Source organism: Arvicola amphibius, chromosome 6, assembly GCF_903992535.2.
Source record: "Arvicola amphibius chromosome 6, mArvAmp1.2, whole genome shotgun sequence".
Classification (NCBI taxonomy): Eukaryota; Metazoa; Chordata; class Mammalia; order Rodentia; family Cricetidae; genus Arvicola; species Arvicola amphibius.
Window position 1 is genome coordinate 8,169,580 of NC_052052.2, and position 67,941 is coordinate 8,237,520.

At 53.0% G+C, this 67,941-nt stretch overlaps 5 protein-coding genes across 10 annotated transcripts in view; 3 read left to right on the forward strand and 2 right to left on the reverse strand.

Annotated features, from left to right (window-relative positions):
- Nucleotides 1-12,417: 12,417 nt before the first annotated feature.
- Nucleotides 12,418-17,948, reverse strand: Fbxo2 (F-box protein 2). Its single transcript, XM_038335157.1, has 6 exons — nucleotides 17,826-17,948; nucleotides 14,322-14,708; nucleotides 13,824-13,953; nucleotides 13,649-13,744; nucleotides 13,077-13,206; nucleotides 12,418-12,861 (listed from the first exon to the last, which is right to left on the reverse strand). Exons 1-6 carry the CDS (start codon nucleotides 17,845-17,847, stop codon nucleotides 12,727-12,729), a joined length of 900 nt encoding a protein of 299 aa, XP_038191085.1. The 5' UTR covers nucleotides 17,848-17,948; the 3' UTR covers nucleotides 12,418-12,726.
- Nucleotides 17,949-18,704: 756 nt separating this feature from the next.
- On the forward strand, nucleotides 18,705-26,858 carry LOC119816381 (F-box only protein 44). Of its 3 annotated transcripts, none has more exons than XM_038332970.1 (6): nucleotides 18,705-18,966; nucleotides 19,702-19,988; nucleotides 21,634-21,760; nucleotides 21,851-21,946; nucleotides 22,057-22,192; nucleotides 22,298-22,719. In XM_038332970.1, the coding sequence occupies exons 2-6, from the start codon at nucleotides 19,724-19,726 to the stop codon at nucleotides 22,322-22,324; spliced, it is 651 nt and encodes a 216-aa protein (XP_038188898.1). In that variant the 5' UTR covers nucleotides 18,705-18,966; nucleotides 19,702-19,723; the 3' UTR covers nucleotides 22,325-22,719. The 3 variants fall into 3 exon arrangements, with proteins under 3 accessions (XP_038188898.1, XP_038188897.1, XP_038188896.1); XM_038332968.1 differs by lacking the exon at nucleotides 22,298-22,719 and adding an exon at nucleotides 25,913-26,858 and having other exon boundaries at nucleotides 18,708-18,966; XM_038332969.1 differs by lacking the exons at nucleotides 21,851-21,946; nucleotides 22,298-22,719 and adding an exon at nucleotides 25,913-26,858 and having other exon boundaries at nucleotides 21,634-21,731.
- A 583-nt stretch (nucleotides 26,859-27,441) lies between these two features.
- Nucleotides 27,442-33,901, forward strand: LOC119816380 (F-box only protein 6-like). 4 transcript variants are annotated; one of them, XM_038332966.1, is made up of 7 exons: nucleotides 27,442-27,567; nucleotides 27,640-27,785; nucleotides 30,180-30,467; nucleotides 32,031-32,157; nucleotides 32,554-32,649; nucleotides 33,278-33,413; nucleotides 33,532-33,901. In XM_038332966.1, exons 3-7 carry the CDS (start codon nucleotides 30,209-30,211, stop codon nucleotides 33,775-33,777), a joined length of 864 nt encoding a protein of 287 aa, XP_038188894.1. In that variant the 5' UTR covers nucleotides 27,442-27,567; nucleotides 27,640-27,785; nucleotides 30,180-30,208; the 3' UTR covers nucleotides 33,778-33,901. The 4 variants fall into 4 exon arrangements, with proteins under 4 accessions (XP_038188894.1, XP_038188895.1, XP_038188893.1 ...); XM_038332967.1 differs by lacking the exon at nucleotides 27,442-27,567 and having other exon boundaries at nucleotides 27,634-27,785; XM_038332965.1 differs by lacking the exons at nucleotides 27,442-27,567; nucleotides 27,640-27,785 and adding an exon at nucleotides 27,810-27,895.
- Nucleotides 33,902-33,984: 83 nt separating this feature from the next.
- Mad2l2 (mitotic arrest deficient 2 like 2) lies at nucleotides 33,985-39,621 on the reverse strand. The gene is made up of 9 exons (XM_038332971.1): nucleotides 39,478-39,621; nucleotides 38,666-38,715; nucleotides 38,466-38,584; nucleotides 36,666-36,737; nucleotides 36,085-36,185; nucleotides 35,349-35,443; nucleotides 34,980-35,053; nucleotides 34,505-34,597; nucleotides 33,985-34,327 (listed from the first exon to the last, which is right to left on the reverse strand). Exons 2-9 carry the CDS (start codon nucleotides 38,703-38,705, stop codon nucleotides 34,286-34,288), a joined length of 636 nt encoding a protein of 211 aa, XP_038188899.1. The 5' UTR covers nucleotides 38,706-38,715; nucleotides 39,478-39,621; the 3' UTR covers nucleotides 33,985-34,285.
- Nucleotides 39,622-62,413: 22,792 nt separating this feature from the next.
- Nucleotides 62,414-67,941, forward strand: part of Draxin (dorsal inhibitory axon guidance protein) — a 10,538-nt gene continuing 5,010 nt past the window's right edge. Inside the window, exons 1-4 of the mRNA XM_038332441.1 lie at nucleotides 62,414-62,843; nucleotides 65,773-65,966; nucleotides 67,189-67,300; nucleotides 67,652-67,741. Coding sequence (XP_038188369.1) covers nucleotides 62,414-62,843; nucleotides 65,773-65,966; nucleotides 67,189-67,300; nucleotides 67,652-67,741 — 826 coding nt within the window. The remainder of the gene's footprint in view (nucleotides 62,844-65,772; nucleotides 65,967-67,188; nucleotides 67,301-67,651; nucleotides 67,742-67,941) is intronic.

Below are 67,941 nucleotides of genomic sequence, written 5' to 3' on the forward strand. Positions count from 1 at the left end.
GCAACCTGAATCATTTCACCCAGCGAGCCACCCCTTGGGAACCTTGGAAGCATCTAGAGCCTCCTGTGATTTATGGCGGCAAAGGCCCAGGAATAAATGCCAGGCCTCCCTGGCCTTTCACATCTCAGCCCCCAGCATCCTTCCTTGGGACAGAGGTCTCAGCACTCCGTTCTGAGGTGACAGAAAGTTAATCAGGACAAGAGATTGCTCCCTGAGGCATCTAGTCGGGGCTTCTGGTGGTGGTCACTGTGTGGGGTCACATGGTCGGGAGGAGGTACTTTCTGACCATTGGCTCCCCATGTTGTCCCAGGCTCTGCGGTCCATCTTCAGCCCCACATAGAACTCATGATGGTGCACACTTACATCATAGTGTGGTCCCCGAAGGGGAATGTCTCCATCCACTGCTGTCAATCACCTTCCTGGGACAGAATCAGCTCACAGGTGAAGCATGCGGAGAGGCACACAGCAAACCTGGCATCTCACAGTCCTCCAGGAACCGTTCTTTCCAGAACCTTCCCTCTGCCCTTTCAGATCCCAAATCTCAGATTTACCTGCCCTTCCAGACTGAGGTGTGGAGGAGCCAAACCCACCCATGACAATACTGATGTCTCCCAACCTTAACCCTTTCCTATCTGCCTAGCACACAATAGCCCTTCAAAGATTACCTGCTGGACTAATAAAGAATGAAGAAAGGTGCCTGGGACGGAGCTAGTAGAGTTACCCAACACACATGAAGTCCTGAGTTAGATTCCCAGCAACCCATAAACCAGGAATGGTGGTGTGTACCTGTAATCCCAGCGCTGGGAGCTGGAGGCAAGAGGATCAGGAGTTCTGGGAAGTCCTTGGAGTTTGAAGCCAACGTGAGCTACATGAGACCCTGTTTCAGAAGAAGGAGGAGAGGAAGATGGGGGATGGAGAGGGCAGAGGCAGAGCAGGCTGTGGATTTCTTAGCTCTCTCTGCCTCATTGTACCCCTAATCTCTCCAAGGACGCCATACCACTTTTCATCCCAGCAGCCACTGTGGCTCAGAACTCAACTGTCACCCCAGTTTCCAGCACCTAGCATCAAGCGAGCTTCGTTTTTGTTTTTGTTTTTTTCCACCCACTCTCAAAATAATCCCTGCCTTCACGACCCCTCCCCCACTCCAGATGACCGGCATTGGGAACAGAGTGACTTTTTTTTTTTTTTTTTTTTTTTTTTTAGGATTTTGCTTTATTGATATAAATTTCCAGAGTGACTCTTGATTCCCCTGACTTCCAGGACAGCTTCATGTCTTCCCATACCCCAGAAGCCCCACAGAATAGCGCTTGACCAAGCTTCCAGACACGGGCAAGCGAGGCTGTGGCCTAGGGGCCGGTGAACTTTCCAGCTGTCTAGAAACCTCATGAAGAAATGGGGGTTCTGGGGACTAGTGTGTGAAGACTGGATATCTTCATACAGAACATAAAGAACTGAGCCCTGAACTTGGGGAGCCCTGAAGACCCCACGTCCAAATTCCCTGCAAAATCAGCAGGAGGCAGCACGGTTGCCCATGGCCAGCCTCCCTCCTAAGTCTGTCTGTTGACCCACAGCTTCCTCTAACAATCAGAGAATATGAAGGAAGGGACGACCTGGAAGAGGGAAACCCCCAAGTGGGTGAGTTTCTCTGATCGTCTTTGGCCATAGGAATCGCGGCTGTGAGGGACGCCATAGAGAAGAATGTCAGGTCAGGAGGCAGGGTTGTCATCCTAAGAAAGCAAAAGCGACTCTCTCAAGGAACAAGGAGAGCCCTGCAGTCTCTCCAGGCTGCTCTGATGCTGGGTGAAGGGGGAGCAGAAGTGTGTGTGGGTGAGACAGGGGCCGAGCCCCTGCGCCCACGCTTCAAGATCCCAGCCTCCATCCAGAGACTCCGTACGTACAGGGCTGCCATGGAAGCCAGAGCTCAGCAGGACCAGAGAAGTTATTAATCGTTCCACAATGCTGCAGGCCATGGTCCATTTGCTGTTTCTCTTGGTCTGTTTTGAAACTGTGAAATGAGCCCCAGCCTTCAAGGCGGCCGCAATAACCATCCCCGATCCTGACATTTAAATTACAGATGGCATTTTCAATTAAACAGGCGCTCTCAGCAGGTTTAATTTAGCTATCAGTTCTGGTCTGTTCTTTAAGTGCTTAAAGGGGCGGGGAAAGACCAGTAGTGAATTCTAGGTCTCTTTCTAGAAGCTGGAAATGGGGACAAGACAATCGGATGTCCTTGCCCCCGTGGGCACTCACGTGGCTTCCTGTGAACAGTCACGCTGTGATCTCTCCCTCCCTCCCCTCTACCTTTGTGCCTGGTACCTAGGAGTTCTGGGGGCCTTAGGTGTGAACACAGATCCAACCTCTCAGAGGGACCAGAGTGGCTTCAGGGGCTCAGTGCCCACAGGTGTGGAGACCATGCCTCCCCCATCAGATTGGAGTAACTCGGATGGAAGTATGGTTTTGCACTAATCAGCTGCATGATGGTGTGTGTGCAAAACCCTGCCTGTCCCATTGAATCTCAGTTCTCTCCTGTCTATACAAATGAGGAGAGGGCAGTACCCCTGCCACACAAATCTGAGTTCGATTTCCAGAAGCTTTGGTAGAAGGAAAGAACTGATTTCTGAAAGTCGCCCTTTGACCCCCACATGCATACTCTGTCACGTGTATTATGTGCACACTCACACACCATATTCATGATTGTAATACATTTTTTTTTTTTTGGTTTTTCGAGACAGGGTTTCCCTGTAGTTTCTAGAGCCTGTCCTGGAACTAGCTCTTGTAGACCAGGCTGGCCTCGAACTCAGAGATCCGCCTGCCTCTGCCTCCCGAGTGCTGGGATTAAAGGCGTGCGCCACCACCGCCCGGCTTATAATACATATTTTTAAGAATAATACTGAGACCCCATGCAGAGCCCTACACAGAGGCTGCCATGGAAGCCGGAACTCAGAGGGACTAGTTCACTGGGAGCAGGTGTTAATAATGTCCAGCGTTGGTGCTGGCTGATGTGAGAATCCACATGCCCTGCCAGCCTCTCCTCAAAGTCCTGTGGGCTCCCAACGAACCCTGGGTGCTCCCAGTTCTGTCTCTCATGGGCCAAGGCTGAGCACCCTCTTCCTATGAGTCTCTGGGGTAAACACTCCTAAGATTGTGCACCAGCCAGACCAGGGGCTACCCAGGCTGGACCTGAGAAACCCAGAGGCCTTGTTCCCCCTGGCTCTGTTCATTTACATTTTATCCTTCCTGGCACCAGAGACGGCTGGTGTCCATACTCCCCACATGCATGCAGCACACACACACACACACACACACACACTAATTAATAAAGAAAGAAATAATAAAGAAATATTCCAGCCTCTCCTTCATTACATGAACTCAAGTGTGATAGCTAACCTTGGTGGTCAACCTGACTACATTTGGAACCAATTAGAAGCCAAGCTTCCGGGCACTCCTGTGACAGATTTTCTTAATCAGATTATTTGAAGCAGAAAGACCCATCCTAAATCCGAGCCATGCCTTCCGGCAGCAGCCCCCATTAAAGGACATGGAAGAATTCTTTGCCTTTAGCCTGCTTGCCCTCACTCTGGCTGGCAAGTTCATCTATTCTGCGGCCGAGGCATTCCTTCATCGGTGTTAGAGTCAACTTCCTCATGGCTGCAAAGCAGACTAATGATCCATAGGTCTCCAGGAATCCTCCAGGACACCAGCGCCAGAGTGGAACGGCTGAAACACCCAGCCTCGTGGGCGGACTGAACAACTACTGGATGCTCAGCCTTCTCACCACGAGGCAGCCATTGTCAGACTACCCAGAGCACAGCCTGAAAGCCGACCTAGTACAGATGCCCCATCAGTTCCGTGCCTTTAGGGGACTCTGACTGAAATGCCAAGTTTGCTTTACTTGGCCACTTGGAGTGACAAATGTTTCTGTCATTTGTAGCTGCCAGGGTGGCAATCCCGGATTTTAGTTAGCCTCACTGGGAGCGGGGGTCAGGCCGCGGAGGCCCAGAGAGATGGAGCTCCGTGCTCCGGGTCACACAGCTATAGATTCAATGATTCAGAATGCGAAGCGCTTGCTCAGTGCCAGCGCGTTCAATCTGGGCTTCCCAGGGAGGGAGAGCTTTGAGGAGGCGTTTCTAGCAAAGGCCCAGAGGACAGGGACGGAAAGGTACCAGGTTGCCATGGTTACCCGCTCACTGTGTGGCCTCAGACAGACAACCTGGCCTCTCTGAGCCTCGGGCTGGGAACAAAGCATTTCGCCCCGGAGCACAGGGACCTCTGGAGCTGGAAGGTGGGCTCTACCCTGCTCCCTCCCAGTACCCCTGCCAGCAGCAGAGCCCCCTCTCCACCGAAACACACTCCACCTGGTTTTAAACATCTCTCAAAGCTTCGATTCAATTTGGGAGAACTCCGCAGCTCTGCAGTGCAGAATTCATCAGCTGAGGAGGCTGCTTTCGGGGAATAATTCATTTTTCTGGTGTCGGCGAGCAGAGTAATTGGTCCGGGGGCTGGCGCTCCCTCCCTCCGGCTCTCCCTCCCCGGGATGGTCTGGTTTCAAGCGCAGCCCGATACGCTTAGGTCAAAGACGCTGCAATAAAGAGGAGGGGGCTTCCGCCTCATAGATTGGATTATTCCACTTGGTGGTGACGAGAAAGAAGATTTAATCCCCCTGGAAACGCCAGCCCAGAAAATCATTTTCCCCTCCCGATTCCTTCTTCCTTGTTTTTCGGTTTTGTTCTTTTGCTTTTTTTTTTTTTTTTTTCCTGAGATATCTGTCTTTAGGATTCTTACTTTGAGGGTCTCTCGACAAGGCCCTTCTCCTCACACAGCTCCCACTGCCTGAGGCCACCTCCTCCCACACTCAATCACTATCTAAGGACAGTAAACCCACAAGGGTCCCTGTCCCGCCATAGAACACTGGTGAATCAGGAAGACCCTGCGGCCAGGAAATGACCAAGAGTCCAGGTTCCCTGACAGGTAACCTCTTTGTCTCTGCCATTCAGAAGCCAAGGATCCACTCACTCTTTTCTCCAGGTAGCCCTCCCTGACTGAGCATCCAAACTAAAGAGGCTGTCCGAGCACAGCCTGTCCACTGTCCGAGCTCGGCCTGTCCACTGTCCGAGCTCGGCCTGTCCACTGTCCCACAGCTATTTTACAGACTTGTATTCTGCTCTTTCCTGTGCTCCTCCAGCTAAGCGCCCTCCAGAGAAGAACTGCTTGGGGCTTTTGACAACCCCATTTGACTTGTGAGTAGTAATTCCACTTAAAAAAAAAAAAAAGTCTCCACATTAGTCTGAGCTTCCCAGGGCAAGGGCCCTTTGGCTCATGGCTGTCTCCTGGGAGCAGAACAAGGTGCCTGGCACACAGACAGGGCTTAATAAATGCTCGGGTGCTAAATGAGTTCATATGAGCAGGTGCATGCCCCAGGCCAGGCCTGAGCATAGTCTGTGGGACGCGGGAAACCCTTCAGCCTAAGTGACTCTTGGCAAAGCTCCCCGTCCTCTGCGGGATTGGGATCCCCGAGTCCAGTACCCTTGCTGTATGCTGTGTGACACTTAGCCAGGTGCCCCTCTCTGAGTCTCCAAGTGGGATGAGAGGAGAGGATTAACTATGGCCAGAGATGAACAGTGCTTAGCGTGCCGGCCACACAGCTGCTACATAGCCTGGACTGTTAAACTGCCCTTTGGGGACACTTTCGTTGGGTTCGGAAAATACCACTGACTCACGGATCAAAGTCAGTGAAGCTGAGCTCTCCAGATGAGGCAGTAGGCTTCCCACAGAGCAGGAGGACAAGGTGAGCCGCAGGGCTGTGACAGGAAACCACACAGCCCATTGACACCATAGCTCTACCTCTGAGAGCCAGAGAGAAGGGACCAGGCTGCCATGGCCTCCCACCTACTGGAAATAGCACTTCATTCATCCGCAGGATGTGTGTACACAGCCCTGTGGCACTGCTTTGGGGATCCCTTGAACCCCTAGGGCTCTGCAGGATACAGTGTGGGGGCCTCTCTGAACCCCAGCTTCTGCCTGTACACATCAGGATGACCAAGGGCAGTCTCTGGGAGGGCCGTGTAAGGAAGTAACTCAGACCCGTGAGTGTGGGCAGCCTCCTCTTCTGCCTCTACGGCCCTTCTGTTTCCATAGTCCAAGGTGTCTGGGGTACAGAGACCTCAGGCCAGGCTGGGGGACATCAGGGCAGGACCCTGGGGATCCCAGATTGCTTCTTTGGAGAGAAGAAGCAATGACCGGGGAGGCCCTGGTGTGTCTAGTGGTGAACCCCTATTTTTTCCCTCTGTGCTGCAGATGGAACCCACAGTCTCCCCCATGCTGGGTGAGTGCTCTAACCACTGCACTACACCCCCAGCCACAGCCTCCCCACGCTGGACAAGTGCTCTAACCACTGAACTACACCCCCAGCCCACAGCCTCCCCTATGCTGGACGAGTGCTCTAACCACTGAACTACACTCCCAGCCCACAGCCTCCCCCATGCTGAACGAGTGCTCTAACCACTGAACTATACACCCCCAGCTCTCTTGACACTTTTTAATTTTGAGACCGAGTTTTCCTAGTTGCCCTGACTGGCCTTGAACTCATTCTGTAGCCCAGGCTAACAATGAACCCACTATGTAGCCCAGACTGCCCTTGAATGTGTTATCCTTCTGCCTCAGCCTTCCTAGTAGCTAGGATTACAGGCCTACAAAATGTGTGCTCCTGACCCTAGACACACGGCTTCTCTGAATCCTGGGAGAGAGGCAGGGAGAGGAGAAATTGGGGAGAGGAGGAGGCTCCATCCCCACATTCACTGACTGAAGATGACCCACGTGGCAGGATCCCAGAAAGCAAATACGGGGTGCACGTTTGGGAACTGGGAGGGGGCTCCACAGGGCTCCACCCTGACTTACAGCCCTACCACACGGCTAGTTCCATCCCCTTCACAGCCCCTTCCTCGTCCAGGCAGTTCCTCCTTCTATCTCCCCAGAATCTTTCCTGCTGCGTCAGCACAGACCTAAGATGAAGCACCCTGGTTGTCTGTGAGGCTGAAGGCAGCTCTAACTCAGCGAGATAATCCTACCAGCAATTAATTGGCTTTTGTTGGAAGAGAATGACTACCATCTCGTCTTAATCTTCTGCATTATTCTCCCTGTTCAGCAGAGTCAACACAAGATTAGGTTTAATTTAGGGGAAGTGGGAATAGTGGAGTCATTACTCACAGGAGATTAGATCAGACCTGGCTGGGTATCCTGTACTCACTTTAGGAGAGGGGGCTCAAGGAAGGCCCGGGCTCTCCTGGGGTGCAGAAGTGGAGGAGCCCCAAAAGACCACCCCCAAGCCCTTCTGGGTCCTGTAGGTCCTGGAAGACTTGGGCCTCTGATGACCCAGCCTCAGAAACAGCTCAGCCGGTAGAGTGTTTTCGCAGCATGTGTGGAGCCTTGGCTTTGATCCCACCTAAACCAGGCATGGTGGCCACCTGCAATCCTGGGATCCCCATGGTGGAGGCTGGAGACTCAGACATTCAAGGTCAGCCTCAGGCTGTGAGAGTCTGTCTAAAACGGGGGTCAGGGAGGCGGAGTCGTGGAGAGACCTTGGGTTGAGCCTCTTCAAAGCACAGCCCACCCTCTAGGATGGAGACTCAACCCTCAGCCAGGAACCTGCCTGGGCATTGGATTCAAATCCCATATCTGAGGCTGCCAAGCTGAGCACTGCCTGGATGATGCAATGCTGCCATCTGGTGGTTGTAGGAGGAACTGCCCTTTCCTTTCCTCAACGAAAACCGTATTTACAAGACGAATCAATTAGGAAAGAGGACGGTTCCTGGCTCCGTGGTTAAGAGCATGGACTGCTCTTCCAAAGGACCTGGGCTCAGTTCTCAGCACCCACAAAGCAGCTCACAACTCTGTAACTACAATTCCAGGAGATCCAACGTCTTCAGGTCTTCTTGACACCAGGACATACATGCAGGCAAAACACGTATACACATAGAGTTAATTAATAAAAAAGAGACTTTTCTATTACAAAGTGTCTAAAAAGAGGCAATCACCAGGAATCCACAAGGAGATTCATTTTACATCATATGTCTCCCTGTAATTAAAATGTCTCAGAACCCAGATTGAAGACTCATTCGATCAGCCTGGGGCATGTCCCATGCCAGAACCCTAAAATCTCCATCCCTATCATGTCCATTTTGCCCCAGCTCCTCCCTGACCTCCAATAGGAGCGCATGTCTGATTCTATATGGTGCTGACTTGGACCACGCCTGAGGAGCTGGAAACAGCTTCCCCATCCTCTGACCACGTGGGTAGCCAGTACACAGCCTCTCCCACTAAGATGCAAAGGTTAACACTGTCAGCTTGGCAGCTCCTAGGAGACAAGTCTCTGGGCTTGAGGGAGAGTCTAGACTGGGCTAAATGAGATGGGGAGACCTAATGTGGGCAGCCCCATCCCACACGTGGCAGCCTCATCCCACATGTGAACAGCCCCATCCCACATGTGGGCAGTCTATCCCACACATGAACAGCCCCATCCCACACATGGCAGCCCCATCCCACATGTGAACAGCTCCATCCCACACGTGGGCAGCCCCACCTCCTGCCTCCATGCTGGATTGCTCCATGCCTTGGTGGACTGCACCCTCACACTGTGAGTCACGATAAACCCTTCCTTCCCTTAAGTTGCTTTGGTCGGGTGTTCCGTCTGTCACAGCAATGGAACAGTCACTGATACATGATGCATTGGCATCTCCCAGAAGGGGCTAGTGAGCCAGGACGAGCCTGGGCTCTTCCCAGGAGTCCTCAGCATGCACCCGGTGTCACTGCAGACACTGTTGGTGACAACAGCACCACCCACCTTCACTGTTCCCATCCTCTCATCCAGGGTTCTCTGGAAACGTGATTTCACAGGCAAGACTGGAAACTGCCAGTGAATGATTCCTCCCCCCCCACACACACCGGTTCCCAGCAACTCCCTCTCCCCACAGGCCACACAGTGAGCCCTTAGGATACTCTCTGGGTCACCACCTACATCTCTATGCTTATCAGACTGTGTGCCACCACCCCAGGCACGCTGGCTGCTTTTCTAGTGTGTAGATAAGTTCATTCCCAACCCCAGGGTCTTTGCATTTGCCAATGCTGCCATGGTCTTCTCCCAGAGCTCTGTATAGCTGGGTCCTCTTCATTGTCTTCAAAGATCGCTTCACAGAGATCCCTCCTGAGCACCTTGAACAAGTGACATTAACCACCCTCGATCTAGTTTTGTTGACAGTACTGTAGTGATCAATGCCCACGCAGCTGAGCAGAATTTTACTGTTATGAAAGACCAGAGGGCTGTGTGACCAGGGGGCTGTGTGGCCTTGGGAAATGTGCCTGATTTGTATGTGCTTCAATTTCCTCACTCATAAAATATAGAAACAATTGGGGCTGGAGCAATGGCTCAGCACTTAAGAACACTCATTGTTCTCCCAGAGGACCCAAGTTCAGTTTCCAGAACCCAGGTCAGGAGGCTTATGACTACAGGTAACTTCAGTCCCAGGAGATCTGGTGCTCTCCTGGGGCATGCACATGCATGTAACTTACACACAAGAGACATACACTCATACACATAAAGAAAATAAAAATTAATCTTTAAATTTTATCTTTTGCTATTATTATTTTTAATTTGGGTTTTTGTATAGGAGGATTTTTTGTTTTGTTGTTTGTTTGTTTGTTTGGGGGGTTATTTTTGTTTTTTGTTTTAAGACAGAATCTCACTGTATAGCCCAGGCTGTCCTATGTAGATCAGACTCACAGAGATCTACCTGCCTCTGCCTCCAGAGTGCTCAGATTAAAGATATACACCACCATGCCCGGACATTAAGAGAAACTAATTACCCACCCCACATATGAGGCACCCCACATAGTTGCCCACATATGAGGTTATTATAACTCAGTATGTGACACAGGCCAAGCTCTTAAAGGTGCCTGGTGTGTGGGGAGAGCGCCACCTAGTGTTGGCAGTTGCCTTCATCTGGTCGTGTGTGACAGTGCTTCTTCTCCTCCAGCGTGTATCCGAGCAGAGGCTGCCTGCTTGGCCGGATTTAACTAACTCTCTACGGAGACCAGGCTGGCCTCATACTCACAGAGATGCATTTGTCTGTCAGTGCTGGGATTATAGGCCAATGCCAGCAAGTTCCGGCTAAGAACTTCTGGCCCCTACCATGGTTGCCCCAGAGCAGGGCGTGGAGGGGGACAGTTTGGGAGTCACAGCTTCAGTCAGTGAATGTGGGGATGGAGCCTCCTCCTCTCCCCAATTTCTCCTCTCCCTGCCTCTCTCCCAGGATCCAGGGAAGCCGTGTGTCTAGAGACAGGAGCACACATTTTGTAGGCCTGTAATCCTAGCTACTGGGAAGGCTGAGGCAGAAGGATAACACATTCAAGGGCAGCCTGGGCTACATAGTGGGTTCATTGTTAGCCTGGGCTACAGAATGAGTTCAAGGCCAGTCAGGGCAACTAGGAAAACTCGGTCTCAAAATTAAAAAGTGTCAAGAGAGCTGGGGGTATATAGTTCAGTAGTTAGAGCACTCATCCAGCATGGGGGAGACTGTGGGCTGGGGGTGTAGTTCAGTGGTTAGTTAGACTACTCGTCCAGCATGGGGGAGGCTGGGGACTGGGGTGTAGTTCAGTGGTTAAAGCACTCGTCCAGCGTGCGGGAGGCTATGGGTTCCTTCTGCAGCACAGAGGGAATAATGTAGCGGTTCGCCATCAGACACGCCAGGGCCTCTCCTGGTTCTGCTTCTTCATTGTGGCAATCTCTGCTCATCTCTAAGTAGACATCAAGAGCCCTGTGCCCCCACCTGACCCCCACATCTCAGTCAGGCAAATAGTCTCCCTGAACTACTGAATTTAACTGTCACTACAGTTTGGGGCGCCCTTTGCCCTACTCCTCAGGTCTCTCCTATGGGTTTCTGCTCCTTGAGAAGCCATTGCTCCCTCCTACACACACACACACACACACACACACACACACACGTGCGCGCATAAGAACTCCACCCTAAAGCTGCTCCCTACTAATCATCCATTTCAGACCAGGAGCTCACCAGTTCCTGTCTCCTTCCGCTATGCCGGACCCAAGACCACCAACTGCTTCCTTTGTGATTAGCAACTGTGGTAGGGTGAGCCCTGCCTTCCCCACAGACTTGGGAATCCCCTAGAAAGGGCTGGGCTGAGTGGGAGAGCTGGAGAGAGCAGTGTGGGACTGGAGAGACCGCTCAGAGGTTAAGAGCATGTGCTGACTGTCCTTCCAGGGGACCCACTTTCAGACCCCAGCACCCACGTTGGGCAGCTCACAAACGCCTGTAATTCCAATCCAGGCAATCTAAGATCTTCTTCTATGGGGGCACCGAAACACATGTGACAGACACACACATATCGTTGTGGGGTCAAAGTGTGTCTTCCCTGTCTGACTGACAAAGCCCCGTGGCGGAGCCTTTGCAGCAATTAGACAGGAGGCCTAAAGACATGTCAGGGTTCACTGCTGTGGCAGTCTGCTGACTCTTCGAGGGACAGAATGTTTTCACTTCAAGGCCCGTGGAGCTCTGGGTTACAGCCCCGGTATTTTGGAGGAAGGAATAGGTGTCAGAATGGAGACACCAAGGCATGGCCCAGCTTGGCGGCTGCCCCACCTCACCAGTAGGTGGAACTAAACCTCGGACTGAAAGCAGAACAAGGTGACAAAAACTGTCGTCACCCCACAGAGCCTTCTCAGAAGGGGCTGAGATGCCAGAAAGCAAGCAGCTTAAACACACAGCCTGACACACCCTTCCCACTGCCTGCCCCCCAGCATGGGGCCAGCTTCTAGACAAGACCAACCTGTCCTGTCCAGGAAGGTTAATGCGAAGCAGGAATGAAAAGAGTAGCCAAGCACGCGCGCGCACACACACACAGAGAGAGAGAGAGAGAGAGAGAGAGAGAGAGAGAGAGAGAGAGAGAGAGAGAGAGAGAGAGAGAGAGAGAGAGAGAGAGAGAGAGAGAGAGAGAGAGAGAGAGAGAGGGGAGAGAGAGAGAGTGTGTATAACCAATAACCAAACGTGGTGGGGCCCCCACAAAACAGCTCCAGAGATGGGTGAGGGACAACGCAGTAGTCACAGCCTAACTTCTGGGCCAAGAGGGGTCTAAGGGCAGGCACCCCACCTCCCTTACCAATCCCTGTTGTGGATTCTGGGCAGCTAGGATGTCCTCAGGCGCCAGGCTCAGCCAGTCCCTCCTTGGTCTCACAATCCTAGCCTTTGTCCGCAGGCCTGCCCAGGCCCAGCTGGCCCCATACCAACCCAAGAGCCCCTGGAAACCCGAGCGGCTGGACTGTCACCAAGTACTTTTCCAGGCCAGGCCAGAGGCCCTCGGGAGACAGCGGTGGAGACGGGGAGACGTCCATTCATCTGCACTTCCATTATCTCCTTCTTTGGGCAAATATTTATTGCGTGCCCACTTTGAGGCAGGCACAATGCTAGATGCTCGGGATCCTGCAGCAGCCCCAATCCCCCTCGGATCGTACATTCTAGAAGCGACTGCCGTGGAGACGCAAATGAAAGCCATCCCACAATAAAGCAACAAATCCTTCTCTCCCGCTGGGACCAGGCTGGAGGAAGGGGCGGGGGAGAGGCAGGTGCAAGGCGTGGACGAGGCAGGTGAGGATGCTACCAACTAAATTAAGGCCTTTCTACCCCAGGCTTCTGCCCCTAGAGGGCGGCTGGGGGTGGGGGTCGCTCAGGGTTCCACCCACACGCTACTGTTGGTCACCCGGGCCCCGAACCAGCCCTTCCAGTAGACCGAGTCCTGCCCTCCGTGCTCGAAGCGGACAAAGCGGACGCCTGGCCCGTAGTCGGTGAAGGTGTGGGAGATCTGGGGATGAAGGGTATTGCGTCAGTCTCAGAGGTCTGAGGCTGTCCCTGTCACCCCACGCGGGCGCAGCGCCCCGGCCCTGGCTCTGATTGCGGCCTGTACTTGGCGCTGGCTCCACGAGCCCGGGACCACCCTCTCTGCGCCGGAGATCTGTGGGCGGAGCTTCCACCCAGGATGTCCTCGCCACGGCCCCGCCCCCGACTCTGCAGGATCACCTCCATCCAGCTGCCGTCCTCCGGCACTGCCACCTGCCCGGTGTTGAACTCCGCCAGCACATCTTCGTGCTCCGACAGCAGCCTCACGGTGAGCTCATACAGGCTGCCGGCATCCGTGCGGCCCGAGTACCTGCAGCGGAGTGGCGGGGCGCAGGCCTCATCTGCTGAGCCTCACTCTGCCAGAGATCTCCTCTGCCCAGCCCAGCATCCATGCCCGAACAGTGTCCCCCAGTGTTCCCATTGCACAGATAAGGAAGCTGCGGCCATAGAGAAGAGGGAACTGGGCCCCAGAGCCAAAACCATGCTAGGGGGTACCTATTGTCAGGACCTTCACACGCACAGAGTTGGGACTGTATATGTATATGTATATACATGTAGGGTGTAAGCCTTGCTTTAAGCGAGGGTGAGCGCGCACACATTCGCTAACATTTTAAACTCAAGGCAGGAAATAGATTTCTACACGTTTCCAACCCTTGCGGACCTGTAGGCCACGTGGCCCCAACACTGAAGTGTGGCACACGACCATTCTCCCTTCCCTTTAGTCCTGACCCCGCCCCTCCACAGCCGCTCACCAGTCCTTCACCACGATGGCGGGCTGGGTGGTGTCCAGCAGCTCCTCCCAGTAGCCCTCGGCCTGCAGATCAATGACCTGCGCTTTGCGACACCACCTGGGGGAAGAGGCATCAGGATCCCGCAGGCCCCTGCTTCCCCCTCCCTCTCCCCCTCTCCCTTGCCCCTTCTCCTTACTCGAAGGAGGAGGCGAAGTACTTCTTAACGCTGTCATCTTGGGTAAATTCCACCCCACTGTCTCCAGGCAGTTCCTCCACCCTCCAGCCGTCCCCACCGTGCTCCACGTCACACCAGCCCTCCAAGTCCTCTGTGGGGACACAAGAGTCTCACCCTGGTCACAGAGCCCCTACTTGAGGCTGTGGCAGGGCTGGCTCTTGCCTTGGCAGTGGGAGGCAGAATGGGTGTGGGTACTTCTCAAGGTCTCAGTGGGCAGAGGATGAACAATGGGACTGTAGGCACTTCCTCATTCTACCCCCTCCCCGAACCCAGAGTCTACTGGGCCTATCCACCCGCAGTTCACTGAGAGTGGATACCCTGGGAAGGCTTCCCCTGGAGCAGGGGGTTGTTCTAGGCCAGGCATTACACCGTGTTTCATCTCGTTTAACCTTGAAGTGGGCTGGCACCAAGGGCTGTTTTCTAGAGGGGACAATGAGCACTCCGGTGTGTGGCCCTCACCTTCCCCGCACGGATTACGCAGCAGGTTGCGCCTCCTCTTGCTCAAAAAGTAGAACTGTTGCCAGTGGTCCCGCTCATCATCTGCGCAACCCTCGGGCACCAGCCCCTCCTGCTGGCACTTGAGCAGCCACAGTGGGGCGCCGTCCACCAGCTCCTTCCAGCGCAGGCACACCAGGCGGCAGGCCTGCACCAGCTCCGAGGCTGGCAGCTCGGCCAGCACGCGCAGCAGCAGCGGCTCCGGCAACTGGGCCAGGTACTCGACTGCCTCGGCCTCTTCCTCCTCCTCCTCCTCCTCCTCCCGGGGCTGCTCCTCCTCTGCACTCGCCTCGGCTCCCGCCTCCTCTGGCTGCTCCTCTGGGCTCACCTCTTCGGGGTGGCTCCCATTCTCTGAGGACCGGGGAGCAAGGGGAAGCTGTGACTCCCAAACTGTCCCCCTCCGCGTTCTACTCTGAGGCAACCACGGCAGGGGGCCAGAAGTTCTTAGCGGGGATTTGCTGGCATTGGCCTATAATCCCAGCACTTAGGAGGCACAGACAAGTATATCTCTGGTCTACATAGAGAGTTCTAAGAAGGACTAGTAGTTAAATCCTGTCTCACTGTCACTCACTCACACACACACACACACACAGAGAGAGAGAGAGAGAGAGAGAGAGAGAGAGAGAGAGAGAGGACGAGAGGAGAGAGAGAGAGAGAGAGAGAGAGAGAGAGAGAGAGAGAGAGAGAGAGTGAGTTAGAGTTTTGTGGCCCTAAACTGTGCCCAGGGAGGAACCCCAAGAAGGTAGAGCCAAAGACACTCCGCCTAAACCAGAAGAATTGCTTCAGCTGCAGCTTCCCCCACAGGGCTAGTAGGCACCCACAAATATCTGGGGTTACTGATGATCTTGTACTTGTGGGTCAGTTCTCCTAAGTACCCTCCCAGACCTCTGGTCCTTGCCTCCTCCGGGAATCCTTCCTGGATATGCCTTTAGCACACCCTCTCCCAGCCCACACCAAAGGCATTCACAATGTCTGTGTATAATGGACTTATCACAACATGGCTTGGGAGACACTGCTTTCTTCTGGTGCCTAACCCCCCATGTGGAGTGGGGAGCTACTGTATTTTATCAGCACTTAGCAAGCATGAGGTACTGCTGGAAGCATCTGAATTACTTCCTAAATCTTCAAACCATCTATTTTACGAAGGGACAGGGCGGTGACAAGGTCCAGAACCACACAACTTGTAAGTACTTGGAGTCTATGTTTGAACCCATTTGGTCCGTCACAAGAGCCAGCTTTAACAGCCGCGGTGTTACCAAAAGAATGTTTTTGAGCCAAGCAGTGGTGGCGCACGCCTTTAATCCCAGCATTCTTGAATCCCAGAGACAATACTTGAAGCAGAGACAAGCGGATCTCTGTGAGTTCGAGGCCAGCCTGGTCTACAGTGTGAGTTCCAGAACAGCCATAACTACACAGAGAAACCCTATCTGGAAAAACAAAACAAAACAAAAAACAAAAACAAAGCAAGCAAAAAAGAATTTGTTGCATTAGTATTCTGATCTTGGTTTTGATACTGTGGGTGAAAATGCTCAGGTTTGAAGGTGTGAAGTGAATTGGTGTAGGTCCCACTGGCAGTATTAGGGGAGAAGACCCAAGGACTCAGAATGGAGAGAATGAGCTAGTGATCAGACTGTCCCCAGCCAGCCAATGTTGTATACAGTGGGGGGATAGGTACTGGGTGATGGGGGAAGGGTGCCCCCTTTCCCATCCCTGACCCTCAGCCTCCTCATCTGTGAAATGGAGTCGGCATTGTGCTAGACCATCAAATTTATACTGATATTCACCCCCTCCCCCACAGAGGGGCAGGGTACAGGCACAGCCACTCTTGCTACAGTCAGAACCCCATGGTGGGGCAAGGCCCCAGGAAGGAAGCAGTATCTCTCAGGTTGTGTTCTTGAGGTCAGTTCACTGCACACCCAGGACGGTGTGGGCAGCTAGGTATCGCTTGGATCTGAGCCCGCCTCATCTGGGCCTGGAAGCCTTGAGTAAGCAGACACTGAGTACCTGGTATCTCTGAAGGAGAGAGGGCCAGTGGGGAGGGGACCCAGCCACCCCCAGGGGAATGGAGGTCACTTCTCTCAGAGTTCCTGAAGACTGAGCCCTGAAAATCCAGAGCAGTTGGGGAGCAGGCCCGTGGCGGGGAGGGGACAGGTGGCCTATTCCCCAAACCTCTGATATGATGCAGCGAGCAATCCTCACACTGTCCCCACTGGAAAGCTGAATCAGGATTTACCCTCTTTCTTTAGAACACACAGAGTTCTCCATCAGCCATGGTGAATCTTACACACACACACACACACACACACACACACACCACTTTCCCTGCATTTCTAGGATTTTTTTTTTTTGCCCCTTTTTTTATATGTAGGGCTTTACTCCTCTGTTGGCACCGGGCATTATCAAGCAGTGAGGGAAACGGCCTGTCCATCCTGTATTCCACAGCTCTCTGGAGAGCTGGACCCAATGTCCTCACCTCTCCACCACCACCCCAGCCCTGCCCTGGCCTCAGCGGATACCTGATGCTCCCCGGAAAGATGCACCTCACCCAGTCCTCTCTCCTGGCCCCTAGGCCTGGCATTGAGGCCCCAGATCCGATTACAGCCCCCCCCCACTCTGCTCTCTTGCACACAACTCGCCACATTGTTGCTGTAGGAAAGTTATCTAACCCTGGATGCTGACCCCACGCTGACTCACTCACCTAGATTGGGCCCCTGAGTCCAGGGACTTCCTGGGCCCTAGGCGAAAAACAGGAGCCTATTCTGGGGCCCTGTAGATGATGTTGGTGGAGAATTGGGAGTTGGAAGATGGCTTGGCCACCTTAGAGGGCCTTGCCTCTCCTAAAGAGTGGTTTGTGAGGAAGGGGTGGGGGTAATGGCAGGCAGCTTTCCAGCCTGACTCAGCAAACAACCCCCTACAGGCCCAGCAGGGAGCTGGAAGGGGAAAAGAGTGGGGTCTTTGGTGCCAAAAAAGATGACTGGACAATCCTTGAGGACCCAGAGCATCCGCCAAAAGCAGCCCAACTACCTACTACCCACCACTAGCTTGGTCCCCATGGAGCAGCCCACTAACCCGACACAAGGCGGCCCCTCCAAAGGAGGGAGTCCCGCAGAAATATGGTATGGATAAAAAGTGAGGCTGGTAAGCCCAGGACCCGGCGGGGAGTCCGGAGGCTCATGAGAAAGGGAGGGCCGGCAGAACTAGCAAATGGAAGAAGTTGATGGAAACGAAAGCTTGCAAGAACCCGGCTCTCAAACCCGAGGAGGTCTGGAACCTGGGATGCCAGAGTCCTCCGATGCCATTTTGGAGACCCAGGCGTCCTCCTCCCTCCACACCAAGACACCAAGCAGAAAACTGCTCCCTAGACTGTCTCCGGGGTTTTGCTGTCGCGAAAGTTTGAGCGCCGTCTGGGGCGCTCGTCCTCCCGGTCTCCCCGGTCTGGCGCGATCGAGTGGGGCCGGCTACGGCTACCTGGATCACCATCTCCATCCATCGCTGCGGCACCGTCGACAGAGAGGAACCCGAGCGCTGCGGGTGGCGAGTCCTGGAGATGCCCGCGTCAGCCTGGTCCGTGCCACTGCGCCTCTTAAAGGCCCCGCGCGCCCCGCCCAGCCTCTGACCCCACGCTGGGGGCCGGGAGCCCCGCGCCCCCGGAGCCCAAGGTGCGGCTTCCAGGAGGAGCCGGGTACTGGGGAGGGAAACCCACGGGATGGGTGGGCTCCCGGTGCGCCTGGAGGGTGACTGCGGAAGGACACCAGGGGTCGGGCATCTGGGGAGGAGAGGGTGCGGGTGCCAGGCCAAATGAGTTTGGGGGTATCAGAGACTTCCCGCCCCCCAGGTAATTTTCCTACGCTGCGGAGGGGGCACGTTTCCGGAGTGCGGGTAAGGCGGAGCTTGGAGAAAATGTGGGCGGGGCCTTGAGGGCAGTGGGCGGGCCGCATCCTGGGTCAGCATTGGCAAGAAAGGCGCTGTTCCAAGACCCAGCGTTGTAGTGCAGCCGATCAAAGGCGGGTGACAGGAGAAATGGGGCGGGGCGGGGGCGTGGTATTCCCAACAGTGGACGGGTCGCACCCCGGGCCACCATTGTCGCGGATGGCTCAGCTCCAAGAACTGGGGGTACGGCGCAGCGCGGCTAAACGAGGGTGACTAGGAGAACGGGGAGGAAGAGGGACCAATGTTGTGGGGCGGGGTTGGGGCGGGGTCTGCTGAGCGGTGGGCGGGGCCGTCTTCTGGGTTCTGCTCTATGGCCAGGACCGGTCACGCAACACAACAAGGCGCAGGTGACCAAAGGAGGGGGCACTGAGCGCCCCGGCCGGGGGAGGATTGGCGTGTCCTGGGCAGGTCTGTAATCCTCGGCCACGCAGGCCCAGTCAGTACAGCCTCACTGCCTGGCGGGATTGCACAGCTCTCCCGGTCGCAGGTGACCGCGGGAGGTGGAGCACGCAGCGCGGGGACGGATACGCAGTGGGCAGGGATCTAGCGGTGGCGAGGGCGGGTGCCGTTCTGCGATCCTGGAGGCCCAGCGCCTTTAAGGCCCAGACCTCGGGGCTTACCCCCCACTGCACTGTGAGACCTCGAGGACCTGGGCTGGGGACGCCATCGGTGCTCAGAGGTCTGAATCTCATCTTGAGCCGTTAGCGCATTTTAGGGCCACGCGTAAGAAATGCGAGACTGCCGGGGCCCTGGGCGGGGGAGGGCAGCTTCCGGCTGGAGCCCAACCACCGGGGTGCGGGAGGGAGATAGGAAGGCTCCTGTCCACCCGCCCACCTTTCCCCAGTTTCAGGTAAGCGGGTCAGGTTCTCTGAGATCTTGAGAACGTCACTGAGCCTTTTGTACTCCGTGACGGGTCCTGAGACAGTGATAACCCCTCTCATCATCTCTTGCCTTTTCCCCCTGGGGGGATGGGAGAGGATGAAGAGTGGCAGACCGGAGCTCACAAGGCCTCCCATTGTTGTCCTCTTCTTAAAAGACTGCCGGCCTATTGAAAATGGCTGGCTCTGCCTTCAGAAAGGGCCGGAGCTGCTTTCCCCTCCTCTCCTGTTTGTGTGACCTTGGGTAGCTCCTTGGTCGCCACAGAGCTGTCCTTAAGAGTCGGGTTGGGGGAGATCAGAGCTCACCATTTCCTGAGAGATTCCCTAGCCCACGCACGTTGAGCTGCCCCTGCTCCTGGAGGGAAGTACCATTCCTGCCCTGTTTGCTACAGAGGAAACTGAAGGTCGCCAGCGCAGCCAGTGACTGGAGAGAGCCCGTGCCAGCTGAGTTAGGACTCTCTCTCTCCCTGAGTGCTGGAAATGCCCAGTGCCAGGGAGAAGGCTGGGTATCTAGCGCAGTTCTCGAACACCCACAGGAGCAGGCCAGGAGCCGCTGCCATGGCTGTGGGCAACATCAACGAGCTGCCGGAGAACATTCTCCTGGAGCTGTTCACCCACGTCCCTGCCCGCCAGCTGCTGCTGCGCTGCCGACCTGTCTGCAGCCTCTGGCGAGACCTCATTGACCTGGTGACCCTCTGGAAGCGCAAGTGCCTTCGAGAGGGCTTCATCACCGAGGACTGGGACCAGCCTGTGGCTGACTGGAAGATCTTCTACTTCCTGCGAAGCCTCCGAAGGAACCTCCTTCACAACCCATGTGCGGAAGGTGGGTGTAGACAGTATCTGCTTTGACAGGACACACACTCTGTAAGGTGGCCAGTGGCCATGTCCTGAACACTGGTTGTGAGCCCTTTGACTATACATTATGGCCTTTATTCCTCTCACAATAATTCTTAGAAGTAGGAACTATTGGGCCGGGCGGTGGTGGCGCACGCCTTTAATCCCAGCACTCGGGAGGCAGAGGCAGGCGGATCTCTGTGAGTTCGAGGCCAGCCTGGTCTACAAGAGCTAGGTCCAGGACAGGCTCTAAAAAAGCTGCAGAGAAACCCTGTCTTGAAAAACCAAAAAAAAAAAAAAAAAAAAAAAAAAGTAGGAACTATTAATATACCCGCTTTTCAAATGGGTAGACTGAGGCCAAGGGTACTGTTTGTTATAGATTATTTATCAGCTGGGTATGCTGACACCCACCGTAGGGAGTTCAAGATCATCCGTTAGAAGCCAGTCTGGGCTACCTGAGACTCTCTCCAAACAAACCGATTGTTGCTGTTTATAATGGTGCTAACACTAGAATCCCAGCACTGGGGAGACAAGCAGAAGAAGGGTCATGAGTTTGACGGTAGCCTCTCCTAAAACCTTTCCTAGGAAAAGAAATGGTGGCCAATTGGACCAGACTATGCCAAAGACAAAAGTGGAAGCCACAGTCTGTTGTCCTCACTTATAGACCAGGTTAGGCCCATGGGGACTGTCCCAGAAGGAATCTTGCCTAGGGATAAAGTCTCTTTTGCACTGTGGTTCCAAGAAGAGGTCAGAGCCAGGAGGTGGTGGCGCACACCTTTAATCCCAGCACTTGGGAGGCAGAGGCAGGCGGATCTCTGTGCTGTAAGTTTGAGGCCAGCCTGGTCTACAGAGTAAGTTCCAGGACAGGCTCCAAAGCTACAGAAAAACCCTGTCTCAAAACAAACAAACACAAAAATAGAAACACAAAAACCATGCGATAGGGACAGCCTGAGGCCCAAAGCCTCAGGGATTAGGGCACCCAGAGCCTTCTCTTTTGACATTTACTTATGTGTTAGGTGTGTGGGGTGGGGAGAGCCGTGCGTGCTACGGCTGCACGTGTGAAAGTCAGTTTTCTCCTTCCACCACGTGGGATTGGGAGGTGTCCACTTCACGTCATCAGGCTTGTTGGCGAGTGCTTCTACCCTATGAGGCATTTTGCCAGCCTTACGTTTGCTTTTTTGAGACAGGGTCTTGCTATCTTGCAATGTAGCCCTGTCTGACCTGGTACTCAGTACGTAGCTTAGACTGGCCTTGAACTCACAGATATCCTTCTGCCTCGGGCTACTGGGATGGCAGGTGTGTGCCTCTGTGCTTGATTCTAGCTAACAAGAGGACCAAGGCTCAGAGAAGGAAAGTAATGTGCCCATGGCCACACAGCCCATGTCTGCTGGAGTTGAGAAAGAGGCAAGTCTGTCTGCCAGAGCGCTCTCTGTCACTGCTGGGGTCCCAGGATTCTCAATTAACGGACGCCCCTTCCGTATGCCCAGAACACAGAGGAGGCACTAATGTGCCACCTACCATGCCAAAGCACAGGGCTGGAGGGCAGCTGGGACCTCCCACCTCTGAGAGGAAGCAGTACTTGGAGAAGGTTCCCTGAGAGGTCTCCTGCATGGTAGATTCTGCTCTCCCCACAGAGGGATTTGAGTTCTGGAGCCTGGACGTGAACGGAGGAGATGAATGGAAGGTGGAAGATCTCTCCAAAGACCAGCGGAAGGAATTCCCCAATGACCAGGTCAAGAAATACTTCGTGACTTCCTATTAGTAAGATCTAGGGCCTTTGGGTGGGGGGAGCCCAAGCCCTAACATCGGAGTCCCGTGCTGAACTCCAGCCCCTCCTCCTCCCTGACCCAGCACCTGCCTCAAGTCCCAGGTGGTGGACCTCAAGGCTGAAGGGTATTGGGAGGAGTTGATGGACACCACTCGACCGGACATCGAGGTCAAAGACTGGTGAGTGATGGGGCGAGGGTCTGGGGAGGGGCCTGCCGCCCAGGCGCCCCACCCCTGCCCTGCCCCCCATCTCCCAGGTCCTCAGGGGCCCTTCCTCATTCTACCCGCAGGTTCGCAGCCAGGCCAGACTGCGGGTCCAAGTACCAACTGTGCGTTCAGCTCCTGTCGTCGGCGCACGCACCTCTGGGGACCTTCCAGCCAGACCCGGTGACGATCCAGCAGAAGAGCGACGCCAAGTGGAGGGAGGTATGTGGGCAGGGACCCCACAGGGACCAGGACGCAGACCCAAACTCAGCCGTCTCTCACCTGGGTTTCTGCTCCTCTAAACCTCGGCCTTCCTTGTTTCCGCAGAGAAATAAGAGGAAGCTTCCAGCTTAGCCATCGGGGATGGGAGACCAGGAAAGCCTCAACTCAAAAAAAATTTTCTCAAAGGGTGTCTCAGTGGAGGACTGGTTGCCCAACATACACGAGGCCCTGGCCCATCCCCAGTTCTAAATAAATAACCGGGCCTGAAGACATGCTCTCGGCAGTTGGCAGTTCCCATCACAGTGGCTCTTGCAGAGAACCCAGGTTCAAATCCCAGCACCCATATGGAGACTCAAACCATCTGTTAACTCCAGTTGCAGGAAATCAATCCCCTCTTCAGTCCTCTGCAGGTGACAAGCACATAAATAGTTCCTATACATACACACTGGCAAACATTCACACACATAAGATAAAGTGAAATCTAAAATATATGCGATAAAAATAAATAAAGACGCCGTGTGGTGGTGGTGGTGGTGCATGCCTTTAATCCACAGCCCTCGGGAGGCAGAGGCAGGCGGATCTCAGTGAGTTCGAGCCAGCCTTGTCTAGAGAGCAAGTTCCAGGACAGCTAAGGTTACACTGAGAAACTCTATCTCAAAACACCAAAATAAATAAGTAAATAAATATGAATATAAAGATAGATAGATAGATAGATAGATAGATAGATAGATAGATAGATAGATAGATAGATAGATAGATAGAAAGAAAGAAAGAAGGCTGTGCCACCAGGAATGCTCAGTGCTGAGAAACTGAGGCAGCCATGGGTAAAGGCTAGTCTGGCAACTTAGGGAGGCCTTGTTCCAAAACTGGAACCAGTGAGAAAGGAGGGCTGAGGATAACACTCAGGGTGGAGTGCCCACCTAGCATGTGCTGACTCAACCCCAGTATCACAGAAAAAAAAATGAAATGTTCAGGGCCAAGTACGGTGGCTCATGCCTGAATCCCAACACTTGAGGAGTGGATGCAGGGGATTAGGAGGCCATATATAACAACATCTAGAGCAGCATGTGCTACCTAAAAGAGGAAGAGAAAGGAAACACGCAGAACCTGTGACTGCCATAGTAATATCTAGCATCCCTACAAGAGTCCCCAACTTTTGTGATTTATTTATTTATATTTTCTGTGTATGGGTGGTTTGCCTGTTTGTGGGCCACATGCATGCAGTACCCAAGAAGGCCAAAAGAGGGTGTCAGATCCCATGGAACTAGAGTTACAGGAGATTGTGAGTCACGGTGTTGTATTGTGTGGGTGCTGGGAATTGAACCCTGATGGTAGCCAGTGCTCTTAGTCACAGAGCCATCTCACCAACCCCCACCCCACCCCCGCCTCCAGCGTAAATTTTACTTTACAATGGGAATGTGACCCCACAGGAAATCTAGGAGCATCTGCCCTCACCAGCACTCTCCTTAGAATATTTTTTATAGTGGGCAATGGGTTTATCAAATATATCTTGAGTTTAGCTGGATTTTAGCGAATGGTGGGTCTGTCTGGACCTGTCCACCATCTACTGAGAAGACCGCCATGGTCTTACATGCTGTCTTCCTTTTCATTATTTGGTGGGATTAGATATAGAGCCTAAGACCTCACACATGCTAGGCAAGCGCTCTACCACTGAGGCCAGATACAAATCCTGGTGCGGTGATGTAAGCCTGTGATACTAGTGTACTTAAGAGACTGAGGCAGGGGGCAGTGGCACTCGCCTTTAATCCCAGCACTTGGGAGGCAGAGGTAGGCAGATCTCTGTGAGTTCGAGGCCAGCCTGGTCTATAGTGTGAGTTTCAGGACAGACTCCAAAGCTACACAGAGAAACCCTGTCAAAAAAAAAAAAAAAAGAGTCTGAGGCAGGGACATCCCTGTCATTCCAAGCCAGTTTGAGTGTTGTGTTGTTTTCAGACAGACAGACTGTCTCTAGGTAGTTCTGGCTGTTGTAGAACTCATACTGTAGATCAGGCTGACCCAGAACTCACAGAGATCCTCCTGCCTCCGGCTCCTGAGTGCTGGGATTAAAGGTGAACACCACTATTCCTAGCCAGCATGAATTTTGTAGTGCACCCCAGGCCTGCCTAGGCTGTAGAGACCTGGTGCTAAAATAGAGCTGTTTGTTTCTTGTTTAATGTATTTTCTTTTCTTTTTCTTTCTTTTGGTTTTTCGAGACAGAGTTTCTCTGTAGCTTTGGAGCCTGTCCTGGAACTAGCTCTTGTAGACCAGGCTGGCCTCGAACTCAGAGATCCGCCTGCCTCTGCCTCCCGAGTGCTGGAATTAAAGGCGTGCGCCACCACCACCCAGCTAAATGTCATTTTAAAAGTTATTTAAGACCGGGCGGTGGTGGCCCACGCCTTTAATCCCAGCACTCGGGAGGCAGAGGCAGGCGGATCTCTGAGTTCGAGGCCAGCCTGGTTTACAAGAGCTAGTTCCAGGACAGGCTCTAGAAACTACAGGGAAACCCTGTCTCGAAAAACCAAAAAACAAACAAAAAGAGTGCTTGCGCTCGCATTGCCTTTAATTGCACAAACCTTTAATCCCAGCACTTGGGAGGCAGAGGCAGGTGGATCGCTGTGAGTTCAAGTCAACCTGGCTTTGGAAGAGCGAGAGCGAGAGCGAGAGCGAGAGCGAGAGCGAGAGCGTTTTTTTGTTTGGTTGCCAACACCATATCAGGTGTCTCACAATTACCTGTAACGCCAGCGCCAGCGCCCTCTTCTGGCCTCTGGGGATACTGCACTCACATGCACAAACATACAAGCACAGATACCCAAACATAAAGACTAACATTTCAGCTCTGCTGCCGCTGTGAGAAAGCAGCTTTAGACAGCAAGTGGGTCCTGTTCCAGTAAAGATTTATTAACAAAAGTGCAGGTGAGCCAAGCCCTTATGTAACAACAAGTCCTTGGCCAGTTGAACCTTGAGTAAAATCCAGCCCTTTCTAAGCTGAGAAATGTTGATTCTAATTTTATTTTTACTTGTGCTTTGATTTATCTGATACAGGATCTTATAGAGCCCATACTGGTCTCAAACTACTATATAGCAGAAGACAGCCTTGAGCTCGGGCTCCTCCTGCCTCTGCCCCCCAAGTGCTAAGATCACAGGTGTTTGCCACCACCTGGTTTATACTGAGGATTGAGCACGGGTCTTTATGCATTTTACTCTTCCGGGAGAGCACTTCACTGAGCTACAGCTTCAACTCTTTTATCCTTTTCTGACAGGGTCTCAGGTATCCCAGGAGGGCCTCTAAGGTAATACGTAGCCACAGATGACCTTCTGATCCTCCAGCCTTTGCCTCCTGAGTGCTGGAATTAGAGGCTGTGCCATCATGGTGCTGGGAACAGAATCCCAGGCTTCGCACATGCTACATAAGCACTTTCAATGAATCTACATCCCCAGCTCTGTTTTTTTTCTTGTTTTTTTTTAAATATTTACCTTCATCTTATGTGTATATGTATTTTGCCTATGTGCCTAGGAGGCCAGGAGGGGTGACAGATCTCCTGGAACTGGAGTTATGAGCTGCCATGTAGAATATAATCCGGGAATCATATCCTGGTCCTCTGAAAGAGCAACCAATGCTCTTAAACTCAGAGCCATCTCTTCCATCCCCTGGCTTTGTTCTTTGAGACAGGTCTTACATAGAAGTCCCTGACGGTTCCCCTCCTTCTGTCTGCACCCCAGGTTTCACACACATTCTCCAACTATCCTCCCGGCGTCCGCTACATCTGGTTTCAGCACGGAGGCGTGGACACTCATTACTGGGCCGGCTGGTACGGCCCGAGAGTCACCAACAGCAGCATCGTCATCGGACCTCCGCTGCCCTGATGCCCCCTGAGTCCCAATCCTCTGAACCCTAATTGGTAAACAGCTGTCAGAAAGGGCCAGGCTTGGGAAGGGGGAGGGTAGAAGCCAGGCACTCCCAGACCTGTCTTTGTCCCCTAGCTGTTTCTGTAAAGCTTCTAGGGTCTGGGCCACACTCCTCTCTCCAGAGGCCAGAGCTCCGGCAAGGTGACCGCTCTAAGGGGTGCAGTACCTGAGGTTAGGTGGATATAAGAGTTTCCGTAGTTACAACAGAGAGATCCCCAAGCTCGGATGCTTGCCCAGATCTGTCTGTACCTTCGACCTTTTATTCCTTCAGGACCCTTAGAGCAGGGACAGGCAAGGTATCGGACAGGTTTGGGAACTGCCTTTGACGATGCAGACACTGGGGGACAGTCTGCGGTGGAAGCTTGCTCTGCGGACCAGACTTCAGCCTGGCTGTCAATTGTAGATTTTGTTCTGGGTGTCCTCCTTGCTTTGGCATGGAAGTCAGAACTGGTACCAGATAGGCAGGTAGGGTCAGACTGTCCTTGTTGCCAGCAAATCCCAGAAAGTCAGGTGGGCACCAATGAGTCTGGGCCCCCAAGAGGACCCAGAGGAATCCCAATCAGGATGGGGAGGGGGATAGACCCGGATTCTGGGGGCTGGAATGGAGAAACAGAGCAGAAGGACCTGGCCAAGTTCTCTATGGCTTGGAGATGTCCAAGCCCCAACTGTTGGAGCTTCCATTCCCACACTGTCCCCTGACCCCAGCTCCATCCACTCCATCCCTCCTACCGCACAGCCAAATAAAATGTTTCCCAGCCTCCTTGTGCCCTGTGGCTTTGGAGGGAAGGGTGGGTTCATGGACAGTCCTGCCTGTCCCTAAAGAGGCAGGGGTGTCGCTGCTGCCCATGCTACAGAGAGGGGCTGACCATTTCGGGATGTGGTCATGGCAGGCCTTAGCTCAAAAGGGAGAGCCCTCAGTGCTACAGGCCTCTTGCCTTCGGGGCAATCGCAGCGAATTTCTCTGTGCAGCCCAAGCAGGCTGTGCCAGGATCCACTACTGTTGTTCCCCTGCCCAGAGCCTTACTGATTTACATTGAGCACAGCATACAGTAGGTGCTCAATACCCGGGAGTTAATTATCTCACTCAACAATAAAATAGATGGGGGTGAGCTGGGGTGGACCAGTCGCCTGCGTTGACCAGAATTAGTGACGTCCCCTTGGGCTGTACTCTCCTTTCACAAGCCCTGATGATCGCCTCAGATAGGCACTTGATAAACGTTTGAGTTAATTTTGACTAGGACCAGAAAACGTTTTTGTTCTCAGGATCACTCAAAACCAGAAAGAACCTGGACACCAGGTGGTGGCGCACGCCTTTAATCCCACCCGGATCTCTGTGAGTTCAAAGCCAGTCTGATCTACAGAGTGACTTCCTGGACAGCCAGGGCCAAGTAGAAAGACCTTGTTTCAAAACACCAACAAACAACAACAACAACAACAAAAAAGCCGGAAATCGAACAACGGCCCTCCGAGTGAGTGAGGGCGGGGGCGGATAAATGGTGGCTGGCGTAGGGATTAGATTCTAGGTAGCGCTTCCTTCGCAGGAGAAGGAAGCCGGAGCCAAGTGGGAGCAGGCTGTTGAGCCGCCTGTCGCCTGGAGGGGGAGACCGAAGCCCGGAAAGCAGCAGCGTGGCGAGGGCCCCTAGGACCCCGAGCTCATCTTCGCACCGACGCGGAGAGCCGCTACTCGGTGCGTGACGCGAGTGGGGGGCCGGGCCGGGGCGGGGCGAGGCGACCGAGGAGCTCGTCGCCAAGGTGCAGGCCCAAGGCCCCGCAGAGCTGCGGCCGCCCGGTGCCCAGGTCGCGGCCGGGTGGGGCAACGGGGATCGGGGAGGGCAGACGGGGGTGGGGGGCGGAGACGGAGGTCACGCGCTCGCGGGGAGGCTCCGGCTAGGCGCGACCGGCGTCCTCGAGTCCGGCGCCGGGACGCTGGGCCTGCGATCCGTACTCGAGTGTCCGGAACGGTGGCGACACCGGCTTCTCCTTGGTGCAGAGGGCTTCAGGCGCCAAGGAGGGACGCCCGCGCGTGAGCCGGCAAGAGCCCGGCGTGGATTTTTCCACCCAGGGACATCAGGGGCACTGCCATCTCCTTTGCAAGGTGGCTTGTTGCGGGTGAAGGTGTCATTGGGGCGGAATTGCCACCAGGGCCACGGCAGTGGGAGGTCCCCACTCTGCGCCAGTGACTAGGCAGCGATCAGGAGTTTGGCAAAGTCTTGTAATCCACATAGTTTTACCTGGTTTTTTGTCGGTTGCTTCTGAGGAACTTGGGGCCTCCCAAGTGTTAGATAAGCAAGCTACCACCCGGCAACTCCCCCTTTGAGGGGGAGACGTTTCTGGTCTTCCTGCCTCTTCCTGCGAAGTACTTGTTCCTGCTAGGCAAGCATGCGCCAAATGACGCATTCCCAGCCCTGTTTACTTTTACTTTTTATTTTGAGACAGGGAATAAATTGGGGCTGGGCTGAAAATTTCAAAATTCCCGCTGAGTTATCTAGGACCATGAGGGTGTGTCACCACGGATCTTCATTTATTTATTTATAATTTTGACACTTTTTTTAAAATGGTAAGCATTTGGAAGACCGTATCACAGTCTGTACCCTGCCTCTCTTATCACCTTTTTCTTCTTTAATTTTATGTGCATTGGTGTTAGATCTGGAACTTGAGTTTCAGGCAGTTGTGAACTGTCATGTGGGTGCTGGGAATTGAACCCGGTTCCCCTGAAAGAGCAGCCAGTGATCTTAAAGTCTGAGCCATCTCCCCAGCCCCTGGAAGCTGCCCCTCTAGCTAAGCATTTAAATAGGGCCCAGATCCCTTGAGGTCCTTTCCTCCCCTCCGTGGTAATCACTCCCCCAGGGCAGGAGCCAGCGTGCGCGCGCCCTCCCGTGTTCTGGGAAAGGGGCCCACACAAAACCACCAGCTTCCTGGGAGTTTCTGTTTCCCGGAAAGTAGTTGGAAAAGCGTTTTCCCCAGGTTTAGGCAGCTGTGCTTATTTGAGTGACAGCTTAGAGCCCGATTCAGCCCGCCCCTGGGACAGGTGAGGGGGCGGAATGACCTGGAGTTTACAGACACGCCCCCATTCTGGCCTGCCAATCACGTATCGCCCAAGGCAACATATCAGCACCTGGGCCTTAACACCAGGTTTTACTGCAGTGACGTCAGGACTACGGAAAACTTAAGGAACTGTGGAGTGGCCCTGGAAGACTCTTTCCGGGTCAAGGGGCCAACTGGATATAAAACAAAGCCGTTTGGGGTGAGGGGTTACGGACAGTTTCCAGTAATCCAGGCTGACTTAGAAACCTTGGATCCTCTTTCTGCCACTTCCCAAGTGCTGGAATTACAAAAATTCACCACCAGACCCCGCTCCTAAACCATTATTTTTCAGTGGGGGGCGGGGGGGCGTTTAAGAATCTTGTTTTTTTTGTGGTTGTTGTGTTTGGGTTTTTGTCCTTTTTTGGAGATGAGGCCTTGTTCTGCTGCCTAAACTGGCTTAGAACTGCTAGGCTCAAGGCCGGGGATACAGTTCAGTGGTGTGCACGAGGCCTTAGGTTCCATCCCTAGCACTGCAAAAGCATAATGTTCTCGTCGCGATTTTTGAAAAACAGCCCAGGCTGAGCTGACCTAGAATCCGAGTATCCCAAGCAGACTTTTTTGTTGTTTTTTTCGAGACAGGGTTTCTCTGTAGCTTTGGAGCCTATCCTGGAACTAGCTCTTGTTAGACCAGGCTGTCCTCGAACTCAAAGATCCATCCGCCTCTGCCCCGCCCCTCCCCCAGTGCTGGAATTAAAGGCGTGTGCCACCCCCCACCCCAGCCCATCCCACCCCAGCCCAAGCAGACTCATTGATACCTGGAGCGCAAGACGCCCGGTCCGGTACGTCATTCGTGTCTCCCTTTGCCAAAGGCGGGTGGCAGGGTCCCTGCGATCTCAAGGACCCCGCCCCATCCCCACCCTATAAGTGCTTCCTCTAAGGACTTCGGGTCAGAGGAAGACGGGCCTAGCAAGCTCTAGAACCTTGGGAGGGGAGGAGTCAGTCCTTTCGGATCTTCTGCTCGGGGCTCACCGCCACTGCCATCCTCTACCACTCCCAGGCCTGGAAGCAGAGCTTCCTGTCGCCACCATGGTCAACATCAACGAGCTGCCAGAGAACATTCTGCTGGAGCTGTTCACCCACGTCCCGGCCCGCCAGCTGCTATGTAACTGCCGCCTGGTCTGCAGCCTCTGGCGAGACCTCATCGATGTGGTGACGCTATGGAAGCGCAAGAGCCTGCAAGACGGCTTCATCACCGAGGACTGGGAAGAGCCCGTGGAAGACTGGAAGATTTTCTATTTCCTGTGCAGCCTGCAGAGGAACCTCCTTCGGAACCCGTGTGCTGAAGGTGGGCTTGGGGGGCGGGGGTCGTAAAGGCCAGGCTGCCGCGAGAGCCTGTTGTCTACTTTCCTGAACCTCGGGGCCCTTTGTGCTTGATCCGCCACACTGCCTGCAATGTTCCCATGTCCCCAACACTTACCGCGCTCTGGTTCCTTGCTGTTCGGGCCTCAGACCTGCCTAGCCCCTTCATCTATTAAATTATTCAGTGTCCATGATTGGGGGGATGAGGGCATGTGGCAGTCAGAGGGCCGACTGAGGGACCCATGCGGATCCTTGGGATTCAACTCAGGCTTGCCAGCAAGCACCCTTACCTGAGCCAGCTGTGGCGGTGAACACCTTTAATCCCAGCACTAGGGAGGCAGAGGCAGACGGATCTCTGTAAATTCAAGGCTAAACTGATCTACAAAGTGTTCCAGGACAGCTAGGGCTACATGGACTCTGGAAGAAGGAAGAGGCCTTGTCTGTACACTTAGAATGTCTGGCATATTTTCCCTGCTATGATTCTGGAAGGTCAGACAAACAGTGGGGAGTGGCTGTCTACACTGTAGAGTACTTTGGGCCCTGAAATGTCGCTTGACTTAGCGCTCAGAATGGCCATCCTCGGAGGATGACCAAGGCTCAGGCCAGTCCAGACTCACAGGCCGTGCCTCAGACATTCGATCTCCCTACTTGGTCCAGATTCCACTCAGAAGCTGCCCAGCCAGGCTGCCAGCTCAGCTCAGGACACCTCACCAAGCCACTCTTTGCCTTTTATGTGGCCCCCATGTCTAGCCTTGCTTAAATCTCCCAGCACCTCGAATTCTCTCACTCTTTTGGTTCTATGTTGGGAAGCCCCCTAGAATACATGAAAACAATGTGAGTTCATGGGGGATGGCTAGTGGAATGGCAGAGCTCACCTGGTCCCTGGTGCTGTTCAAGTTCTGCTATGCTTAGCTTGAAGGGCTGGGGGGGGGGGGGTCCCTGGATCTGACCCCATTCCTGGAGGTCCCTCCTGCACAGGACTCCTGCAGCTACTAGCCCAGGGGACACCAATGTGCCATCTTGGCACTTGCCCAGGAAAAGGGTATCTAACGGTGTCGGTGTCGGAACAGTGGGTTCCTTTGGCCCCTAGGATCTGGGTCACACAGCTAAACAGGGCCTCGTCCTCCTAAAAAACCTAGGAAAGCCAATGGCCAGGTAAGCAGCCACACTGGGAGGAACTCCCATCAGTCCTAAGGTTTGCTCCATCACAGACTCCTCGTGATCATAGTCTGTAAGGATGGAATGTGGTTGTGGGGGCCCCGTGGCAATATGGGAAGTGAGATTTAGCTCAGAATTCTCTGTCCTGTTGTCTGGGGCAGAGTAGAAAGGGGTGAGACTGAAGTCAGAGGTGATGCAGGGGACCCAGGGCACAGAGGATGCTCTTGGACTGGTGGGGTGCTATCCATGGCTGCTGCGTACCCTCCAGGAGAAGCAAGCTGATTAATCCATAACCCCTTGAAGTCTTCCAGGACCAGAATGGGCCTCAATGTGTGTACCTCAGGGCTGGCAGAGTTTGAAGGGAATCTCACCTACGCTTCATTTTCTCCAGAGAACATGGGATCATGGCGGTTAGACTACAATGGCGGGGATGAGTGGAAGGTGGAGAGCCTCCCTGGCGCACATGGCACAAACTTTCCTGACCCCAGGGTCAAGAAGTATTTCGTTACTTCTTATGGGTAAGCAATGATGTGGAAGAGGTTGGGAGGCTGGAGGAGGTCATGCTGGGGGCAGAGAGTTGGGGGGACCCTGCCAACTGCCAGGATAAGTGGGGTCCCAAATAAGGGTCCAGGGGCAGTGAACTTTGTGGAGAGTAGTGTGTAGTTGGCTTCTGCTCACGGCTTTAGTTCAGTGAGCTCCTGGTTACCTGAAACCTTCTCTCTGACTGCCAGCAACCCACCACTAAGTTCACTGCCCCATGGGATCAAACACTGCCCCATTTCCCTCATATAGACCTGAGGAGTTTCAGCCAGGGTCTGTCCGGTGGGGGATGGAGAGCCCCTTGAGCCATCTGCCTGGCAAGGAAGGACCCTGTTTAGCACACTGGCAATGCAAGTCTTGTCCTCTGTCCCCAGCATGTGCCTCAAGTCCCAGGTGGTGGACCTCAAAGCTGAGGGCTACGGGGAGGAGCTGATGGACACCTTCCGGCCCGACATTGTCATTAAAGACTGGTGAGTAGCCTTTGTCCCCACCCTGTGTCTTCCCTCCAGCCAAGCCATTGTGACATGAGGCCTCCGATGAGCTAACTGTCCTGGGACCCCCGGACTCTGGTGCTCCCTAAATTTTGTGGCAGCTCACAGCCTTCTTATGCAGTGCCTCCCACCCCTCCCCTCTGGTTACTCCATCTTATATTGATTTCTTTGTGCTGTGGATGGAGCCCAGACCTGTCTCAGGCTGTCATGCTCTCCACTGCTAAGCTCCAGCCTCGACCCTTCCCTACTGCCCTTTCCCAAGTTCCCCCTCTGCGTCTATAGTCACTGGCACAAGACTCTGGGGGCCAATCCCCTGGGGATAATGGAGCAAACTCTAAGCGGGCCATTGCACAGGTTCCCATCTACTGTACCATATGGTGACAGACTTGGAAAGACAACATCTTCATAAAAGGCCATTTTGGTTTTCAAGCTCACACCCTTTTCTTGGATGGGAAAACTGAGGAAACATGTAGATAAATACCTCTGGACACAGGGAGTGCAGAGCCTGCTAGCAGTCATGGACAGGGGGGTACTTACAGATGGGAGCTGTCCCCAAAGCCAGCCTTCGGAAGCAGGGGTGCCCACCCTCTTGCTCTATCCTCCCTAGGTTTGCCCCCAGAGCAGACTGTGGCTGCACCTATCACATTCGGGTACAGTTGGCCTCGGCCGACTACATCATTTTGGCTTCCTTTGAGCCTCCACCTGTGACCATCGAGCAGTGGAATGACGCCACTTGGAAGGAGGTGAGACCCCGCCTGCCTGCTCCGCCACTCTTTCCCCAGGGTCAGGCTGTGGAGGAATGAATGCAGTACCACATTCCTCCTCCCCAGTCTCAATGGCTGCTTTTCTCCTCCTCCCCAGGTCTCCCATACCTTCTCGGATTATCCTCCAGGGGTCCGACACATCCTCTTTCAACATGGAGGCCAGGACACCCAGTTCTGGAAAGGCTGGTACGGGCCCCGCGTCACCAACAGCAGCATCATTATCAGCCACAGGACAGCCAAGAACCCCGCCCCAGCCAGACCTCCGCCTGAAGATGCTGTAGTGATGGGCGGAAGACACCCTTCTTTGGATGCAGAAATCCATCCGTTGGTAGACTTTCTCTGACAGCCATCTGTCCACCTCTGCCAACGTCGGGTCCCCAGTCCCAGAAGCCCCTGCCCTACAGCCTCCGGCAAACCCATCAAGCCGGCCTTGACATTTGTTGTAATAAATGTTTTCAGTAAATCCAGCCTGGTTTGGGGTTTACATACAGGTGGGGTTCCGGCACCCCTCCTCCCCCAGCAGCTTCCCTGCACTCGCTTCTCCTGTTTCGGTTAATGACAATACAGTCAGGCCCTTGGGGCCCCTTTATTAACAATAATTCACAACACAGTATTTCAGATGGACAGTGTTAGCCGGCTGAGCCCCAGGAGGCTGCTGAGAAGTGGTGTCTGTCCTGGCGTTCTTCCCTAGCCTCCGGGGAAGGCTGCCTCAAGAAGACAAGCAGCCCAGCCAGAAGGGCGGCCACACATGTCAAGGCAATAAGAGCACTTGGAGTCGGGGGGCCCTGCAGCACTGCTCTGGGCTGGGGCCCCCGAGTGGTGCAGCTGGGCATCAGGTGGCAGGCATGCCTTCAGCTGTTTTTATGAGCACGCTCTTCCACGTAGAGCTGCATCTAGTAGAGAAGTGGCTTTGGTCAGACCATGGTATCTGCTGGCAAGACTTGGGAAGGGGTGGGAACTACAGGGCAACACCCAGACCTTGGGCAGCCCACGCTTTAGCCGGGAATTAGCTCTGGGCCCTGAGTCTCCTAAATGAGGTTTCCTCCATCGTCTGATCCCTGAAAGCTCACCTTTAAGATGTCCGATGTCATGGTTTTTAGGGGGATCAGCCGGGGATCATGCATGTGGACGTCCTGTTCATCTGCCAGGATCCACGGGAAATCCTAGGGATGGGATCGGTGACAGTGAGAAGGGGCCACACCTCACTTTGCTAACCCTCCCCTCCAGGACCCATACTGCATGGGAGGGGGTGGGACACTGGGAACCCCAGCAATTTATATTCCCAGTGTGGTGCTAAATGATTCTGAAACTGAAGGGTAAGGGCCCTTCTCTGGTGAACTCTGTTCAGAAGAGCCAGGGTGAGCTAGCTGTTTAACATCTGGCTCCACTGTGGTTCTTCTCACCCTTGGGTACACACGATGTGGTCAGGTGGGTAATGCGCAAGGGAGCCCACCTGACGCCAGGCACTGCCTTAAACAACAGTGTCGGCCACAGGCAGCGCCCTGAAAATGGTACACATACACACATGCACGCGCATACACACACCTTGATGACCTGTATCTTCTCCATGTTTCGAGTGGCAGCTTCTCTTGTATGCACAAGGACTGTGAATGTGCAGCCTGCAGGGGGAGGGAGGGATGCTTGGTCAAGGTCAAAGGTAAGTAGCCTCAGGATCCCACGGGACCAGATTTCTGCCCTCCTCCCTCATTGGCTGGGCAGAGCCACCCACAAGATGTAAAGTGTAGCCAATGGAAAAGACAGTATCAACGGGAGCTAGAAATACAGAGTTAGTCCTGGAGAGATGAACTCTCTGGTGTTGAAGGGTGGGGAAAGAGAGTGGCTCAGGGCAGCTAACTAGGAAGAACACAGCATGTGGAGGTAACCAGGGGAACAGCGGGGGAGTGGGCGTCAGACCTGGAGGGTTGTGATCCAGGACAGCATCACACACACTAATCTTCAGGATGAAGGCTCGCAGCAGCTGCTCCACATGAGACAGTAGGGAGTCTGAACTGGGAATGGGAAAGGAGGTCTCCCATTCTACCGTGCTCCTCCGCCACCCCCAGCACACAGTGCACTCTGGAAGCAGACTGGGCCAAATACCCTTGGTGCCTGAGAGAGCTAGTCCAGGCCCACCCCCTGACAGAATGGAGGCAGGGTGCAGGGGTCCCTTTAGGCAGTTCTAATATTCAGGTAGCTAGAGGACACCCAGGGCACAGCTCAAACTCCTGCATACTTTCAGGACCCCAAGACAGGAGGAGAAAGTGCTCGCTGGAGACTGCCTAGCCAGGGGACAGGCTGGATCCTGATTCCACTACCCCATGTCGGCACAGAGAGCAGGTACTTGAGTAGCTACTGTGGACACCATGGCAACCAGAGTCCTGGGCTTTACAATCACGGGGTGACACCACACAGGTTCATCTCTCAGGACCTTGGTTTTTCTATCTACATAGTAAGGCTAGGGACTAACAATCACCATTCCCTGGGATATCTCAGGGATGGCACAGGCTGACCCTGTCACCTCTGTGGTCAGTATGTCTCAGGTGCTAACAGTATGTATTGCCATCTCAGGGTCTTTACTAAGGTCATGTGGAGCTGGGAGAGGGATCCCGGTGAGACTGCAGCAGCTAGCCCAGGGAGGGTGACAGCTCACCTGATAGACAGCAAGGGCGGCTGAGTGATCTCAAAGACAAACTTCTCCACCGGACGGTGTTCTTTATCCAAAATCACCACCACAACCTTCTCCACATCGTTCTGTAAGCACAAGAAGCCCTGCTCCAGCGCTATGCACAGGGCCCGGAGAGAGGTGGGACAGGGCACAGGCTGAGACTGCCTGGGAGTCCAGCAAGCAAGAGGTGCAAGTTGGCTTCCAAGACATGAATGCTATAGTCCCGTAGGAGATGCCTGGCTCCCATCAAGGTTCCCCAGTTAAGTCTTAGACCAAGACAAGATAGAACAGAAAAAACCCAAGGGTGGCCAGCCCAGAGAGAATGGGGAGCAGGGATGCAGGAATGGGGCAGGCCATGGGGACATGAGAAGGACCAGGGCACCCAGGATCACCCAGGCCAGGCCCGCCCAGATCTGGCCCACCCCAAATGTGACCTATGTGCCCTAGAACCTTTGCTAGCTGGGGGGTGGAAGCTTTTGGTTGTTAAGAGATACGAGCACTCCCCACAGAGTCTGCCCAGAAGCAAAGAGGTATGGAGTGTCCCTTAGGACCTGGGGCTCCCTCACCTTCTCCAGCAGTGGTTTGACGCAGTGAAGAGTATCCTGAATGTACTGGTTCAGCTCCGGGTGACAGGACATCTGCACACAACCCCACAGGGCTGTTGATGAATGGGGGAAACACCACCACCAACACACACACACACACACACACACACCCCTGCTGGGTTCTAGACAAACAACAGCCATTCCCAAGGTCTCCCTGCCTGAGAGATCAAACTCACCATCATGGTGGTAAGAACTGTGGAGAGACAAAGACAGGCACTCCATCTCAGCACTAGCATTTGACATTAACATTAAGAAGCTGTATAGAGCCAGGCGGTGGTGGCACACGCCTTTAATCCCAGCACTTGAGAGGCAGAGGCAGGTGGCTCTCCCAAGTTTGAAGCCAGCCTGGTCTACAAAGTTCAAGGACAGTCAGGGCTACACAGAGAAACCCTGTCTTGAAAAACAAAACAAAAACTGCATAGGGTCAGGCATGGCGGCATGTGCCTTTAATACCAGCACTCGGGGAGGCAGAGGCAGGCGGATCTCTGAGTTGAGGCCAGCCTGAGCAAGGGCTATACAGATAAACCCTACCTGGGAGGGTTGAAGGGGGAAGAGCTGTGTAGCCACAGGAAAATGACTTAACATCTCTGAACTTAATGATGTCATCTGGGAAGATCTAATAAAGGTGAAGATTGATCAGAAACTCCTAGTGCACAGAAGGTGCCTGGTAGCCCCTTCTTCTACACCTTCTGGTAGCTGTACCTCTTCTGCCACCTCCCCGTGGTCAGAGGTCATGAGTCTCAGGTTGACTGAGTGATTGCAATGGCAAAGGCACTTGGGAGACAGCTATCCACTCTTTCACCATTCGGAGTTAAACCCAGGAACCAAGAAGGGTGGCATACACCTTTAACCCCAGCATTCAGCAGGCAGGCAGATCGCTGAGTTCAAGCCTAGCCTGGTCTCCATAGAGAGTTCCAGGACAGCCAGGGTCATACTGAGAAACCCTGTCTTGGAAAACAAAACAAAAAACAGGAAGCTTGGTAATGTTCCCTGGTAATCACAGGACTCAGGAGGCGGATGCAGGAGGATCAGGAATTCTAGGCCAGCCCTAGGTTCCTAACAGCTCTGAGCCCAGGCTAGGCTACATGAGATCTGGATTTAAAAAGGGGGGGGGGGCGCTAAAGAGATAGCTCAGCAGTTAACAGCCCTTTCCACTCAACTACCTGAGTCAGGTCGCCAGTACCCACCTTAGGCATCTTACAGATGCCAAGGGCTCCCATGCCCTCTTCTAGCCTCAGTGGGCACCCCTACATACAAACACGCAGACATAGACACATGCACATACACACACAATACAAATCTTAAAAAAATAAAAAGCTAGGCATGGTGGCAGACGCCTTTGTTCACAGCACTCAGGAGGCAGAGGCAGGAGGATTTCCGTGCATTGGGGCCAGTCTGATCTACATAGTGTAAATCCACACCAGCCATGCCTACACAGTCAGACCATCTCAAATAAACAATAATAAATAATTTTAAAATAATCTTTAGAGTTTAGGGAGAATGAGGAGAGAAAGGTGTTGGGCACTGTGGGAATGCTCTACCCAAGCCACGGTTCCCAGCCTCGGAAACCCCTTTAAAATGCAAGCTTGGAATAGCTTTTATCCAGGGTCCCTAACCAGAGGATCCCATCTGAGGTCAGGGAGGGAAACGCTTGGTGGCGGTGAAAAGCAGGAGGCTGTCCGCTATCAGCCTCCGTTGGGGAGTGAGGGAGCTTGTGGGTAGAATAAAGGTTTTTAAATCCAGCCGGGCACCGGGGCTCACCTGAACCGGCACGTTGTACTTCTTGCGCTTCTGGAAGATGCCCACTGGGTAGACCTCGCGCACATAGAGGATCAGGTGCACCGCCACCTCCAGAAACTCGGAGAGCACGTCGGCCACCACTGTGGAGGAGACACAGTTGATGAGCAGGGATCCAGCCAGGACCGCCCCCACCCCAACGCCCAGCAGGCCCAGATCCCTACCTTGGCCAAAGTTGAGGTCTTGGCGCGTGAGCGTGGTCATCTTTGGCCGCCTGGGGGAGGGCGCGGAGGGTGTCAGCAGGGACCCACGGCACCCCGCCCCGCACGCGGGAAACGCAGCCCGGTCGGGGAAGCCCCACCCCCTGAGCGGCCGGATCCCTCCCGGCGGAAATCCCGCCCTCTCCGCGCTCCTCTCCGATCGTCGGCTTGGGCTTCGGCCTCAGGTTCGAAACTTTACTCGGGCGACAGAAGCCACCGGCCGGGATCCTCCGCAGGTCCCTCAGTATCCCCCGGCCTCAGTAACCACCGCGATGCTCCCGCGGAACCAGCGCTGCCATCGGTCACGCCCATCCCGAACTGTCCAATCCGAGCCTCACCCTACAGGGAGAGGTGGAGCAGCCTCGGGGGCGGGGCTTAGGGGCGGAGACCCGCCTGAGCGACAGGGATCTCAGGAGAGTAAACTAAGCCGCCTTTGGACTTCAGGTGGGAGCTATAAAGAGGTTTCGGCGGCCTCCACACAGGATCTCTGTGTTTCCCCCTCCCGGGCATTTCTCTTATGTAGCTGCAAGTGAGAGCCAGCTGCAAAGCACAGCTGGGGACGAAGGGAGGGCAGCGACATCTGCTGCTAGTTCAGAGTCAGCGTCCCGGGAGTCTCAGCCTGCCCAACCGAAAGCGAATCCGCAGGCTTGGGGGCGGGGACAGGGGAGGTCCGAGATGCACCCGAGACGCTCCACCCCCACCCGGAATCGAAGTGCTCTTGGGGCTTGACCTCCCTAAAGAATGAAATGTCCCACGGTTGCTTTACAATAGCTGACCTTTGGAAGCAGCAGCCGAGTGGTAGGCGCCTGGGCAGGGTGTCTGTGGGTTGACTCGCTGAATCCTCAGAAAGGGTGTGGATTCCTGGCTGTCTTCTTTCTGCCGATGAGCCTATTGAGGACTTGTCTCGTGTCACGCAGCTAGCTGACAGGGCGGGCAGTAGTGCAGTTCCGGGGTTCTACCTGCAGAGGGCACGGACTGAATTCCAGAAGAGCCAAAAGGGCCTCAGATCATTTTAGTAGTACGAGAATTACATTCATAATATGGAATCATTTTATGTAACAAACCCTGATTTCCATCTATTTATGTGAGTGGGTGTTTTGTCTGCGTGTATGTCTGGACACTGAGTACTTGGTGCAGGTGAAAGCCAAAGGAGGGCGTCAGACTCCTGGAACTGGAGCTATGGATGGCTGTGAACCGCTATATAGGTGCTGCAAATTGAACCCCACACCCAACACCCCTTCCTTGTCCTCTGGAAGAGCAGCCAGTGCTCCTAACCACTAAGCCATCATTCTGCCTTCCCAAACTGATTTATATTAATTCCTTCATTAGCCCTAGAAGCTAAATGCTGCCTTTACATCCCCACTCTATAGATGTAAAACAGTCCATTTAACTCACAGCCTTCTAATAATAGATAGGAAACCTGAGGTTAAGAAGTGGTCTGGAGGACCCTTTCACAGGCTCCCGTATCTGATATCCTGCATATCAGATATTTACATTAAGATTCATAACAGTAGCAAAATTACAGTTATAAAGTAGCAACAAAAATAATTTTATGGTGGGGGGTCACCACAACGTGAGGAACTTTATTAAAGGGTCACAGCATTAAAAAGGCTGAGAACCACTGCCTTGGCCTCTACCCTCCAGGGGTATAAGAGTGTCTCAGTCTGTATCCATAAAGAGTATTGCTTTAAAACATCCCTGCACCCTCCTTCCCAGAAGCTTTCAAACCTGTATTTACATCTTCCTCGCGGGAAGGGATAAATAGCAGGCCAGGGGTAGGATTAACCCAAAATATGAGCAAAGCAGTTCTCAAAATGCAGGCCTAAAAAGTCTGTATCTCAGCCCCCGGGGACCCTATTAAACCCTGGCTGCCCAGCTGCCCTGACTTGCCTGACCAGGGCAGGCTTACAGCGGTGTTCTGCTCTTTAACAAGCTCCCTGGGGAACTTGTATGCCCAAGAAAATGTGGGAACTGCCAGCGGAGAGTGCCTGAATTCTGTAACAGGTCAGTGCTTAACCATGGAATGGCTGGTTTGGCTTTAGGGATGGATACACCTGTCAGTGGGTACAGCAACCCTGCCCACATGGCTCCGTGTCCCACAGAGCCCTTTCCTCACAGAGCTGACTGGCCAACTCACTGCTTTGTAGAGCTGAGTGCAGTGAGATTTCAAGATTTCATCCGGGCGGGTTGGAGAATGCTAGAATCCTCCTTTATCCACACCCCCCCCACACCCAGGCTTCTGAAGCGTTTTCATCACTGATGTGGGTGGGGGGTGGGGAGAGTCTGAGGCATAGCTTGGAACCAGCTGGGGACCTCTGCCTGCAACCCTGCAGTGCCTGGGTTTTCTTTCATCTTAGTCATACCAGCCTGATGGATGACCGGAGGATGAGATTGCATTATGGAGTAACTTATTGTTTTTGAATCCCCATTTGGTAGGAGCCTGTTTTTTCAACGTTATTTGCATGTTTTTCACCGTAAGGACACTAGTAATGGGGGGTTGGGAAGGAAAGTCACATGTCAAGGATAAAAGAAAGTGGGTATGTGTTTGCCAACTACAGCAGGTCCCTGGGGGCCCTCAGTGGGGACAGAGGGAAAATCACTCCCAAGAGGCACAGAAATGGAAACAGATAAGTTAGACAAATAAAATAAAATAATAAAAAACGTGTGAGCACCAGCCCTGCAAAGACTAGGCCTCCACTGATGTGCCAGAGGCTTCTCAGGGTATGCTGAACAAACACAAAGAGTGAATTAGGCAAAACACTTGTCATGGAAGTGTGCAGACTCGCAACTGCTTCTCTAGCCAATGTCCTGTCCACAGAGGGGATCGATCACAAAAGTGTCATCTGGGCAGGCAAGATGGCCTAGCAGGTAAAAGGGGCTTGCCACCAATCCTGACAACCTGAGTTCGATTCCCAGGACCCACATGGTGGGGTGGTGGAAGGAGAAAACCACTCCTGCGAGTGTAGGCATGCTACTGCGCTCTCTCTCTCTCTCTCTCTCTCTCTCTCTCTCTCTCACACACACACACACACACACACATACTGCGCGCTCTCTCTCTGTCTCTCTCACACACACTGCGCTTTCTCTCTCTCTTTCTCTCTGTCTCTCTGTCTCTCTCTCACACACACACTGTGCTCTCTCTCTGTCTCTCTCACACACACTGCGCTCTCTCTCTCTCACACACACACTGCTCTCTCTCACACACACTGTGCTCTCTCTCACACACACACACTGCTCTCACACACACACTGCTCTCTCTCTCACACACACTGCGCTCTCTCTCTCACACACACACACACAAACTAAATAAATAAATGTACAAAATAAATCAAAGCAATTAATAAAGGATCCACATCTTTCCCAAGTGTCTCAGGTTCCCAGCAAACAAACACATGGGGCAGGGAGAGAGAAAGGGAATCAAGCACACACAGCCTGGCAGTCCCAGGACAACCTGGTGCTCCCCCAGCTTCCTATTCTACTGGGAGAAGGGACCTGGTCTGTCTGGTTCTTTTTTTTTTTTTTTTAGTTTAACACCTCACCTAGCACCTGGCCAGCTCAGGTTCTCCAAGAACACGTGTTCAGTGAACGGCTGAAAGGAAGGTGGAGAAAGATATGATCATGAGGGCTCCTGCCCAGTGGCCTGAGCTGTGTGCCCCAGCTTCCTTAGAAAGAATAAGCTAAGACCTCTGATGCCAGCAAGGCCAGACTGTAGGCTGCTCCTCCAGGAGCCCACTTGTGTGTCCAGTTGCTTCTCTCCACCACCTGATGCTCATCCAGCCAGGAGAGACTTTTCTTCTTTCAGCCTCAGCTTGCTCATCTTTGAAATGGGAAACTCTAGAGCCAAACCCAAAGGGTTATCTGGATATGGTGGCATACACTTTGAGTCCTAGCACTCAGAGGCAGGAAGATTGCCACAAGGTTCAAACCAGCCAGAGCAACACAGTCTTTCTCCAAAATAAATAAGATATAATTCTGCTTATTGGGCGTTTTTATTTTATGTGCATGAATGTTTTGCCTACTTGCATGTATATGTACCACACATGTGCCCCATGCTGCAGAAGTCTGGAAGAGTACCCTCTTCTGACTCCCTTGTACTGGAGTTATGGATGGTTCTGAGTCATCACATCCATGCTTGGAATCAGACCCAGGACCTCTGCAAGAGCAACAAATGCTCTCAACCACCCTCTCCAGCCCAAAATAAAACAAAATTCTATATAAATACAGGATGTATAAATGGTTACATAGTGGCCATGTGACGATGATAAGATCCACACAGGACTGGGGAGCCTGGCAACATGAGTTCGACCCCCAGGGACCACATGATGAAAGAGACCCCACTCCCACCCAGTCGTCCTCTGATCCACATACAGACACACATATGCATGCATGCACAAACACAATAAATAAAAATGAAGATTAACAAATAGAAAAGATCTACACACACCATCAGGCATGGGGCACAGACCTTAAATCACAGCACTGGTAAGGCAGAGAAAAGAATAACTCTGAATCTGAGGACAACCTGGTCTATTACGTGGAGAGTTCCAGGCCAGACAAAGCAATGCAGTGAAACTCTGTCTCAAAACAAAAAACCCTACACAGACTGCTTAAGCCCTCAGAAGGACCACACTGGATAAAGATAAATCATCTTGCTTTTCTTTTTAATATTTATTCATTTATTATGTATGCAAATTTGTCTACATGTATGCCTGCGGGCCAAAAGAGGGCACCCGACCTCATTACAGATGGTAGTGAGCTACCATGTGGTTGCTAGGAATTGAACTCAGGACCTTTGGAAGAGCAGGCAATGCTCTTAACTGCTGAGCCATCTCTCCAGCCCTCTCATCTTGCTTTTCAAAATGACGCCTTGAGGCTGAGATGTAGAATTGCGCCTAAATTGGTAGAATGCGCCTAACATGCATGAAACCCTCAGTTTGGCCCCAGCATCTCATAACCTGGGTGCTATGGTAGAACACACCTGTAATCTCACCACTCAGGCAGAGGCAGGGAGGTCAGAAGTTCCAAATTAACTTCAGCTACAGAGTGAGTTCAAGGCCAGCCTAAAACACACAAACTGGGTCTCAAAACAAAAGATAACTTATCTACCCTTAGCATCCTCCCTTCCTCATTTCCATTTCTTGAGGCAACAGACAGGCCTCTTGGGTGCTCTCTGGGAGGAGATGAACACACATCCTCATGGCATGAGATTCATAAAGATGAGAAGTAGTGACCAGTAGACAATCCTATCAACCTCACTTGGCTTTCTGGAGCAGGGCCTGATGTATACAACTATCCCAGATCCTAGGATCCACTGCTGACCTCTGACCCACACCAAAGCTTCCAAAAGCTTCCACCTCAAGGCAATGACAGAAGACAACGTTCAATCCTTCAGTTAGAACATAGCCCACACACACCAATCCCTCCGTGGATGTGCTGGCTGGTGACGGGGCCAACCACACCACCATGTAGTATGATTAATAAAACCCAAAGACAGATACTGGGGTTCAACCTGAAGGTCAGAAAAGCAAAGGTCAGCCAGCCACTGGCTCTTACCTCTGCCTCAGACTGAAAAGGCAATTCTGCTTCCAGGAATCCTCAGAATGAGACTGAGCTGGGTCCTGTCTCTTCCTGTTTTATATTCCTCTCTAGGGCTGGGATTAAAGGCATGTACCACCACCACCCAGTCTCTATAGCTAATTAGCATAGCTACTGAGATTATAAGTGTGTGACACCATTGCCTGGTCTGTATGGCTGACCAGTGTGGCTGTTTTACTCTCTGATCTTCAGGCAAGCTTTATTTATTAAAATACAAATGAAATATCATTACACCACCAACTTCGGTGGGCTGTGAGGCTAGCTTTAGAAGGATCTGCCCGGTAGTGGTGGTGCACGCCTTTAATCCCAGCACTTGGGAGGCAGAGAGGTAGGGAGATCTCTGTGAGTTTGAGGCCAGCCTGCTCTACAGAGAGAGTTTCAGGACAGCTAGGGTGATTAGACAGATACACCTGTCTGGAAAAGAAGAAGGAGGAGAAAAAGAAGAGAAGAAGGAGGAGCAGGAGGAGCAGGAGGAGGAGGAGGAGGAGGAAGGAAGGAAGAAAGGAAGGAAGGAAGGAAGGAAGAAAGGAAGGAAGGAAGGAAGGAAGGAAGGAAGGAAAGGAAAAAGTACCTGGATAAGGAGGGTATTTCTAGAAGGCAAGAAATGTCCACACCTGAATGTGGATGTCATTATTCCATGGGTCTGGGTATGGAAAGAGCGTCTCAGCTTCCATCATGTGGACTGCTCACCTCTGCCCTTCCTGATAACGCCCTGAACCCTCAGCAAATGTAAGTCAATGAATGCTGCCTCCCTTAAGTTAGTTCTTCAGGTATCTTGTCACAGTGACTAGAAAGGTTTATTGTAGCAACTTCCATTCAGAGAAACACAGAGACACTGTATGCCCTACTGTTTGTCCTATGTGCCCTCTCTGAGGCCACCATTCTGGGCCAGCTCAGTTACCACTTTTTACTAAATAACTTTTTTTTTTTTTTTTTTTTTTTTTTTTGGTTTTTTGAGACAGGGTTTCCCTGTAGTTTCTAGAGCCTGTCCTGGAACTAGCTCTTGTAGACCAGGCTGGCCTCGAACTCAGAGATCCTCTGCCTCCCGAGTGCTGGGATTAAAGGCGTGCGCCACCACCGCCCGGCAACTTTTTGTTTTGTTTTGTTTTTGTTTTTTGAGACAGGATTTCTCTGTGTAGCCCTAGCTGTCCTGGAACTCACTCTGTAGACCAGGCTGGCCTCAAACTCACAGAGATCCACCTGCCTCTGACTCCTGAGAGCAGGTATTAAAGGGAAGATTAGTCAGTGCTCTTAATTGCTGAGCCAAACTGCTTATTTGTTTTGTGGGACAAGATATCTCTACACCTGCTGTCCTGGAACTCACTGTATAGACCAGGCTGGTCTTAAACTCACAGCGATCTACCCCTGCCTTCTGAGGGCTGGAATTAAAGTATGCACTGTAAGCCCAGCGCTTTGGTTTTAAGATGTATTTGTTTCTGTGTATGTTTGCCTGCATGACTGTCAATGCACCTCATGTGTGTCTGAAGAGGGCATCAGATCCTCTGGAACTGGTATTGAGGGTGGTTATGGGCTGTCTTGTGGGTGCTAGGAACTAGACTGCTTTGCTTTTTACTCTAGTGCCGTCCATTCTCAAAAGCTCCGGAGTCATAACGAAGTTGTTTTCAATAGGAGCAGTGGTTTGAACCTTCCAGCTAGTAAGCACCCAGTCTTCTCGCCAAGCCTTTCTGTGCCCACCATGGTCATGTGATAATCTCACAATGACAATGGATTAATTTCCCCAGAGCCTCTCTTGTGGTCTGGGAGGTTCAGAACATTTTTCTTACACAGACCACGGCCATTAATCCTTAATCCCCGAGTTCCCTACAATGACGCGCTCGAAGAAGTTAGATAATTTGCCCAAGGTTTGGCACTGGAGGAGGAACATAGGCATCTTGCCTGATGTCGAGCCGCGCTCCTAAGCATCTAAGCCACAATTTGTCACACTGGAAATGGAAGCCTTTCCCGCTTCCCACGTGCCGGGTCCGCCCCACTACTCTTTGATCTTTGCAATGCCGGCGGCCCTATTGACCCGCTTGTGAGTTATGAGGGCCGTGGGACCAGTAACTCAGCATTCTCGGACTCCCAGGGTCGGCAGGACACGGCGCCTCGCGCGGTGATGGATGAGCCGCCCGGAGGGCTGGCTTTGTCCCGAATGGGTTGAGTAGCGCGCAAGACCGGCTAGAGAGAAGTAGATTCATATTCTCTCTCTCTCTCTCTCTCTCTCTCTCTCTCTCTCTCTCTCTCTCTCTCTCTCTCTCTCTCTCTCTCTCTCTCTCTCTCTCTCTCTCTCTCTCTCTCTCTCTCTCTCTCTCTCTCTCTCTCTCTCTCGTGTGTGTGTGTGTGTGTGTGTATGTGTTTGTGTTGAGGTTGGGGGGTGTGTCTCTCCTTTCCTACAGGGAAAGGGGGTATAGGTGTGCCATCGGTACCCGGGTGAAGTCCGATCACTTTGAGTTCTCATGCACACCCTCTTGGTAAAAGGACTTCTCTGAGAGCCTCCCCCACTCCGCGCACTTTCTTAGGCTACAAAGGCCGCGCCGGCTGTCTGTCCCGCCTTCCCCGCCGCGGGCATTTCTTCCGTCCCATTTGACAGCCTAGGCGGAATAATCCTTTTGGGGACCCTGCCGGCTCCTGCCCCGTCAGACGCTGCTGCAGCTGAGCGCGCAGCCTGGACCTATTGTTGGGGGGAGAGGGGTCCACCAGGGACACCCCGCCACTGCCCTTTGTCGCCCGCTCCCCTGCCGGGCCGCTCCAGAAGCGCCACCGCTTCCCCGCGCCTCCACCCGTCCCACGCGCCCCGAGGCCGCGCTAAGGTGGCTCTTACGCACCGGGAGGAGAGGGCGCGCCTCGCCCGGTGCCCACGCGGCCGCGGGGCTGCGCCCGCCTTTGTCTGCCTCCTTTGTCTGCCCCGCGCCCTGGCGGCGGCGCCAAGGCCTCGGGGGAGCGGGCGGCGATCGGCGAGCGCAGCTGGCTAGGGCGCGGCGCCCGCAGCGCACCGGGCTCGGCCCGGCCAGGCGCTGGCCCTCGACAGGGGGTCGCGAAGCCCCGCGGCCCCTCCTACGTCCCTCCCCGAGCGCCGTCCCCGCCCCTAGCTTCCTCCCTCCCTCCCTCGCAGCCCCGCGCAGCCTCCCGCCGCCCCGAGCACCTTTCGGCGCCGTCCCGCTCTACCCTCGGCTGCGCTCGGCTCCCGCAGGCGCTCGGCCCTGAGCCCTCGGTCCCCTCCCCGCCCGCTGGACAGGTAAGACCCGGCTCGGCCCGCCCCTGGCCCCGCCCTCCGCTCACCTGGCGGAGTGCCCTGACCAAGGTCCGTTACCTGCTCTAAGGGAGGATGCTGCCTTCCTCATGCTTTGCTTTCCGACCCTTGAGTCCATCTGTCCGTCGGTGTCGGTCTCCTGTTCACTTCGCACCTCGTGTTCCTTTGGTTCTCGGCTCTGTCGCTGGCCGCTTGCTCTACCCCCTGGCACCAGACTGGACACTCACTTTTCGGTGCTCTGTGCCACTCTGCCTCGTGTGCGACCTTGCCTCCCTCTCGGGGGTCCTGGGTCTCCACTCTTAGCCTTCTCCGTTTGGGACCCGGTATCTTTTTGTCTCTGTTTCTGGGTGGTCTCTCAGTTGGGGGATTCGTCCATCACCGTTGGAAGAAGTCTCCAGAGACTCCCTGAACTGGGGCAGAGCTGGTCAGGGTGCCTCTGTCCCATTCGACGACGCCCTGGAGGCTGGGTGTGTTCGGGGGGACACTAAACTCACCCAAAGCTGGCATAGCTCAGCCTCACATTTCCCACCCTGGGCTGAACTACCACCTCGAGGGCACCTGGCTCCCTTCTCTGGGCCGGCTTGGTTCCTCTCCTTCCCCACTGCAGGGCTTTTCTCCATCAGACCCGACGGCTCAGCTGCCTTCTGAAGCCAGAGCTTATGTTTAAGGTGTGAGCGTGACTGGGTTTCTCTGGCAAGTTTTGTTTAGCCACCCCAGCTGGGCACTCTCGTGGCCTTCACTCTTTCAGGTGGTAGTCCTTGCTGCTGTTGGTTGTCCCTCTAGGGCGCCAGTCCCTCAGTCTGGTGGCGGAGGAGGTGTTCTCAACTGTTTCGTTGCTGTCACTCTGGGCAGACAGGGGTGCTGGAAGTGAGCGGTCTTGGACAAAGGAGTGCGTGCATGTCGGAGCCTCAGTGTCTCCAACACAAAACAGGGACAATAGGATTTACCTGGAGGGATGTGTGTCTGGATCTTAGGTACCTACATGGTGCTGGTGGGGATGGGAGAGGAACTGTACCCTGGCTGGGGTAGGGATGGGGGATCTACAGTGCCAGTCACAAACTCCAGGCTGAGACCTTGGCACGGTCTGAAGCCCTTTTCTGGGCAGTCTCCCTCTCACCCCTGTCAGGCTCCCACACATTCCCTGCCTGCCCATACAACCAGCTGCACTTAGAGCAACCTCTCCCTCTACATGAGCGAGGTGGCACGACTGCATGGAGCTGCCAACGCCCTCCATGCATCTGGAAGGGTCTGTGGCGCTCATCCAGCTCTGAACCTCTGTCTTGCCCCTAAGCCTTGCTCCATGGTGCCAGCTCCGAGCCCAGGCAGTTCCCTTCTGGTAGGTTGACTTGCCAAGTCCTGAGCCTGCTTTTTAACCCCTCGACCTTCCTTCATTCATCTTCTGTGTGCTCTGTGGTCAGAACAGGTGTTGGGGTTTGGGGTAGTCCTGGGAGCCCAAGAGTAATAGGGCATACCCGGCATTGGGAGCAGCTTTTCTGGAGATGCAGCCTTCTCTCCATAGGCAGGGTGGAGGCTGCCCGGCTGTTTTTGTTTGAGCTGTAGTGAGCTGCAGCCCACGTTTTCTTGCACTGAGGCAAGAGTGGAGATGGGAGCCTCCCCTGCCCTACCCCATGCCGGATCCTGCTCCTGCCTGGCACATGAGCCCAGCTTTAACCGTTCTGACCTCCCACCATCTCTGTTCTTGCATCCTCTGGTCCTAGCCTACAGGAAGCAAGCTCAGCAGTTCCTGTAACCGCCACACACACAAACCACACACACACACACACACACACACACACACACACACACCCCGGAAAGCTTACTCAGACCCTTCTTGCCTCACTAAATGAAGATTGTCTTTCCAACCCCAGGCCTTCCTGGCTCCAAGCGTGGCCACTAAATTAACTACAGAAACCTCTGTTGGCCCAGCCTCCCCCTCTGCCTTTCCCCACAACCCTATCCACATCCTAGGTCTCAGCAGCAGTGGAAGGCCTAAGTGTCTCTGTCCCCTGACTTCCTCTGAGCCTTTGCTAGGGTGATGTCTCTTCCTACATTGTCTCTCGGTCCTGCACTCAGGCCTAGCTTTGCAGGCTAAGATCCTGCATCTTCTTCTAGATGAAGCCTCCTGCTCTGCTTGGCCTCTGTGTCCCTCATGACCCCAGGACTGGTGGAAGAATTTATCTCCTTTCAGGGTGACCCCAAAGCCTGACACCCACTAGGTGCGCTGCACACACCTGGCATCCTTGGTCAAGAGGGCAGGCATAAATGGAAAACTGTAGACCATAGCATCTCCCTGCATTCTGCTGGGTCTAGATGCTGGCCAGACTAGGGGCAGAGCCGGCTCCAAGGCAAGGACTTTGGCTGGAGACAGAGCCACCAGGAAATCTGTGTTTCTGGGCTGTGCTGGGCTCTGGAAGATAAACATGACCTCCTTTGTGCCTGGTCATCACACAGTCTGCCTTTGCATCCCAAAGGGCCACTTCGCTGCTATGCCAGCTGGAGTAAGGTGGAGTGTGGTGGAGGATGGGGGGCTATGCACCCAGGCCTCCTTGACTCCTGGAAAGCGCAGAGGCTCCCTCCAATAGTGGCCCTGAGCATGGTCCCTGGCAACAGGTCATTCCAGCATCCCTGTTCTGGCCCATTTGGCTAGGATCTGCCTCTGTCTTGTCTGGCCTCCTCCTTTGCTGGTCCCATTCCAGTCCTTTCTCTACAGCTGTGGCCAAGGTACAGCTGGCCTGCCCTGCAAAGTCACTAGAGGGTAGCCAATTGCTTGCTGCTGGAGGACAAGCTTCCTGGGTCCAGCTTTGACAAGCCTTGCCACATCATGGAATGGCATTCACCATATGGTACACTTCATTGCTAGGGTGATAAGGATGGTCGCCCTGCTGGAGTCCAGAGCAGGATGAATGGATGAGGAGAATCTTAGAGATGCTGGGTGCTGAGTTAGGACCCCAGCGCACATCCCTGGCTCCTGGTAATCCCAGCAGCTACACTGGAACCGGTTAAGAATGGAAGCTCCAGGAGGCAGGCGACATGGGTCAGCAGTTAAGAGTACAGAGTGCACACTCCTCTTGAGGAGGATCCATGTTTGAGTCTCCGCAACTACACGGCAACTTACAACTGTCAACTCCAGTCCCTGAGGACTGGATGCCCTCTTCTGACCTCAGTTGGCACCTAGAATACATGCAGTACACAAACATACATGCAAGCAAAACACTAATACACACACACACACACACACACAAAGAAAAACTTTAAAAACAGAATGGCAGCTTAAAGAATGGTTAGAGTAAATGGGTCAGGTAACTATGGGTTCAAATCCTGACTCTACCTCTAATATGTGGTTTGGGCTAATCCCTCAAATCTTTGTCTTGACATAACTGTTACAGCTATTTTATTCAGGCAAATGACTGGTCGATTGGTTAATTGAGACAGGGTCTCACTATGCAGCCCTGGCTAGCCTAGATCACATTAGAGACCAGGCTGGACACAAACTCACAGATCCTCCTTCCTCTGCTTCCCGAGTCCTGGGATTAAAGGCGTGTACCACCGCATTCAACAGCTTTTATTTTTAAGATTTATTTTTAGTTTTGATTATGTATATTCGTGTGGGTGTGTACACATGAATGCAGGCGCCCACAGAGGCCAGAGGCATTGGGTCCCTCTAGAGCTGGCCTCACAGGTGGGTGCTCAGGTCTGGAAGAACAGCAAGCCCTGAACCACTGAGCCCTCTCTCCAGCACCTTCTGTGGTTATTACTCTCTGAGAAATAACACCTTCAAAGGGCTGAATTAGACAATGCACATATCTAGGCCTAGACTAGGGGAAGCCCAAGGAATGACACACAAGCACGTTCATTGTCCAGATGTGTGATCGACATCCAGAGAGGCTCCTTGGCTTGCGTGGGGGTCACACAGCTATCTGGTGCTGCAGCTGCGATTCTCAACCAACCTTGTCTGGCTGCAGGTGTCTCTATTCTGCTCCAGCTTCTGCCGGAACCCGAGAGACAGTGTTGTCACTTGAAGATCATGATATAGCTGAGCAAGCAGAAGATCGTGTTCAGTAGTCTAGGTGCCAAGACTGTGACATTTCTGGAATTTAGGGGTTGAGAAGTTCAGGAGAGGAAAAGTTATTGAGTCCCCATGATTACAAAGGGTCTGAGACCCAGTCAAAATGAGGTGAGTGAAGGAGCATGAAGCTGAGTCGAGGCTCTGAGATGCCCCTCCATTTCCATGTAGTTTTCCTGGGGTGTGAGCAGAGTGTGTGTGCGAGATGTGTGTGTGTGTGTTATGCATGTGTATGGTGTGTGTGCATGTGCGTGTGCGTGTGTGTGTGTGTGTGTGTGTGTGTGTGTATGTGTGTATGTGTGAAGAGTTACTCAGGGTTAGTTATGGGCACAATAAACATAGACAGGAACCACCTAGACTCTAGATCCTAAAGGGAAGCCAAACCTCATTTAACAAGACAAAAGTCCCTCCAGGCTGGCCCCGGGGTAGTCCTAATTCTCCTCTGATCACCCTATGAGGACAGGCAGTGTGTGCACGCACCTGTCCCTCCACTCAAGCATAAATGTTCTCAGGAACCTCCCACCCCATTCTACCCTGACTTGTTCCCTCTTTCCCCACCCCACAGTTACAGCAACAATATTTCTGTGTTTCTATAAACTCCTGTCTCTTTGGGCCTCAAGATTCCCAGCATGTTACAAGAGGAGAAATTGAGGCTTAGAGTGGTTAAGAGATTTGCCCAAATTCTTTTCACTGTGCTTGGTGAAGCCTGACTGGGTTTGGTGTGTGTGTGTGTGTGTGTGTGTGTGTGTGTGTGTGTGTGTGTGTAGCTTATTTTTACTTTGTTTGAGGCATGATTCCCATGCTAGGCTGACCTCCAGTTTGCTATGTAGCTGCAAGCAGGGACTTGGTGATGCCATGCCAGGGATGCTCCTTCTCCTGTGAAAAGGCAAGCAGGAGTCATGGACAATTCAACCCAAGTTAACTCATCCTTCATTCAACCCCAAGTTAACTCATGCATAGCATCTTTGTTGAAGTACAGAAATACCCCATCAGAAATGGCTCCCACAAGAAAACATTCTCTGCCTGGGCATGGTAGCTCAGGTCTTTAATCCCAGCACTCAGGAGGCAGAGAAAGAGCTCTGTGAGTTCTAGGTCAGCCTGGTCTACAGAACAAGTTCCAGGTGGCCAGTGCTGTATCTATAAGACCTTGTCTCCAAAACCAAAACCAGCAGCAGCATTTGCCTGACGCAGATGGGTGTGAAAACAGAATGGCTTGAGAGCACCTGCGCTTAAATAGAGACCCCCTTCTGCAAAAGCCAAGGGCAGGCTAAGGAGCAGGGTGTGGAGTATGAAACACATCAGAGCCAGGAGTTAGCTGGAGCAGCTCCACAGAGAAGCCCATCCTGTCTGTGGCTGTCAGTCTCAGGACCAGAGTTCAGCTTTTGGTTCCAGGATCACTAAAAGAGAAATTGTGGGATAGCTCTCCAGGGATTATGGGCTAGAACCCCTGGCTCAGGTCCAATAAGCAAGAAAAGTCATCACATGGGTCCGAGAGGAGACAGCATCAGGACTGGGTTCTGTTGGGCACTTTCAGGGCTGGGGTGTGGCTTGATTGGTAAAATGCTTGTCCGTCATGCACAGAGAGATGGCTTTGCTCCCCAGCACCATGTGAACCAGGTGCATGCCTGTCGTCCCAGCACTCGGGAGGCAGGAGGATCAGAAGTTCAGAAGCATCCTTAGCTACATAGGGAGTTTGAGGCTAGCCTGGGCTACAGGAGACTCAGTCTCTGAAAGAAAAACCGGTGGGCATTTCCAGAGCAAGCTTTCATAAGAGACTCTTCTTGCTCTCTGAGGGGTCTAAAGGTCCTTCCTGGCCACCTTAATAGGGTACAACTGCTTCAAGTCTCTTGAGCCCAGGAAGACTTGTGTCTCCATGGGGAGGGGCTTTTCTGCATCTGAGATGTGTCCCAGAGGAACCGCCAGCATCAGGACTGTCTGTGTCCTGCTTCTCTTGATAACCTGAACCCCATTCTGAGGATCCCCTGATAGGAGCAGCAGCCCTGACAAGGCCCATGCTGGTCTCGGGGTGCCATCCCAGTAGCCATGTCCCTTAATGTCTCACACCCACGTCACTGTTCTTCATGGAAGTCAGGACAGGAACTCAAACAGGGAGAAACCCCGAGGCAAAAGCTGGTGCAGAGGCTCTGGAGGAGGCAGTGCTGCTTACTGGCTTACTCAGCCTGCACCCAGGACCATCAGCCTAGGGATGATGTCCTCGGGCATCAATCAATAATAAAATGCCCTACAGGCTTGCCTTCAACATCTTTTTTGTTTTTTGATGATTTATGTATTATGTGTACAGTGTTCTGCCTGCATATATGCCTGCACACCAGAAGAGGGTGCCAGATCTCATTACAGATGGGAGCCACCATGTAGTTTTTGGGAATTGAACTCAGGACCTCTGAAAGGAGCAGTCAGTGCTCTTAACCTCTGAGCCATCTCTCCAGTGATGCCTTCAGCATCTGATGGAGGCTTTTTCTCAGTTGGGGTTTCCTCCTCTCAGATGACTCTAGCCCATGACAAGCTGACATAAAACTACCCAGCACACCAGGCATTGCCAACAAGGCTGAACCTCAGGCTACCAAGCCTGACATACTGAGTTCGATCCCTGGGACCCATACAGTGAGTGGAAAGAGAGACTGATCCCTGACAGCTGTCCTTGAAGCTCCTCCCTATAAAGCCAATCAATGCAACAGTAAAACAAAAGCAAAAGCAAAAAACAAGCAATCAAACAAACCTGTATAAAGAAGCAGATGCTGGCCATTCAGGTTTGCGGGGCGGGGGGGGGGGGGGGGGGGGGAAGGGGGGTGCGTGCCTTTAACCCCAGCACTCCAGATGCGGAGGCAGGCAGATCTCTGAGTTCTAGGCCAGTCTGGTAAACAGAGTTCCAGGATAGCCAGGGCTACACAGAGAAACCCTGTCTTGAAAAAACAGTTTGGGAGGTGGTTGTGCACGCCTTTAATTCTAGCAACAGGGAAGGATAGGTAGATATCTTTGAGTTCAAGGCCAACCTGACTTGTTTATAGTGTTTCCGGCCAACCAGGGCCACGTAGTGAAACCCTGTCTCAGTGTCCCCCTCCAATACACAGACAGACCAACAAATAAAACCCCCACCTAATTAGACTCAAATGCTTCTGAGCCTTCAAAGAATTTCCACCAAATACTATGGCTCAGCTTTATCTCAGGAGGAGAAGACAGGAGTCAAGGGACCCAGTGGGGTCCCAAGGTCTCCGAGTGGACTTGGATCAAGGTACAAAATCCTTAGGCTCCTGCGCAGCCAGCATCCACCCCAGGCACCGTGCAACCAGTGGGCCAAGCCAGTCAGCAAGGCAGGAATGCAGGCCCCGCAGCTGTTGTGGGAGGCCAGGTGGTCCGACTCCACAGTTGTCTGCCAGGCGGGTATCTCGAAGACCCTCCCTCACCAGTGTTGTGCCCGCCCCGGGAGAGGCCTCGGGAATTAAAGCTTGCTTCAGCGGGATGGATGCCTCATTTGCATATGACAGTGCTTCCTGCTGCCTTGTGGACAGAGACAGCCAACAAGACCACTCTCCCCCACTGTGCCGGGCAAGATGGAGCCCGAATTCAAGCCCTTCCCCTCCCCGCTCCTTCTTCAGGTTCCTTTTTCTTGCCAGTTTCTGGCTCTCGCTTCTCAGCAGGAATACTGCACTCACCAGTGAAGATACTGGTCACAGCAAACACAGGCAAGCATGGGGTCAGGCAGATGATCACTGACCACGAGGTCAAGCACTATGTCCCTTGTGCACAGGGCGCCAGAGAACCCAGGCCTGGAACTGAGTCACCTTATTAAAGAGCTTTGGTCTCTATTAATTAATTAATTTATTTATTTATTTATTTATTTATTTATTTATTTATTTATTTATTTGTTATGTATACAATATTCTGTCTGTGTGTATGTCTGCAGGCCAGAAGAGGGCACCAGACCTCATTACAGATGGTTGTGAGCCACCATGTGGTTGCCGGGAATTGAACTCAGGACCTTTGTAAGAGCAGGCAATGCTCTTAACCACTGAGCCATCTCTCCAGCCCCATGGTCTCTTCTTACACTTATTTTTGTTGTCGTTTTGAGAGAGTCTCTCACTCTGTAGCTCAGGCTGCACAGAATTCACTAGCTAACCTAGTCTGGCCTCAAGTGAATTGCAATTCTCCTGCCTCAGTCTCTCCCAAGTGCTGGGATGACAGGTATGAGCCGCCATCGCCAGCCAGCGTCTTTTTTTCTTCTTCTTGAGACAGGGTTTCTCTGTGAAGCTCTGACTATCCTGAAATTCACCCTGTAGTCCAGGCTGGTCTTGAACTCACAGAGATCTGCCTGCCTCTAACTCCCAAGTGCTTTGATCAAAGGTATGCACCACCACTGCCCAGCTACATCCTCCCTTTTTAAATGTGGAAATGGCACCAAGCAACTGAGGGAATTAAGCACCACTGAGTAGGGCGGTCACACTTATACTCTGATGGGTATTAGTTCGGTGTGTCTTGATGACTCACTGCTGGGCCTCAGTGGGGACTGGGCCATCCTTGGGGACCATCTCAGACAAGGGAACAAGCAGAACCCAAGGCGCTGGGGGTGGGGAGCACCTGCCTTGCTTTGTGCCCAAATGCTTGGAGCTTTGTGACACAGCCTCCAACTGGCTTCCAGAGTGACAGGAATGGACTGGAGCCCATCTTCACTGCGGATCCTTGGCACGGCGTCTGTGGTGGCCCATGTTTCCTGAGTGGCTCTCTGCCAGGCTGGCATCCTGACTGCTGGGCTGCGCCAAGATCTTACAAATCCCTGGAGTTTGGAGAGGGGGCTCTGTAAGTCTGCCAGCTCCTATGCACTCACGTGCACGTGCATGCGCATGCACGCGCACCAAGGATTTGCATTCATTCAGGACCCTAGCCACCAATACTTAGGCTTCAGAATCCTGGATGTGCATCAGTGCTGAGGGTGGCTTGGGCATACCCTCCTCCCTCTAGCTGCTGCCAGGGTAGTCAGGCACTTCCATGAAAGTGGGTAATCCCAAACCAATATAGCACATGAGATTTTGTTGTTTGTTTGTTTGTTTGTTTTTTGGGACAGGGTTTCTCTGTAGCTTTGAAGCCTGTCCTGGAACTTGCTCTTGTAGACCAGGCTGGCCTCCAATTCACAGAGATCCACCTGCCTCTGCCTCCCGAGTGCTGAAATTAAAAGAATGTGCCACCACTACCCGACAAAAAGCCAGGCGGGTGACATACACCTTTCTTTCTTTTCTTTCCTTTTTTTTCTTTTTCTTTTTTCTTTTTCTTTTTGGCACACGAGATCTTGAAGCCATGGGGAGACACCAGTATAGAGAAGAAGTATCCTCATGGGGCAGGTTAGGAGGTAAGAATCAGCAGAGCGGGGGGGGGGGGGTTGGGGGGAGCTCTGGACTGGAGGAGGAGCATCAGCATGGAGGGGAGCTCTAGACTAGAGGAAGAGCATTCAGCACCCAGTACCAAGGGAGAATATACTGAGGTGGGGCAGATTGAGGTCTTCTAAAGGAGGAGGCATTTAGAATGGATGGGGTTCCAGAGAAAGGTGGTATGGAGGGGAGATGTTGTTCCAGGCAGTAGAGTGTGCCTGAGACCCAGGCAAGTGTATAAGAAAGCTTCAAAGGGGAGAGAGTAACATAGGCTGCCTCCCCCTCCTTCCCCCGTTACACAAGGTTTATGTAGGCTAAAGCAAGGAGACTGGTTAAATGGGAAGAGGGAGCCACAGACAGTTTTGAGCAGTTGAAAGCCATGGTGGGAGGCCAGGAAGCTGCACACAGGGGCTGGGGCAGGACGATGTTAAGGTCTGGGAAGGGAGATGGGACCATGCAGGTGGATTGGTGTGGTGCATTGAAATCCTGCTGCTGCCCAGCTTGGCTGCATGTGTGATTCCTAGGGAGAAAAGGGTGGGAGGAAGCAAGGATGCTGCTGAGTTGGGGTTCCTGCATGCAATGAATGAGCGCACACCCACCCAGGGCCATGGCAATGGGATGTCAGCAGGAGCTGGAGGGTGCCTGGGATGGAGCTTATCTTAATGTGGGTAGTTTGGGGTTTAAGTTTTTTTTAATATTTATTTATTTATTATGTATACAATATTCTGTCTATGTAGATGCCTGCAGGCCAGAAGAAGGCACCAGACCTCATTACAGATGGTTGTGAGCCACCATGTGGTTGCTGGGAATTGAACTCGGGACCTTTGGAAGAGTAGGCAATGCTCTTAACCGCTGAGCCATCTCTCCAGCCCTTAAGTTTTGTTTTTATTTTTTGTGTTTGCCTGCACAAATGTATATGCAGTTGCCCATGGAGGCCAATAAAAGGATATTGGATCCCCTGCAACTGTTCCTATGGACAGTTATGAGCTGCCATGTATGTGCTTGGGACTGAACCTGGGTCCTCTGCAGGAGCAGCAAGTGCTCTTCTTATCCAGTGAGCCATCTCTCTGGCTCCCCACCCCCTTTTTAAAATCTGTTATGTCCATTTATTTAGTGTGTGTGTGTGTGTGTGTGTGTGTGTGTGTATGAGAGAGAGGAGAGAGAAAGAGAAAGAGAGAGAGGGAGAGAAGAGAGAGACGGAGAGGTGTCACAGTGCTCAAATATAGGTTAGAAGACAATTTGTAGGAATCAGTCCTCTCTCCTTCCAACATGTGAGCGAGCCATAGGAACTTGAGCTCAGATCATCAACCTTGGCAGCAAGCATGTTACCAGCTAAACCATCCCACGGGCCCTGTTGTTTAATTTCTCTTTATTAGGTTTCTTACACACACACACACACACACACACACACACACACACACACACACCTGAGCTCATGCACTGTTTCTGTTTGTTTGTTGTTGTTGTTGTTACTATGAAATGAGATCAGGTCATCTGAGAAGAGGAGCCACAATTGAGAAAATGCCTCCATCAGACTGACCTGATTGATGTGGGAGGCCCAGTCCTCCGTGATTGACTGCGACTGGACACATGCAAACCAAATCAACCCTTTCCTCCCCAAGTTGCTTCTGTCATGGTCTCTATCACAGCAATAGAAAGAACTAAGGCAGTGTGGGTGCTGGGAGAGACCAGAAGGGGGCATCGATGGCCCTCCCTGTGCTGGAGCTGCATGTGGTAGCAGTTAGTCACCCAGGGTGGGTGCTGGGAACTACAGCAAGCAAGAACTGATGTCATCCCTCCAACCCTTTATTTAATTTGTTTGTTTGTTTGTTTGTTTTGTTCTGGGACAGGGTTTCTCTGTGTAGCGCTAGTTATCCTGGAACTCACTCTGTAGACCAGGCTGACCTCAAACTCAGAGATCTGCCTGCCTCTGCCTCCCAAGTGCTGGGGTTAAGGATGTGTGCCACCATTGCCTGGCTCCTTTATTTATTCTTTTTAAAGATTTATTTATCTTATTATGTATATAGTATTCTGTCTGCTTGTATGCCTGCAGGCTAGAAGAGGGCACCAGATCTCATTACAGATGGTTGTGAGCCACCATGCAGTTGCTGGGAATTGAACTCAGGACCTTTGGAAGAGCAGGCAATGCTCTTAACCTCTGAGCCATCTCTCCAGCCCCTATTTTGTTTTTTGAAGACAGGATATTATGTAGCTTAGGCTGGCCTCATATCCCCTATTTACTCAAGGATGGCCTCGAACTCCTGAACCTCGTGTCTCCATCACCTGAGTGCTGGGATCACAGGTGTGCACAATTACACACTAGCTTGTGTAGTGCTAAGGACTGAACACCCACAGGACCTTGTACATACTAGGCAGTCATTCATTCTACCAAGCTATGTCCCCAGCCTTGATGCCAAGGGGATAGACTTTCTCACTTGGCTCTTCAGGGAAGGAGCTGTTCTCCAACATTACATTCAGGCTGGTTGGGAAGCTCTGAGGATCACTGACTTTGTGACTCCAGAGCGACAGCAAGCTGACTTCAGGGTCCCAGATAGCAGACAAAATGGAAAGCAATGAGCCCTCCCGACTTTAAGCGGGAAACTCAGGGAAGAGCCCGGGGCCCCAGGACAAAGAGGAGCAAAGTGTGAGTGCATTTTTTTCCTTAGCTGAGTCGGCCAAGTGTTGACTCCAAGATTGGACAAGGCAGCCCCCACTCTGAGCTTGTTGAAGGTAAGCTGACTGGGGTGGGCCTAAGGGTTTCAGAAGCTGAGTCAGCTAGAGCGGGGGATGCTGGGAACCAGGGAATCTTCCAGATCTGACACCTCTTCCTTGCCCTGGGCAATTATAAAGCCACAAATCACAAAGAAATGGCGGCGTCAGCACCTTGGGGACCCTAATGGAATCCCACGCTATAAAAATTCAATCGGCCAGCTGACCTGGTGTAAGCCTGGCCAAGGCAGTGAGGCTGGGGTGAATAAGGACACTACAGGCAGGAGGACCCTCCGAGTCTGACAGACACCTCTCATCAACCCCCTATTTTCAGACCTTCTGAAACAGGTCCTTTGGCCCCATGGGGATCAGCGTCCTCCTTGGGCACTGAATCTGTAAGAGGCTTCACCATGGCTGGGAGGGGTATGGGAGCTGGTTGGCTTGGCTCTGCCTTGTGTATGCGGCAGAGTGGGTGGTCAGAGTCATACCTATATGGCCCTTCCCAAAGCCCTCAACAGTGCAGGACAATGACAGGACCTATGGGGACCTCAAAGCGCATGGGAACTGAAGAGATGCATTCTTGGGAACTGGAGAGATGGCTTAGAGGTTAAGAGGACTGGCTGCTCTTCCAGTGGTCCAGAGTTTGATTCCCAGCAACCACATGGTGGCTCACAATAGGCTGTAATGAGGGTCCTTTTTCTGGCCTGCAGGTATGCATGCAGTACAGAACACTGTACACAAAATAAATAAATAAATAAATAAATCTTTTTTTTTTAGAGATGCATTCTTGTCATCTTAGCACTAGTGGAGTGGAGGCAGTCGGACAAGAGAATCAGGAGTTCAAAGTCATCTTTGGCTACTGAATGAGCTCTAGCCAACCTGCACTCCACGAGATTCTATCAGACAGATAGGAGTGGTGGAGATAGGGGCAAGGACAGAGCGAAGTCGCCCTGGACAGTCTCAAGAAACCCAGAGCGTAGACACTTTGTCATCGGATGTGACCTTCCATCCTGCAAACTCTCTCCACTTGGGAAAAGTGGGAGAAGTGACAGGAGTCATTACAGAGATAGCTCCTGTTTCTGGATGTGGGCTGCAGGTCAAATCTCAGTGGAAAGGGGTTGGGTTCGGGCTCTGAGGAGCTCAGCTGTGCCTTAGAGGTCTTGACCAAGGGCAGAGATTTGTGTAGAGAAAAGACCTCTAGACTAGCCTGGAAGGATTTAAACCAAAGAGCCTAAGCCTTCGGTGATCTTGTGATCTTTTTTTTTTAATGTGTATCTTTTTAAAAAATGTATATAAGTGTTTTGTCTGCATGTATGTCTGGTCTGTGCACTACATGCATGCAGTGCCAGCGGAGGCCAGAAGACAGCTTTGGATGCTCCAGATTTGGAGTTAGAGATGGTTGTGAGCTGCCCTGTGGGTGTTAGAAACCAAGCAACAAGCACCCCTAGCCACTGAGCCATCTTCCTCGCCCCACAAGGACAATCCTCTCTGCACTGTAACATGTTGACCAGCTCTCATGGCCGTGGCATGTTCACCAGCTCTCATGGCCTCCTACCATTGGAAACCATGAGCACCATCCAGCTTTGACGTGAAAATGACTCCAGCAGGCATAGGGATTCAGGCCTATACTCCTAGCAGGCAGGAGGCTGAGGCAGCTGAATCTCAGTGAGTTTGAGGCCAGCCTAGACTATACAGCAAGTTCCAGAACAGCTAAGACCACTTTGAGGCCCTGTCTTAAGGTGGGAAATAAAAGCTGGAGAGATGGTTCAGTTAGGTTAAGAAGTTCTTTGGGTTTTTTGTTTGTTTGTTTGTTTTTGTTTTTTCAAGACAGGGTTTCTCTGTAGCTTGGGAGCCTGTCCTGGAACTAGCTCTTGTAGACCAGGCTGGCCTTGAACTCACAGGGATCCGCCTGCCTCTGCCTCCCGAGTGCTGGGATTAAAGGCGTGCGCCACCACCGCCTGGCGGTTAAGAAGTTCTTGCTTGTTATTCTTGCAGAAGATCTGAGTTTGGTTCCTAGCACCCATATCAGGCAGTTGACACCCTGGCTCCAGAGTACCCTTCTGGCCTTCCCAGGCATTGCACGCATGTGGCACACACACACACATACATATTTAACAATTTTAAAAAGGGGAGGACAGGCAAGGTAGATCAGTAGGTTAAGGAACTTGCTGAGACGTGGGATGACCTGAGTCATTTGATGCTTGGGACCATGAGCAGAAGGAAAGAACCAAGTCCTGCAAGTGTCCTCTGACCTCCACATACACACGATAAATGAATAAATGTAATTTAATGAATTTTTGACACAAGATTTCTCCTGGAACTCGCTTTGTAGACCAGGCTGGCCCCAAACTCACAGAGATCTACCTGTCTCTGTCTCCCGAGTGCTGGGATTAAAGGCATGCTCCATCACACCCAGTAATTTAATGAATTTTTAAATCCTCCCACAAAAGGAAAGACGCTGGTGGTTCATGTCTGTAATTAGAATGCAAGAGGATCAGTTCAAGTGTATCCTGGGGTACATGAGACTGTCTCAAAAACAAAACAAAACCTCAACAACAATCCAAAACACAAAGTTAAAAAAGCAATGTGTCCAGGGAGCAGAGCCTCCTCTACCCCCGTGGAAAAAGCAGTTTGGATAATGGGGTGCAGATATGGAGCTTTGTGGGGAAGTGCTGTGTACTGCCCTCATAATGATGTTTTTCCTTTAGGGAGAGCCAATGGCAGGGTCCACTGTCTGCAAGATCACCATACTGTCCCTGGTCCTGCTATTCCCGGAGCTCCACGTGGCAGGCACCCTTGCATCTGGATCCTCTCCCCGGAACCTGCCTGAAACCCAACCCCATCTCCCCAGCTCTACACTGTGGGTACCTCAACCCAGCCATCATGGCCGACGGGGCCTGGGCAAGAAGGACAGGGGCCCAGGCATGCCCAGCCGGGGCCAGGAGGGGGCTGTGGTCACTGCTGCTAGGCAGGCTTCCGGGATAACGCTTGGACAGCGCCCTGCCGGCCTTCTGCAGGACAAGGAGCTGCTTCTGGGGCTGGCATTGCCCTATCCTGAGAAGGAGCCCCGGTCTTCTGGGTGGGAGAGGATGAAGAAACGTGGCAGAGAACACAAGAGACGCAGGGACCGGCTGCGCCAGCACCGAGGTAGCTGGAGACCAGGGGAGCCTTTTACTCCGGGAAGGCTCTAGGCCAATGCCCAGGACAGGAAGTGGTCAGAGAGTCAGAGTTTTAAGGCCCTGGAGAGACCATTCAAAACCCCCAAAGGGGCAGAAGTGGGCTCCCAGAAGAGGGGATGTATCTTACTAAAGTCAGAGCAGTCTGCAAGGGAGAGGAAGCAGGGAGAAGTGAGGAAGAGGGACAGAGGTGGAGAAGAGGGAGCTCGCGATAGAAGCTCTGCCTCCTTAGGCGGTCAGTCATCCTCCTAGGTCGGGAAAATCTACCTTGCATCTGACCTAAATCTACCCAACTCTACCCTGCTAGCGTACAGACTGAAGAGCTAGGAACCCTCCTCCTTCTCCTCCTTCGGGCACGTCTTTTAATGAGCTCCAGAACGGAGTGGAAGCTGAGAGCTTGGATTCTGCAGTCAGATCTGTTGAGAGCAGGGTCTGACTCCACTACTCACTAGTTTATAGCCTTGGGAAAGTCACCTTCTCGTGAGCCTCAGTTTGTCTCACTGCAAAGACACAGCCCAACCTTAGTGTAGGAGGAGGTGACCTGCCGCTCAGAGAGCTTAGACTTGGGGGTCACCACACCATCCCAAAGCAATCGCTACTAAATCCTGGGCATCCCAGTCCGCACCCTCCAACCCTGCACACCAGTGACCCCATGTGGTGGCCAACTGTCTGTCACGATGACAAAGAGGAGAAAGTTGATTTGGGATCAAGGATTCAGAACATTCTGTCTAAGTTGCTTGGACATGTTGTGAGGCAGAGCTCGGTAGAAGCAGCGTGGAGCTGCTCACCTCATGGTGCCCGGTGGCTGAGGGAAAAGAGGAGGAGGAAGAGAGAGGAAGGGAGAGACAGCACAGGAATTCCTGGGTCCCTGTATCCCCAATCACTCAAGTTCCTTCCACTAAGCCCCATCTCCCAGAGACCCCACTGCTTCCAAGTAGAGAGAGGGGCTGGAGAATCAAGTTTTTCTTTTTTTAAGATTTATTTGTAATGTTTTTAGTTATGTGTATGTATGTGTGAATACGTGCATGTGAACGCGGTGCCTTCGGGGGTTAGAGGCATCAGGTCTCCTGGAGCTGGGATAAAAGGAGGTGGTGAGCCACTTGACACGGGCACTGGGAATCGAACTCAGGTCCTTTGCCAGAGCAGCGCATGCTCTTAGCTTCTGAGCCATCTCTCCAGCCCAAAGACCAAGCCCTGGGTCCTTGGGGACAGCAAAAATATATACTCCAGGGTCTGGATAGAAATGTCACCCCTCCCATGCCTGCCTGTGTTCACCTTCCGTTTTAAACTCTGCCTTCGTTCCCAGTGTCACTGTGGTCACCCAGGCTGAGGCTCCTTTGACCCAAATGAACAAACTGAAAAACCTGAACACCTCCAACCATTTGGCCCCTCCCCTAAATCAGTTGGCTCCTCCCCTAAACCAGATGGGCCCTCCCACAACCAATTGGCTCTGCTCCCAACAGCAGCTGGTTCCTCCCCCACCAACTGACTCCTCCCCCTTCAGCCAGCTGACCCTGAGCCTACACTGGCCACCTGACTACTAAGTCTTTTTTTTTTTTTTTAATTTTTTAATTTATTTATTATGTATACAATATTCTGTCTGTGTGTATGCCTGAAGACCAGAAGAGGGCACCAGACCCCATTACAGATGGTTGTGAGCCACCATGTGGTTGCTGGGAATTGAACTCAGGACCTTTGGAAGAGCAGGCAATGCTCTTAACCTCTGAGCCATCTCTCCAGCCCCCCCTACTAAGTCTTTTCATGTGACAAGATTGCTCTAGGGACAGAGCGACTGCCACAGATGGGCTGGTTGGGTGTTTCTCCAGGAAGAAGGTGGAGCACCCGCCGCTTCTTTCTGCAGATAGTGAAAGAGAGGGCACTTGCTTCCCAGACAGGTTGACTGAGACTCCCCAGATGTCAAGAACAAGTGTCATCATACTCCCTCTCATTCTCGGGGTCCCCTGTGCCAATTTGGAAACTGCTGATGCCTGAGGACCAGCAGGAGAGCACAGTACACATGGGGTCCCCAATTTCCCTCTTTGCTCAAGAGGCAGGACCCTCCTGAGGGAAAGATCACGGTGGCAGGGGGCAGATGAAGCCCACAGGTCAGGCCAGTTCATCATCACTTGTGAAGCCTCAGGCTGACTGGGTTCATTTCTGCGAGGTGGGGTGGACCCCACGGGATCCAAATCAATTTATACCTGTGTCTTGCAAGGACAAGTGTGGATGACCAACCCCCCCATCTTCCGTCCTGGTCCCATTGTTTGTGACCCTGTGCCCTTCCGCCCTCACTCTCCCACCTGAGTGTCTTCAAAGGTGGCCCCAGAAATCAAAAGCATTGGCTTTGCACCCGGGAAGGAGGTTCAAATCTATGCCCTGCCATACGAGAGCTGTGTGTCCTTAGTAAAGCTGCCTAACCTCTCTGGCTTGGGTTCCTCCACTATAGATGAGCTGCAACCACTTCTCAGAGTTCCTGAGGCACTTAGATGAAGTAATACTGTGAAGTGGCATGTGTGTGTGTGTGCTTGCATGCATGTGTGCATGTGTGTAAGCAGTGGCTCTCCTGCCAGCTTTCTCAAAGTCTCCCCAAGCAGTGTCCCTCAGCCTCCATGAACCTTACCTCCTCCAGGAAGCCTTCTATGGTTTTATGTCCCTAGTTGCCCTCAGGCATCCTGGATCCAGACTTCTAGAATGCAGCTTCTCGAGGAGAATCTTCCAACCAGCCCCTTTCCCCCAGTGACTGCTGTTTCTGGGTCTCTAGCAAGGTAGACCGCAAGGGTGTTGGATAAACCAAGGGTCCATGATTCCCAGCAGCCCTTGGCTTACAGCAGAAAGGTCGGGCTGCCCTGTAGGTGGACACTGAGCAGCAGGCTGGTCACCCTGTGTTTGTCTTGTCTCAGGACGAGCTGCCATCCGCGGGCCCAGCTCCCTAATGAAGAAGGTGGAACCTTCTGAAGACCAGATGCTGGAGGCTGCTACAGAGGAGTCTTCTACCAGCCTGGCCCCAACCATGCTCTTCCTAACCACAGCAGATGCCGCCACGCCTACCACAGAGGAGTCCCGGATCCTGCCTGTCACCTCTCTGCAGCCCCAGGTAAGGGCACATGCTTCCTGTCAGGACTGAACAGAACTGTAGAATGAAGGTGAGCATGAAAAGGAACTTTCCTGGAGTAGCTCACAGGCTGTGGTTCGGCTGGTCCAACAGCTGCTGTCTCCCCACAGAAAGGCAAAGAATGAGGTTTGGTCCATGAGGCCAGGTATCTCAGCTGGCCTTTTCTGTGTCCTAATCCTGAAGTAGGTTCTAATACCGGCAAATACCTCGGCAGCAGGACAGACGGACTTGCCACCAAAAGTGAGGACAAGTAGACCAAAAGCAAAAGCTTTCTTCTTCCATGTCCTTTTCAGGCATGTGGGGGCGGAGGTGGGGGTGGGGACCGGAAGGTGTGGCCCTTCTCACCTTGAACGATCCAGTCAAGAAAAATCTCTCACAGGTGTGCCCTGCCTAGCTGCTTGGGGTTTAATTGAGTCTCCTCCTGTTCTACTTAGGTAAACTGAGGCACAGCAGGAGGGTGGTAGTGGAAGCCAGTAAGCTTTCACCCCAGAAGGTATTCTGCCTCCAGAAAGGATGCCAACCACCAGAGCATATAGCCTTGGGGGCTTGGGCTGGGACAACCAGGAAGCCAGTGCCAGCTCAGCATGCTGGTCTCTACACATGTAGAGGGGGGACTCCTGGGAGGACCTTTAAAGTCTGGAAGAGCTCGAAAAGCAGCCAGGAGATTAAAAAACCTGTGACTAGAGTGGCATAGATCAGTGAGGTGGTTGAGCCGTCGACTCCCCAGCTCTGAGAAAGTAAATGGGAAGGGAACAGGGATGCTCACACAGCTCTGACCGCTGGTGATTCTAGAAGGGCACAGGAGTTCACCTGGCCATTCTCGCTTATGAATGGGGACGAGAAGGGGACAGACAGCTCGAAAGCTGTGGCCACGGGCAGGTAGTTACAGTCTGTGCCTTGCTGAACCCTGGTCATCACATACATGGGGACCCAGCCGCGATATCTGATCCCCAGTAGTTTCCAGGTTATTGTTCGGCATTGGTTGTAAGCAGGTCAGGGATGTGAGTGGCCCTCTGTTGTGAGTGGGATTGAGGCCTGCATGTGGTCTTCACAGAACCTTGAGAGGACAGCAGAGAAATGAGCAGTGGGTCCACCTCTAATTCCCTCCCCGATGGGCTAAGACATTCAGAACAAGCAGGTACCACAGCCTCCCTTGTCTTCACTTGGAAGACTCCAGGTCTCCTCCCCGCCTCATCTTCTATAGGCACAGCCCAGGTCTGATGGGGACGTGATGCCCACGCTGGACATGGCCTTATTTGACTGGACTGACTATGAGGATTTAAAACCAGAGGTCTGGCCTTCTGCAAAGAGGAAAGGTAAGTCTACTTTGCCATCCTGCCCCATGTTTGGACTCCTCTCTCCAGCACCTGTTGAGGAGGACCCTTGCTGAGTCCAGGATGACCCACAGGCGTCCGGAGGTGGGCTGGAGAGCATCAGTCTAAGCTGAACCTGACTAACTGTGGCAGTCTCCCACACTCTCTGCACACTAGACAGGTCTCATGCCTCTTACAGGGCGACGGGCTACTGGATCTGCTTCGGGGAAGAAAGTGAAGTCAAGAGAGGCAGAGGATCTTGTCTGGGCCACACTGTGGGAGTGGCCACTGACTCTGTGACACCCCCCCCCCAAGTCTTGTGCTTAATCTGACCTCCAATTTCGTTGTCCCCAGAGAAACACTGGAGTCAGTATGCCAGTGATGGTAACGAGACGTCGCCAGCTGAGGGGGAACCGTGTGACCATCACCAGGATTGCCTGCCAGGTACCCTGGTACCCCTAAACCCACACGTGAGGCACCAGACTGGGAGGGAATGCCAGAAAGGCAGGTGAGACAGGGCTTCTAGCATGAGAGCAAGCCTGAGTGAGGGTCATGACCCTTTCTGCACCATAATTAGCCACTGCAGTAGCCACGAGTTTCCTGAGCGTCTCTACCACAGAATGACATTAGAGAGAGGTGGGGAA

Coding starts and splice junctions, on each gene's coding strand:
- LOC119816381 (XM_038332968.1), top strand. CDS start 19,724: ATGGCTGTGGGCAACATCAACGAGCTGCCGGAGAACATTCTCCTGGAG. Junction 21,761..21,850: donor TACTTCGTGACTTCCTATTA/GTAAGATCTAGG, acceptor TCCCTGACCCAG/CACCTGCCTCAAGTCCCAGG. Junction 22,193..25,912: donor GCGACGCCAAGTGGAGGGAG/GTATGTGGGCAG, acceptor TCTGCACCCCAG/GTTTCACACACATTCTCCAA.
- Fbxo2 (XM_038335157.1), bottom strand. CDS start 17,847: ATGGATGGAGATGGTGATCCAG. Junction 14,709..17,825: donor GGATGGAGATGGTGATCCAG/GTAGCCGTAGCC, acceptor CCCGGTCCTCAG/AGAATGGGAGCCACCCCGAA. Junction 13,745..13,823: donor TACTTCGCCTCCTCCTTCGA/GTAAGGAGAAGG, acceptor CTCTTCCCCCAG/GTGGTGTCGCAAAGCGCAGG.
- Mad2l2 (XM_038332971.1), bottom strand. CDS start 38,705: ATGACCACGCTCACGCGCCAAGACCTCAACTTTGGCCAAG. Junction 36,738..38,465: donor AGTACAACGTGCCGGTTCAG/GTGAGCCCCGGT, acceptor GGTTGTGTGCAG/ATGTCCTGTCACCCGGAGCT. Junction 35,444..36,084: donor CCGCCCTTGCTGTCTATCAG/GTGAGCTGTCAC, acceptor TCCCATTCCCAG/TTCAGACTCCCTACTGTCTC.
- LOC119816380 (XM_038332966.1), top strand. CDS start 30,209: ATGGTCAACATCAACGAGCTGCCAGAGAACATTCTGCTGGAGCTGTTC. Junction 30,468..32,030: donor TCGGAACCCGTGTGCTGAAG/GTGGGCTTGGGG, acceptor CATTTTCTCCAG/AGAACATGGGATCATGGCGG. Junction 32,650..33,277: donor GACATTGTCATTAAAGACTG/GTGAGTAGCCTT, acceptor TATCCTCCCTAG/GTTTGCCCCCAGAGCAGACT.